The 70,959-nt window shown below is 48.7% G+C and overlaps 7 protein-coding genes across 7 annotated transcripts; 4 read left to right on the forward strand and 3 right to left on the reverse strand.

Moving 5' to 3' along the window:
- Window positions 1-4,724: 4,724 nt before the first annotated feature.
- On the reverse strand, window positions 4,725-5,681 carry LOC306956591 (olfactory receptor 14I1-like; the record flags this gene model as incomplete). The annotated part of the gene is made up of 2 exons (XM_079547866.1): window positions 4,725-5,027; window positions 5,388-5,681. 2 exons carry the CDS (start codon window positions 5,679-5,681, stop codon window positions 4,725-4,727), a joined length of 597 nt encoding a protein of 198 aa, XP_079403992.1.
- An 8,025-nt stretch (window positions 5,682-13,706) lies between these two features.
- On the forward strand, window positions 13,707-14,690 carry LOC306956592 (olfactory receptor 14J1-like; the record flags this gene model as incomplete). Its single annotated transcript, XM_079547867.1, has 2 exons — window positions 13,707-14,000; window positions 14,361-14,690. 2 exons carry the CDS (start codon window positions 13,707-13,709, stop codon window positions 14,688-14,690), a joined length of 624 nt encoding a protein of 207 aa, XP_079403993.1.
- Window positions 14,691-18,460: 3,770 nt separating this feature from the next.
- On the reverse strand, window positions 18,461-19,426 carry LOC306956554 (olfactory receptor 14A16-like; the record flags this gene model as incomplete). Its single annotated transcript, XM_079547833.1, has 1 exon — window positions 18,461-19,426. The coding sequence occupies one exon, from the start codon at window positions 19,424-19,426 to the stop codon at window positions 18,461-18,463; it is 966 nt and encodes a 321-aa protein (XP_079403959.1).
- Window positions 19,427-38,447: 19,021 nt separating this feature from the next.
- Window positions 38,448-39,410, forward strand: LOC306956556 (olfactory receptor 14J1-like; the record flags this gene model as incomplete). Its single annotated transcript, XM_079547835.1, has 1 exon — window positions 38,448-39,410. One exon carries the CDS (start codon window positions 38,448-38,450, stop codon window positions 39,408-39,410), a length of 963 nt encoding a protein of 320 aa, XP_079403961.1.
- A 4,975-nt stretch (window positions 39,411-44,385) lies between these two features.
- LOC306956593 (olfactory receptor 14C36-like) lies at window positions 44,386-45,351 on the forward strand (the record flags this gene model as incomplete). Its single annotated transcript, XM_079547868.1, has 1 exon — window positions 44,386-45,351. One exon carries the CDS (start codon window positions 44,386-44,388, stop codon window positions 45,349-45,351), a length of 966 nt encoding a protein of 321 aa, XP_079403994.1.
- Window positions 45,352-52,806: 7,455 nt separating this feature from the next.
- On the reverse strand, window positions 52,807-53,742 carry LOC306956595 (olfactory receptor 14A16-like; the record flags this gene model as incomplete). The annotated part of the gene is made up of 1 exon (XM_079547870.1): window positions 52,807-53,742. The coding sequence occupies one exon, from the start codon at window positions 53,740-53,742 to the stop codon at window positions 52,807-52,809; it is 936 nt and encodes a 311-aa protein (XP_079403996.1).
- Window positions 53,743-62,467: 8,725 nt separating this feature from the next.
- Window positions 62,468-69,726, forward strand: LOC306956596 (olfactory receptor 5AP2-like; the record flags this gene model as incomplete). The annotated part of the gene is made up of 2 exons (XM_079547871.1): window positions 62,468-63,378; window positions 68,766-69,726. The coding sequence occupies 2 exons, from the start codon at window positions 62,468-62,470 to the stop codon at window positions 69,724-69,726; spliced, it is 1,872 nt and encodes a 623-aa protein (XP_079403997.1).
- Between the last annotated feature and the right edge of the window lie 1,233 nt (window positions 69,727-70,959).

A 70,959-nucleotide genomic window follows, 5' to 3' on the forward strand; every position in this document is an offset into this window, starting at 1 on the left:
TTGCAGGGTGTCCCAGGGCTAGTTAGATCAATCTGTGCCCATGTCAGGGGGCAGCAGGGCTTCCTCTGGACCCACAATGGGAAGGGAAAAGGGGAAGGGTAGGGATATGGGAGCTGGGCCCAAAAACAGAACAGCTGCAACAATCTAAGGAGGAAAACTTAGCTTTACTAAACAGGAAATTGGGAAGCAAGATAACACAATATGTAATACAATCTAATTGAAATTGAGATGAATGAATCAAATAAAATAAGAAAGAGAGCGTCTGAAACTGAACATTCTACTTTGAACTGAAGGCGCGTGGGTGGGGAGCACCACAACACTGCCAGGGAGCGAGAGAGGGAGAGATCCCATGGCTTCCTCCCATGACTTATCTTCCTCTCTGAATGCAAAGTCCCCTGGGATATGCAGCTCTTCTTTTCTCAGAACCAGGTATCCAGAAAGTTGTCAGTCCACGGAACTGGAGTATTAGCTCTTTTATTACCTGTGCTTTACATGATGTTATGATGTGGCATACTGATAACAAGAATCGTAAAACCATGGCACTCCACCCTTTACTCTACCTCACCGTATTGTGCTTAATTCATATATACAGAAAAGAATAATTAAAATGTGTTAGACACACATGTCTATATAAATATATACATATATATATACATAGAATTACTGACTGCACTCGTCCAACTTCAAATTCCCTTGTGGTACACATTGAACATCCCCATCCTTCTCCATCACCCACCAGGTGGACCCAAGTCCCTGTGCAAAAACATTTCCACAGAGGAGAGGTTTGCCCTTTCCAGAAGCTGGAAGGACCCAAACTGCTTTACCCAACATGCTCTTTACATGTACTACATACATGTCCATATTGTAGGGCTATTCTGTTTGGATAAGAGGCCCTCAGCAAAAGGAAAAGAGACTTAACAAACAACAAAGAGGCCAGGGCCTCCACACAAGGCTGGCTTGCCTTGCTCTGTGGGTAGGTTGGGATGCAACAGCAGGCATCAAGATACTCCCCCTTATCCTCCTTCCAAACTTATCTCTATGCAAAGATGAGCAGATGTCCAGAAGCAATGACCAAGTGTTGAACGAGCAAGTGTGAGAAGTTAACTAATTAGAGATTATGCTTACCTACTGAAAACTGATGTTTAGCCAGTATCTGTATGTTTAGTTGAGTGTTGGGAAGATTGTGAACCCGAAGCACTCAGCCAATGAGGAACCAGGGGACAAAGAGATAAGCGTCAAGTAATAGGGCAAAATGATGGAATGCTGTTTTCTGTGTGCTCTCCTGCTTGCAGGAGATCTAAGGGGCAGGATGGAGATCTCTGCTTTATCAGAGATACTGTCCTGGTAAATTATTTCGATATTTCCTACAGTTGTTTTGTTCCCACTGCTGTAACCACCCCCATAAGGCTTTTGTCACAGAATCACAGAATCACAGAATCACCGAGCTTGGAAAAGACCTTCAAGATCATCCAGTCCAACCACCCACCCATCACCAATAGTTCTCACTAGACCAGGTTCCTCAACACAAAATCCAAGCATTCCTTGAATATCCATGACTTGCAGATGACACCAAGTTGGCAGGAAGTGTCGATCTGCCTGGGGGTTGCATGGCCCTACAGAGGGTCATGAGGCTGTAGCCAATGGTTTCAAGTTCAACAAGAATGAATGCCGGGTCCTGGGCTTCGGCCACAGCAACCCTAAAGAATGCTACAGGCATGGGGCAGAGTGGCTGGAAGACTATGCAGAGGAAATGGACCTGGGGGTATTGATTGATGCTCAGAGGAACACGAGCCAGCAGTGTGCCCAGGTGGCCAGGAAGGCCGATGGCATCCTGGCTTGTATCAGAAATAGCACTGCTAGCAGGAGTAGGGAAGTCATTGGCCCTCTGTACTCACATTGATGAGACTGCAACTTCAGTGCTGTGTTCACTTTTTGGACCCTCACTGCAGGGAAGACATTGAGGCCCTGGAGCACGTCCACAGAAGAGTAACAAAACTGGTAAGGGGTCTGGAGCACAAGTCTTCTGAGGAGCAGCTGAGGGAGATGGATTGTTTAGTATGGAGAAGAGGAGGCTCAGCGGAGACCTTATTGCTCTCTGTGACTAAAGGGAGGTTGCAGTGAGCTGGGGGTCAGCCTCTTCTCTCATGTGGCAGTAATTGGATAAGAGGGAATGGCCTCAAGTTGCACCGGGGGAGATTCAGGCTGGACTTGAGGAAATACAACATGACTGAAATTACCAGTACCTACCAGGTCCTTCTCAGCAGGGCTGTGCTCCATGCTTTCATCCCCCAGCTTGTACTGGTAGTGGGGACTGTCACAACTCTGCTGCCACACTTTGCACTTGGATTTCTTGAACCTCATGAGGTTCTCCTGGGCCCACTGCTCAGCCTGACCGGGTCCCTCTGGATGGCATCCCGTCCTTCGGGTTTGTGGACCACACCCCACAGCTTGGGGGCTTCAGGACTGACAAAATAAATCATCTCTTTATGTTTGTGAGACCATTTTCAGTTGATATAAACACATGACAGGAAAATCTTCAAGTGAAATGTATGGAATTTTAATCAGATATTCAAGTAAGAAATTTGATCATGTCTCTGTAACAGACTCTCATAATCCCTATCTCAGCCCCTTCACTTCACAGTCACACCTTATTCGTGTCATTGCTTATTGGCAGAACACACAGGTTTTGAACAAAGATTGTCAAGAGGGAAGTACAGGAAGAAGAAAATCTCATCCAAAATCTCTGCTGCACACCTTGAGACCTCAGTAAGAATCACAACTGCTGCCATCTGACCAGACTGGTGTGTTAGCTTCACAAAAACAAGGTCAAATATCCCACTGGTTTTACGTTTTTTGTTTGTTTGTTTGTTTGCTTTTGTTTGTTTGTTTTTATTTGTTTGTTTTAATGAATATTGTAAGAACAACATATTAAATGAAATGTTTTGTTACTTCTATATTAACAATATTACATATTTTATGAGAATCATAAGACATAGAATGGTTGGATTGGGAAGGAGCTCCAGAGATCAGCAGGTTCCAATCCCCTGCCGCAGGGAGGGCCGCCGACCTGCAGTGATGAGAGCTGCCTCAAAAGTAATGCCACCATTTTATTAAGTTGGGCCATAAGATCAGAGGCGGATGTTGGAGGTATGGCTGCAGAGGCTGAACCTTCCCACCAGCGTCCCATTACATGTTGCTGCCGTGTGACAGATGGCAGCAGAGGGGCAGTCTGACAGAATGGCATCTGACATGGCAGTGCATATGAAGCAAAGGTGTGCCGCTGAATTCCTCCAAGATGAAAAAAAGTTGCACTCCTTGACATTCACCAATGCCTGCTGAATGTTTGTGGCGAGCAAACAGTGGATGTGAGCAGAGGGAGGCAGTGGGCGATGTGTTTCAGCAGTGGTGACAGTGGGTCACCTTTGCTGGTGCAGATGGTGATGAGCATGGTATGCAGGCTCTTGTTCATCACTGGCAAAAATGCACAGCTAATGGTGGTGACTGTAGAAAAACAGTGCTTTGTAGCTGAGAATTTGCTCTATCCAATAGTGTTATGGTGCTCTTTGTGTCTGTTGTAGTTCCCATGGAAATAAATAGGAAGCCTTGCTTTTGAAGGAACCTAGGCATATGCAGCCTGAGAAAACTTCCATTCACTAAATGTGGCCCAGGTGAGCCCAAAGGTTGGACACCCATGGGCCAAGGATGAGAGTGGGCAAGAGAGTAAAGGTATGGCTAGGGTACTGGAGTTCTGAATTTGGGCTTCAGGAGAAGCTTTGAGGTTCAGCATTATTGCAGTGGATTCCTGTCAGGGTGAGGAATGCACTTTGAGGTACAAAGAAGGCTTAAGGTCTGTGGGTTTTGCAGCCTGAGTGAGTCACAGCAGCACCAACACTGCCTGAACCCCTCTTTCCTTTTCCAGATCTTCATTTTTTGCTGGCCAATCTCCTCTTCCCTCCTCTCCGTCTCCCATCTCTGTTCTCCAGGCTTCTCCTGATCTCCCCATCTCATTAGAGGCAGCTTTCTACCTACCAGCCTATGCTCCAGGATGGCTCCTACAGGTCCTGGGTAGCTTATGTCAGATCTTTGTACATGATTTCTCTACCACAGACCTTCCTGGAGACAGTGGAATCCTCTGTGTACAAAATGGAGAAGCCCTTAAGGAAGACTGGAAACTTCTGAGATGAGAACCCATATCCAAGTCCTTTTACTATGCAGGGTATCACAGGGACTGAGGAAGAGTGGATCTCAGAATCAACGTGCAAACCAGGTGCTGCTGCTGGCCTGTCAGAGGCACTGACAGATGTGAGCCTGCAAGCACAGAACCACAGCCAGGAGCCAAGGGATGGCCAGTCAGCTATTGCAGGCTGAAGTCACCGCACAGCTGGATTAACAGCCGTATGCTTCCTGCTGGATTGTGGGTTTGTGAGAACAACTGACCCAACAGCTCCAGAAATGTCTCCCAGGAAGGAAGACAGACAAAGTCATTGCATGTCCATTGTTTTATTAAGATTCAGGAGAGAGCCTGCTTCCCCATGTACAACATGTCTGGGCAACACTGCACAGGTACAAACTGAGTAGTAATTGCTGTGGATAATGATAATTTCAGTGAAAAAGATTAGAATACATAAAACACAGAATAAAACATTCAATAAATTACACTTTGACAATGAATACATAAACCAAAAGAAGGCAGTTTGATACTGTTAAAATCTGCATTACAATTCTTAGATAGAAAAAGTTGGGAAGCTCACTGATTTCAAAACACATTTGGCCATCAGTTTCCACAGAGCATCCTTGAGCTCCTTGTTCCTCATGCTGTAGATGAGGGGGTTCATTACTGGAGGCACCACTGAGTACAGAAATGACACCACCAGGTCCAGAGCCGGGGAGGAAATGGAGGGTGGCTTCAAATAGGCAACCATGCCTGTGCTGAGAAACAGGGAGACCACGGCCAGGTGAGGGAGGCACGTGGAGAAGGCCTTGTGCCATCCCTGTTCAGAGGGCATCCTCAGCACGGCCCTGAAGATCTGCACATAGGACACAACAATGAATGTAAAACACCCAAAGGCTAAACAGACACTAACAAGGAGAATCCCAAATTCCCTGAGAAAGTATTGTGAGCAGGAGAGCTTGAGGATGTGGGGGATTTCACAGAAGAACTGATCCACAGCATTGCCATGGCAGAGAGGCAGTGAAAATGTGTTGGCAGTGTGCAGCAGGGAATAGAGAACCCCAGTGGCCCAGGCAGCTGCTGCCATGGTGGCACAAGCTCTGCTGTCCATCAAGGTCCCGTAGTGCAGGGGCTTGCAGATGGCAACGTAGCGGTCATAGCACATGATGGTGAGAATGCAATACTCTGCTGAGAACAGAAAGAAAAAGAAAAAGACCTGTGCAACACATACAGCGTAGGAGATGTGCCTGGTGTCCCAGAGGGCATTGGCCATGGCTTTGGGGAGAGTGGTGGAGATGCAGCCCAGGTCGAGGAGGGCGAGGTTGAGGAGGAAGAAGTACATGGGGGTGTGCAGGCGGTGGTGGCAGGCTACGGCTGTGCTGATGAGGCCGTTGCCCAGGAGGGCAGCCAGGTAGATGCCCAGCAAGAGCCAGAAGTGCAGGAGCTGCAGCTGCCGCGTGTCTGCCAACGCCAGGAGGAGGAACTCGCTGATGGAGCTGCTGTTGGGCATCTGCTGCCTTTGGGCACAAGAACCTGTCCAAGAAGTACAAAACTCAAAGACAGAGATTGCTGTGTGCAAAATGTTCATTCAACCCCAATGATGGGAGCTACATTTCTTGAGGTCGAGTTTGCCTTGAGGGCTTCTGCACTTTTTCTCCCCAGGAAGCAGTCTTCTCCCCATTGGGACAGGGAAATGTGGTCATGTAGGGAAAGGTTTTCTTTTCAAATTGTGTCACATGAAGTAAATTCTTATAGGGAGGTGCTAGTCAGCATCTGTTCACTCAAAGCCAAAATTATTTGGTCACAGAAGCAAATTGTAGTGATAGTTTTTCTGCACTCCATCCTCTCACTCACTGTGTCCATGGAGTGTTTGTTGAATTGAGAAATTTGGAGCACTTCTGCTGTACTCAGTATGAATGCCTGTGAGACCTGCGAGGCAAAGGGATTCACCTCTGCTTAATAAAGGGAGAGAAAAGTAGAGAAAGGGGAGCTGGTTGGAGTTGTTTCAAATCACTCTGAGCTTGCCAGTGTAGAAGATGGAGAATGATTATACTCCCAAAACACTGTGAAAAGAAGGCAGATGCAGCTGAGAGCAGAGGAATCCACTGCCCATTACTGAATATTCGCAATTTCTCAACATAATTCAGCAGTGCCTCATCAGCACAGCATTTGTGGGTGAGAGCTTCCTATGAGAAAGATGTCTGCACTTCAGGATTATCAGTTGATGTGCTCAAACTTGACGAACTATTTACCCTTCTCTAGAAGCGGGAGAGAGAAAAGTTGGCCTAAAATCCTGCAATTGTTCTTATAGAAAGGTCTCTGGCAGTGCCCTGTGATGCAGAGTATCTGTGATCCTGCAGCCCCAGGCAGCAGCTGTGGCAGCTGAAGGCCACTGCCCTGCCAGGGGGCTCCTTCCCCCTACACATCTCCCCGCAGCGCCCTGGGCAGCTCCCCTGGCAGCTCCCCGGGCAGGGTGAGTGCTGAGCCTGGCAGGCAGCAGAGTCCCTGCCCCAGCACACAACTCCTGGGGCACAGCAGGGACCTGCATTGCAGGGACACGCAGCCCTGAGGGCTGTGCTCTGATGCTGCAGCATGGAAGACCTTAGATGGAGCAGTTTTTAATCCACAGTTAAGAAACAGAGTTAATGCATCCTGACCTGCGATGGGATGTTCCAAATTCAGTGATCCCTGCAGTTAAACCCAGTACACTGCCTGCAGTGAGAGACTTACCTAGTTAAGGGCTGTGAGACATGCTTCTCCAGTGAGCTCACAGCTGGCTAACGTGCCACACAGCCTGTAAGCTCTCTTTCTTCAGTTCAGTCACCTGCAGATCATGCTCCCAGCCCTGCTTTGTGGTGAACAGGAGCTGCTCCTGGGCACAGCTGTCTCCCTGCAGTGCTGCCCTTGTAGGAGCTCCCTGCGTCCCAGGAGCCTGGCCCAGCACAGCAGTAGAGGATGTGAGTTTTATCCTCAGCGCTCCGCTCCCTTGAGATGTCCCTGGGTCTCCATGGCCAACAGCTCCTGAAAGACAAAAGAGATATGATTGTAATTTGGAATCTGCTGAATTTGTGCCATCGAGAAGCCATCCAGAAGATCCCTGGAGAGCACAAGTGACAGCTTATGGACCAAGCTGTAGAGAAACCTATGAGGAGCGATGCCCTGCTGGATCACATGCTAACTGTCAAGGAAGGGCTTGTGGGGAATGTGAAGATCAAAGAGAACTTGGGCTGCATTGCCCATGGGATGGAGGAGCTGAGGAGTCTGAAGGGAGGACAAAAGAGAAGCTCACAGCTTTGGGCATCAGGAGAGCACATCTTGGCCTCTTCAAGTGTCTGTGAGGTCCAGTGTTGTGGCAGGGTAAAGCTCTGAGAGGAATAAGGTAAAACATTATGTTAACTATTTAAGGATCACTGCTTGCAAGCAGAATAAGTCCATTCCAAGGAAGAGGAAACCAGGTTAAAATGTCTGAAGTCCTGCATGACTGGGAAAGATCAACCTGGTCAAACCCAAACACAAAAAGGAAGCATACAATTACTGGTGCTTGTAAACTGTGGTGGAAAATCTCTGAGACAGACACCTCCTTCCTGAGCAGCAGCTGAGGGCCAGAAGGGAGGTATTCTTCACCATCCTGAACGCCACCACAGCCCTGTGCTTAGGGCACACACTGTGCCTTTTGCATCTGTCCCCATGGGGCATGTGGTGTTATTCTGCTGACCAAATGGATGAGCTCACAGCAGAAGAGCCAGATCTTCCTCTCAGCTCCATCTGTGAAGCTTTCACTGATGACACCTTATTAGTCTGCTCAGGACTCTCATGTGAATGGCATCAGAAGAAGTCTAGGGTCATGCCATTTCCCAGATGACAGGAAGCTGGCAAGCATTTCCCAGTTTTAAACAAGAGCAAGAAAGAGGACATAGGCAATTCTGCACCTGTCAGTCTCACTTCAGTACCTGATATAATCATGGAAAAAATGATACTGGGAGTTACCGAAGAAACACCTGAGGGACAATTCTGTCATTGGTCACAGCCAACACAAGTTCATGAGGGGAAAGTCTTATTAAACTTAATGTCCTTTTATGACAAGATCACACATCCAGTTGACCAAGGGAAGCCAACTGAGGTTATTCTTGAGAACTTCAGTGAAGCTTTTGGTGCTCTTTCTTAGATACTTCTTCTGGACAATCTTTCTGCACAGGGCTAGACAGAAACATAATGTGATGGGTGAGCAGTTGGCTGGTGGGTCTGGCTGAAATGGCTCCATCAAAGGGGGTTCCATCATGCTGGTGGATGGTCACTAGCAGGGTTCCCCAGGGCTCCAATTGAGGGCCAGTTCTCTATAATGTTTTCATCAGTGACTTGCCTACAGGACTAAGAAGATGTTTTGAATACATTTGTTGATGATATCAAGTTGGGTACAGCTGTTTCCTCTACTGAGGGTAGAGAAAACTTTCAGAGAGATGTGGACAAGTTAGAGAACTGGGTAAGCACCAACCACATGAAGTGTAACAAGAACAAGTGCCTGACTCAGCACCTGCATCCTCACCTGGAGCACTGGGTGCAATTCTGGGCACCCCAAAACATAAGGGACATAAAACAATGGCAGACTGTCTTAAGGAGGGCTCTAGAACTCAGAGATCTGAAGTTCAAAGTTTCATTAGGATTGACTGCTTGTTCAGAGTGGTCCCTTCTCACATCCCACATCCTGGGATGAGACACACTGCCCACATGGGACTTGGGCCTCACAGCATCCTTGCACCCCGTGCAGAGTCTGGCAGCTGCTGACCCCTGCTCTTTCATTTGACATCACACAAACTTCCATCCCACTGCCCCAGGAAGGAAGGGCCCTGAGCCAGCAGGAGGGACAGGATCTCCCTGCCAAGGCTCTGGGGATCAGGGCTTGGCCTTTCTGCTTCACAAGACAAAGGAGGCTTTTCTCAGCATCACAGCCACCATCCCAGTGCCTTGGTTTGCCTGCAATCATGGCTTCCAATTCTCTGCTCTAACAAGTCCCTGGGGAAGCTTGCTTGTGAATGGCCCTCAGTGGGGCCCATTAATACTCCAAGAAACTTCACTGTTCCTTCTGACTTGGTCTCCCTGAGCACTTTGTACAATCTCCTCTCTGTACTGGAGATTGATGGACTCAGCAGCAAATGCCCCCTGGGGCCCATTACAACCCACAGAAGCCTCCTGTGCCTTGTGTCTTCCTGTCATCTTTTTTAAGTGTTGAGAACTTGCACAGCAAACTGGAGAGGTATCTGGAGTGACCTTAATGAGGAAGAATCCAACCGACATTTATTTACCATTTATATATAGTTGTGTTTAAACAGGAATTTTAATCAGTACTTGGCAATTGATATTGATCCAGGGTGTTCCCTAATGAACTTTTCTCTGTCACTGTATGGACAAAATTGCTCCTCAGCTTATCCACCTCATTTCTGCTCACATTGGCCTCATGGGACTTGCATCACTTTTCCTCACATCACTCCTCTCCTCCGCAGTCATCTGCTCACTTTTAAAAATCCTTTTCACCAACTCCCCCCGAATTTCCTCAGAGAACCAGTTGCACATGGACAATGAAAGATTTCCTTTTTTTTTTTTTTTTTTTTTTTTTTGCTAAGAAACCGAAGGAAATGTGATGCAACTGAACGAACAGTAAAACACGGTGATCAACTGCATGCCTTGTCCAAGCTGCATCTAATGAGGCTTGTCCTTCACAGGGAGTATTTGTACAAGAAATGAGTTAGGCAGTGATAGGCAGGGATAGGTAGAATCACAGTTGAGGAGTTATCAAAGGCTCCGCCAGCCTTTCTATAGATGGAGCAAATTCCTGTAATCCCCCTGAAGGTCACAGATGAGCCAGATAGTTGGGAGGTATTGGAGTGAAGAAAGAGCAATGGATTGGGAAATCTGGAGAGCAGTGGGAAGAGCATGTGTCCAGTTGGCCTGCTGAAAACATGCCCTAAACCATGGTCATTGATTTAGGAGAGCTGGAGACACCTGGTGGATGAGGGACATCAAATACACAGCAGAGTAGAGCAGCGGTGGATGCTGGGCATTGGTCACAGGGCATTGGCACTGGCACCACTGTCTGTTCCTGTACCTGAAAGTATCTGTGTCGCGCAGACAAAGTGCTGGGAAACACTGCATTTAAGAAAAAATAAAAATGTAAATAAACACAAAGTCTCCTCCAAGACTGGTGCTTTCAAACTAAAAAGAGAGAGGACTCATGAGAATACTTCCAGTTGAGAAGTGTGTTAGCATATTTTCATTGATTTCTATCTTTGTCTTCAAACCGTTGTTTCAATTTTATTGGCATTAATGAACATCTTTCACATTCTTCATCACTGAAATAAGATCAATTTGTGTCTTGCACGGAGCCCGGTACCCTCAGAATTTCCTTGCTCAGAACTGTCGTCTCTCAGTCATTGCACTGACTGAGTCACACTCTGGTACTGAGCTCTTTTTCCCTCAGACATTTTTTAGATGGTCACACACAGCACAGGAGCTTCATGCCCTGAAGGGAACTGTTGTTGTGCGGACTACGTGACTGGCCTGAAAGGGTCAGTAACGTGTTACAGTGTTTCATCCTGAAAGGGATGGATACTTCTAGCAATAACAACAGTGACCCTGAAAGGGATGGATACTTCTAGCAAAAACAACAGTGACCCTGAAAGGGATGGATACTTCTAGCAAAAACAACAGTGACTGATTGGCAAGGGAAGAAAGAACTTACGTTTCGGTAAGCAGAACACAAGAAACTAGGATAAGGGAGTACAAGAACAGCTGCTTGCACACAAGCCTCTGCTTTGTGCTTTGTTTCACACTTGCTAATTATTTGCAATCTTGTAGTGTATCCAGTCTATAAAAAGAATGAGCCTTCAATAAACATTGCTTTTGCGCCACCAGAGCCTAAGCCCGGCTGTCCCAGGCATCTTGAGCTGGTCTCCGTCAATGCCCTTCATGCCCTCCATGTCAGGTACCAAGCCCCATTGTAGCATGGGTCCACACTGACCCTAGCATTCCTTGTGCTGTGTGTGTATTTCTACAAGCCTTTACCATCTTTGGTATGCTTGGGCAGATTCAGCTGGGTTTGAGCTTTGCCCTTCTTAAACACAACTCAGCAGGCACACTAGGACAACTTCTCTGCATTGCTCCCAGCTGACCACTTCTTGTTTACACTTCCTACGTGCTTTCTTTCTGTACTGTACACCGCAGACACTTGAAGAAGTCAAGGTGTGCTCTCCTGACCCCCAAAGGTGTGACTTTGTCCTCTGTACTCCACTTCTCAGCTCCACAATCCCATGGCCACTGCAGCCCAGGTTCTCTTTGACCTTCACATTCCCCACCAGCCCTTCCTTGCTGGTGGGTTTGAGATCCAGCAGATCATCTCTCCTCTTTGGTTCCTCCATGGCTTGGTCCAGAAGCTGCCGGCTGTGCTCTCCAGGGATCTTCTGGATGGTGCATGCCCTGCTCTGCTGTCCCTGCAGCAGATGTTATTGCAAAAAAAGAACTAAATGGGAACAAGGGCTGACAACATCAGGATCCCATCACTCCTCTGTGTGCCTCTGTGGGGAGCTGAATCCCATTTCAGCCATAGGGTTTCCAACTAGGGATGAAATGCCTGAACTGTCTCAGCTGGATCACTGCTAGGGGAAGTCCACCCCTCCCTGTCCTTGCCTATGTGTCCCATTTGCTACAGCAAACACTCTCTGGTAGGACTAACCATATGTCTGGAATTATTCAATGTCCACTGGAATTTTGGTGGTTAATTCAGCAGATTTCAAAGCACAATCTTGATGCTGTTGTCTTTCAGAAGCTGTTGGCCATGGAGACCCAGGGACATCTCAGAGGAGATCAGTGGGGAAGATAGAAATGACATTCTCTGTTGCTGGGCTGTTCTGGGCTCCTGGGACACAGGGAGCTTCTACAAGTGGGCAGTGCTGCAGGGAGACAGCTCTGACTAAGAGCAGCTCCCATGTACTGTGCATCAGTGCTAGGGGCATGTTCTGCAGGTGACATGGAGATAGAAGAGAAAGGAGAGAGGGATTACAGGATGTGAGGGGTGTGAGCAGGCTGCGACCTCACTGCAGGAGCATTGCTTTCAGCCACGGACACGGTAAGTCTCTCACTGTCGGTAATGCAAACACTTTTCCAACAGGGGTCACCAAATCTGGCACATCTGGTTGCAGATCAGGCTGAATACATTCTGTGCTTCTTCATCCTGGAATAAGAGCTGTTCCAGCTGAGGGCTTCCCTGCTGCAGCATCAGAGCACAGCCCTGATGGCACATCAAGAGAGAACCCTGAAGTGCATTTTACCTCTCTACTTTCCTTTAACATATTTATATTCTTTCAACAAACCCTGGAAGTTCTCGAATTTGAAATAGGAATGCAGAGCATTTGGGCTGGTGTCTGTATGCTCAGTCAGGGAAATGAGAGGAAAACAGCCTCCAGGATGAAAATCTGCAGACCACAGAGATATGATCAGGGGATTACCCCCTTCAGTAGACAAAAGACCTTCCTCTGAGCAAGATCCCACCTAGAAACACCTCTGCTCACATGACCATGGGATTTGCTGCATGATCCACCTCCTGTGCAGGCAGAGCTCCAGCAGAGCAGAGCAGCACCTCCCCAGGCATGTGTCCATCACCCTCTGCAGTGCACAGGGGCTGAGAGCGACTGCCTGGGGCTGTGGGCAATGCAGTCTGTGTGGCTGGAAAGGAGCTGGCTTTCCCTTAATGAGATGCCATCATGAGGACACATCTCCCTGAGGAGATGTGAGAAGAGGAAATCTCTTCAGAGCTGTGAGCTGACCTTCAGGTTGAAAATTTTTCTCGTGGTCAGGAGAACAAAGTACAGGGAAGAAGCAGAGACATGCAATATGCAAATGCTATAGGGTTGGTGAAATCAGTGTTAGGTGTCATTTTCAAGATGTGTGGTGATGAGTCAGTGCTGGAGTACATTGAGAAAGGGTGAATACACAGTGATGGGCTGTGCACTCCTGTTTTCTGAGCTGGGTCTGACTTCAGAATTTTATAGGAATGCAACCGTCTTACATCTGCAAAGTACTCAAGCTCAGAGCAATTGCAAAGAAACCTAGTCAGCAACCCTGTGCTAAGCAGCAGTGAATCCCTTTTCCTCTCACATCTTACAGCTGTTCAGACTTCAGCAAGCACTCCTTAGGCATGGTGAGCAGGATGAGAATTTTTTGGAAAAAGCGATCCCTAGAACTTCTATTTTTGACCCACATATTTTTGGCATCCATGCTCAGATGCCAACCAGCACTGCTGCATTAGAAGTGATTTTATCTGATACATTCTGAAAAGAAAGCCTGACCGCACACCATCACCATGTTCCCATGTTCCCACAGGAACAAGTCTGCATCATTGAGATAAAAAGTGCACAGTCCCTCATGGCAAACTCAACCTCATGAAATGTAGATCACTTCATGGAGCTGAATGAACACTCCCCACATGGAAAGACTTGTCCTTGATTTTTTTCCTCCTTGAACAGGTCCTGGTGCCTAGAAGAACAAAATGCCCAACAGCAGCTCCATCAGTGAGTTCCTCCTCCTGGCGTTGGCAGACACGCGGCAGCTGCAGCTCCTGCACTTCTGGCTCTTGCTGGGCATCTACCTGGCTGCCCTCCTGGGCAACGGCCTCATCAGCACAGCCGTAGCCTGCCACCACCGCCTGCACACCCCCATGTACTTCTTCCTCCTCAACCTCGCCCTCCTCGACCTGGGCTGCATCTCCACCACTCTCCCCAAAGCCATGGCCAATGCCCTCTGGGACACCAGGCACATCTCCTACTCAGCATGTGCTGCACAGGTTTTCTTTTTACTTTTCTTCTTTTGTGTAGAGTATTCCATTCTCACCATCATGTCCTATGACCGCTACGTTGCCATCTGCAAGCCCCTGCACTACGGGACCTTGATGGACAGCAGAGCTTGTGCCACCATGGCAGCAGCTGCCTGGGGCACTGGGCTTCTCTACTCCCTGCTGCACACTGTCAATACATTTTCACTGCCTCTCTGCCGAGGCAGTGCTGTGGATCAGTTCTTCTGTGAAATCCCCCAGATCCTCAAGCTCACTTGCTCAGAATTCTACCTTAGGGAATTTGGACTTATCATGGCTGGTGTTCTTGTCTTATTTGGGTGCTTTGTATTCATTGTTGTGTCCTATGTGCAGATCTTCAGGGCCGTGCTGAGGATGCCCTCTGAGCAGGGACAGCACAAAGCCTTCTCCACATGCCTCCCTCACTTGGCTGTGGTCTCCCTCTTTGTCACCACTTCAATGTTTGCCTATCTGAAGCCCCCCTCCATCTCTTCCCCATCCCTGGACCTGGTGGTGTCATTTCTGTACTCGGTGGTGCCTCCAACACTGAACCCCCTCATCTACAGCATGAGGAATCAGGAGCTCAAGGGTGCCCTCAGGAAAGTACTCTATTATGCATTGTTTGCCCATCAAAATGATGTTCATCATACCCTCAAGACTGCAAAAAAGTTAGGAAAAGTGTGATTTATTTTATGTGATGTTTACATTTTTTCTTCGTTATTTTTTTTCATAGCTATAATGAACTTAATTCCGATTAAATAATATTCATCATCAGTCTTTATGTTTACCTATTTTTACTTCCATGTCTTGAACCTATTGTACTTAAGGAACCAGGTTCAATGAACAGATAAAGAAATCAGCAGAGGATCATTTGTTTTGCCTCCCATCTAGTCTGGATCATCAGCAGAAGCTCATGATCTAAGACACAAATGGCACAAGGAGCAGCAGTGTCCCTGAGGGATGTCCGTCACTGACTGGAGGGGACTTTCTGCTGCCTTTGAGTTATGCTGAGGCTTCCCTGGAGCCACGGCCTTGGGCAGCAACAGGACGTGGTCTTTTCAGTGCTGCACTCGTTATGTTCCCAACTGTTCTCTTGTGTCCTTGCATTTGTGTCAGTTCTGGTGCAATTGATGACAGCACTGTTGTCTCTGTGGCGGCATCCCTGTGGCTGCAGGCAGGCAGGCAATGTGCAGCACTGTTCCTCAGCTGGCCTCCCTGCTGAGACCATTGTAACACAAGGGGCTGCTCAGGGCAAGGCCAGAGGACTGAACACCCCTTCCAAATCGGTGCCAGGAATATAGCCAAGGAGTTGCCCTCGGGAAAGTCCTCTTGCTTTCCAGGGATTCTGCATGGTTCAGAGTGCCAGGGTGATCAGTGAGGACCAAAGGACAGACGGGAGCTCCCTTCTTGGTTGTACATGGCCCACCAAAACATAACTGGTCTTGAACATGACTGTGTGGGACTGTCCCTGCTGCTGTGGGACTGATGGCAGACGCTGTCCTGGAGAGGAATCTGGAGCAGCCTGGAAATGCCAGGGGATCTCCGGGGACAGTGTAAGAGACAGTGTAAGTGTAAGGCAAAGAATAATTCCTTGCGCAATGACAGACCACTGATCCAAAGAAACAGGGGAACCTGAGGAGCCCACAGGCAAATGAGGGCTTTGCAGTGGTGCTGCTGAGCCAGCAGGGCAGATGGAGAGGGACTCAGCAGTAGAGATCCCATCCAGCTGGGACTGCCTCCCACCCTGAGCAGCACAGGGTCAGCCCGGTGTCCCAGGGCATCACAGCTCCCTTGCCCTGCAGAGCAGCTCCACCAGCTCAGGTCCTGCAGGGAGCACGGGGAGGGAAGCTGGAGGGAACAGGGAGCTGCTGTCAGGCCAGCACGAACACACTTTAGTTATTTGAGTTACAACTGAGTGCTTTTTGCTCTCCACCTCTGTAGTAGATAAATTTTACATACCCTTCCTCTGAGGACTGACCTGATGGTCATTTCACACTGTTCCTTTTTAACTTCCATAGTCTGGTGGGACATTTTCCCAATGTGATGGGTTTCATCTCCTGTACTTGAGTCTTTCAGGCTGAGTTTGACACTGATGACCCAAAGTGGTTCATGGATGTTTGTGTTCATTGAGAATAAATCAGTTTCTTGGCTTCTCAGTGGCCATTTCAGCACTGGGTCACTCCCAGGGATCCACTGACTTGCCTGGGGGGCATTGGGTTGAGCTGCAGCTACAGGGACGAAGACAACTATAGGCAGTGTACTGCCCTGAGATCCTCTTGCCAAATCCCATCTACAGCTTCCAGAGGGCTCTGCTCTCCTGCAGGTCCTCTCGGAAAGCTGCCTGTCCAAGACAGGACATCTGGGACCTCTGGAGATGGCATGGGATGCTTGTGATCACACAGTGGAGTTTTGCTCCTTATCATTTATCTTTCAATTAATATCTGTTTTCTATTAATATTTATCATTTCCTATCTACCTATGTAAAGTACTTATCCTCTTGGGAAGGTGAACCATACTGGTGAGATATGGCTGAGGAGTGTGTTCTGTTGTTGGGGAAATCGTGTCGTGCTTTACTGTTGTTTGTTTTAAAGTAGGAAGCAACTTCATGTGCCTGTGTGCAGACAGTTCTGTAAGGAAAGCAGGTAAAGGAATGGTGTAAAGGAACTGTACCATCCAGCTGCAGACTTCAGTGGAGAATTCTGGTATAGGGAAAAGTGATGCAAGTGCCAGGTGGCATGCAGCAGACACGTCAGGCCTGGGGAGGTGAGCAGTCAGGTTGCCCGTACTGTGTCAGACCTCAAGCAATTGCTTCTCCTGCCTATGCAGATTTCCTTAGGAGACTCTCTGGATCAACATCCATTTGAAATCTCCTTCCTTTACTACATTATGAAACCTCTCCAACTTCTAGGACATTATGGAACTGATATGGCTCATTGCAAATTTCTGTACTACAGAGAGACCCATGGTACATTTGATGCTGGGTCTATGAACCTCAGGTGCTGAGAGGAGAAAGTTAATTGGATTGAAAAGTTGAAGTATCTTGGAGTACTGTGGCCCACTAAGGGACATCACCAACACAGCCTCCCTTGGACTTGTTAGAGCCGGTAATTGGAGGCAATGATTACAGTTATGTAAGGTATTGTGCTGAGAAATCTCTTGGTTTGCTTGATGAAGGAGAAGGGCCAAGGCCTGACATCCAGACACTGGACAGGAGATTCACCGTATCTGAGGGAATGAGCTCAGGGCTCGTCCTGGGGTTGGTGTGGTGGGGCAGATTGTACTCCATGTGAAGGACAACAGTGTGACACCTGCCAGCCTCTGCACAGGGATGCAAGGCAGCAGTGAGGCCCCATTACCATAAGCATAATAAATCTCCTCACAAAGAATAAGCAAGGGGACAAAAACCTTACTGATGTTGCAGCCCTCCATCCTCACCAGCACCCGCTGCCTTCTCCTCTGCAGGCTTTCCTATGCTGTTCCAGCCCAGCCCCTGTTTCCCCGTGGTCTGTAGACACCCACCTCTCCCCTGCACCCTGCTCTGACCCTGGCACTGCAATCATTTCACTGATGTCTCTCAGGCCTCTCTGAATGGCCCTTGAAACACAGAGGCATGGAGTGATCCCTCAGCATGGTCCCACATCATAACACTTCCAGTGACATTTCTTCCTCCTCATGCCCAGTCTCTGGCTTTCAAGCTGCACTGTGAGGGAGCGTTTTTCTCCCTTGGCACATTTCTGCTACCAACTCCATCGTGTTGGAAATCATTTCCTCATGGAAACGCCACCCATCAGCTTTCTTGTGCCATTGAGAAGAAGGAACCTCGCCATCATCTTCCAAGGCACCTGCCAGCTTCATGGACAGACACAATCAAGTCATGTCCCTCCTGCTATCCAGTTGTGAACTCACACAGAAGAGCCATCACAATCCCGTACACAAACCTCCTTCTTGCTCTATGGGCCCTGCCAGGTGCTCAGGCAGAGAGGATCCCACAGGCAACACGTCAACCTGGCACTTTCTGTCGGCCTCTCAGGGACACTGCAGATGTGATCCTGTATGCACAGACCCCAGCCAGGAGCCAAGGGATGGCCCGTCAGCTATTGCAGGCTGAAGTCACCACGCAGTTGGATTAACAGCCGTATGCTTCCTGCTGGATTATGGGTTTGTGAGAACAACTGACCCAACAGCTCCAGAAACGTCTCTCAGGAAAGAAGACAGACAAAGTCATTGCATGCCCTTTGTTTTATTAAGGTTCAAAGAGAACCCGGTTCCTCATGTACAGTGTGTCTGGGTTACACTACATAGGTACAAGCTGGATAGGAATGGATAGGCGTAATGAAGATTCAGTGAAAAAGTTTAGAATACATAAAACACAAAATAAAACATTCAAAAAATAACACTTAACAAATTAATACATAAACCAAAAAAAAGACAGCGTGATTAAGTTAAAATTTGAATTACAAGTCATGTATAGAAATAGATGGGCAGTTCATTGTTTTCAAAACACATTTGGCCATTAGTTTCCACAGAGAATTCTTCAGCTCCTTATTCCTCATGCTGTAGATAAGGGGGTTCATTACCGGAGGTACCACTGAGTACAGAAATGACACCACCAAATCCAGGGATGGGGAAGAGATGGAGTGGGGCTTGAGGTAAGCAACCATGGCAGTGCTGAGAAACAGGGAAACCACAGCCAGGTGAGGGAGGCACGTGGAGAAGGCTTTGTGCCGTCCCTGCTCAGAGGGCATCCTCAGCACGGCCCTGAAGATCTGCACATAGGACACAACAATGAATACAAAGCACCCAAATAAGACAAGAACACCAGCCATGATAAGTCCAAATTCCCTAAGGTAGAATTCGGAGCAAGTGAGCTTGAGGATCTGGGGGATTTCACAGAAGAACTGATTCACAACATTGCCTTGGCACAGTGATTGAGAAAATGTGTTGGCAGTGTGCAGCAGAGAATAGAGAGCCCCAGTGCCCCAGGCAGCTGCTGCCATGCTGGCACAAGCTCTAATGCTTAAAAGGGTTTCATAGTGCAGGGGCTTGCAGATGGCAATGTAGCGATCATATGCCATTATAGTGAGAAGGAAATATTCTGCTGAGAACAGGAACAAAAAGAAAAAGAGCTGTGCAGCACATGCTGAGTAGGAGATGTGCCTGGTGTCCCAGAGGGCATTGGCCATGGCTTTGGGGAGAGTGGTGGAGATGCAGCCCAGGTCGAGGAGGGCGAGGTTGAGGAGGAAGAAGTACATGGGGGTGTGCAGGCGGTGGTGGCAGGCTACGGCTGTGCTGATGAGGCCGTTGCCCAGGAGGGCAGCCAGGTAGATGCCCAGCAAGAGCCAGAAGTGCAGGAGCTGCAGCTGCCGCGTGTCTGCCAACGCCAGGAGGAGGAACTCACTGATGGAGCTGCTGTTGGGCATCTGCAGTTCCTGGGCTTGGAGTCCTGTGCAGAGTGCAGAAGATAATCTCAAGTCAAGATCGTTCTCAGGGACACTTCTGCTACAACAGTTTTTCTTTCTCTTAGGAAAATGTTCAGCTAGCATCACAACTTGAATTGAATTTCCTGAGCTTCACCATCCCTTAAGAACTAGAAGCTTAAGGAGTTCCTACTTTCTTCTCATTTCCTAATCATATCCCAGCCTCATGGATCTTTTCCTTTTATGAGCAATTTCCTTGTTTCATATCTTTCCTTAGTCTGCACTCAGAGTGCGCATCCCTACCTCTGTGCACTTAAATTTGTTTCAAAGAAATCTGCCTGTTTGCAGGATAAGTGCATTCTTCACGTCTGCACAAAATGGCAATCATTTCAGCTGGTGCTGTCCTTTGGGAGAGGAGAGGCTGAAAGCACTTGAGGAGATACGACGGCACATTGAGAAAGGTACAATTCAGGATTCGCAGAAATGTATTCATATTTCACAGCTCCTTTCAGATTTCTGCTCCCAGAACTTCCCCCATCCCTTGCAAGAGGAAATGGAAAATCCCTGCCTTCTCTCCTCTTGCTAAGCATCCTTGGAAACACCCTGTGGTGCATTGAAGCTGTGATCCCCCTGCCCCAGGCAGCAGCTGTGGCAGCAGAAGGCCCCTGCCCTGCCCTGCCCTGCCCTGCCCTGCCCTGCCCTGCTGTGATGGAGGCTCCTTCCCCCCACACGTCTCCCCGCAGCGCCCTGGGCAGCTCCCTGGGCAGGCTGAGTGCTGAGCCTGGCAGGCGGCAGAGTCCCTGCCCCGGCACACAGCCCCTGGGCACAGCAGGGACCTGCTCTGCAGGACAGCCCTGGGCACCCGGCTGCAGCCCCGGCGGCACAGCCTGAAAGCCGTCCTGGGACACGCAGCCCTCAAGTCTGCTCTGATGCTGCAGCACAGAAGCCCTCAGCTGGAGCAAACCTATTTCCATGATAAAGAAACAGAGCTTATGCAGCCTGATCTGCAATGAGATGTCCAAGTTTTAGTGGTCCCTCCAGTACAAGCAGCTGCATTAGCAGCAGCCAGAGACTTACCTTGTCAAGGGCTGTGAGAAGTGCTTCTTCAGTGAGCTCACAGCCTGGTCACAGTGTACACATGCTGAAATCTCTCTCTCCTTTCCCTTCTGTCCTCATGTCACCTGCAGATCATTTACCCAGCCCTGCTATGTGCTGCACTGGAGCTTCTCCTGGGCACAGCTGCCTCTGCAGCGCTGCCCACTTGTAGGAGCTCCCTGTGTCCCAGGAGCCTGGCCCAGCTCAGCAGCAGGGGATGAGATTTCTTTCTCTCCCTGGAGATCTCCATGGCCATCCTGAGCTGACAGCTCCTGCAAGGCAGCAGGATAATCAGTGCAGAACGTACTTCAAAGTCAGCTCTATTCAGCAACACATCCAGAGGATTCCAAAAGCACAGTCATTCATACTGAATGATGTTTGATGTTTGATTACAGAAGCAAATGCCAAATCTGGAAACCTTGGCTAAAGACCCATAACAACAAAAACAACACACAGAGAACAGGGAGAGTTTGACTTCCCGTTCAAGGCAGCGATTCATTTGAGGCAGTGCAGAATCATTTAGGTTGGGGTGGACTTTAATGATCACCTCGTTCCAAGTCTCCAGCCATAGGTATTGTGTCCAGCCACCAGATCAGGCAGCCCAGAATCCCATCCATCCTGACCTTGAGTGCCTCCAGGGATGGGGCACACAGAACATTGTGCGACCTGTTCCACTACCTTTGACTAGAAATTTTCTTCCCAAAAGGTGAACTAAATCTCCCCTCCTTAAACACACAAACACTCAGTGATGCCCAAGGTGCCTGGGGTGATCCCAGCTGTGTGCTGGTGCTTGTAAGCTGTGGTGGACAATCTGTGAGACAGACACCTCCTTCCTGAGCATCAGCTGAGGGCCAGAAGGGAGGTATTCTTCACCATCCTAAATGCCACCACAGCCCTGTGCTTAGGGCACACACTGTGCCTTTTGCATCTGTCCCCATGGGGCATGTGGTGTTATTCTGCTGACCAAATGGATGAGCTCACAGCAGAAGAGCCAGATCTTCCTCTCTGCTCCATCTGTGGCAGACTCCATCTGGAGTTCAAGGCATTACAAAGCTAGGACACATCTGCATTCTTTCACTGATGACACCTTAGTGTGCTCTGTGCTCTCACTTGAATGGCATCAGAAGTCTAGGGTCATGACAGTTCCCTAGACAGTTGACAGGAAGATGGCAAATCTTAAAGAAGAGGACGAAAGTGGACATTGGCAATTACAGAGCTGTCATTCTCACTTCAAAGACTGGTGAACTTAAGGAGAAAATGGTGCGAGGAGTTAATGAAACACACCTGAAGGACAATTCTGTCATTGGTCACAGGCAATGGTAGATCATGAAGGTCCTGTTTAACTTACTGGCCCTTTATGACAACATCACTCATTGAGTTGACCAAGGGAAGCCAGTTATCCTTCAGGAGGTTATCCTTTAGGATTTCAGGAGAGCCTTTGATACTATTTCTCACAGTATCCTCCTGGGCCGAACGTCCTGCATACGGCTACACAGAAACATAATGTGATGGGTGAGCAGTTGGCCAATGGGTCAGACCAAAGAATTACAGTAAATGGGGTTCCATCAGTCTGATGGATGGTCATCAACAGGGTTCCCCAGGCCTCCATTTTAGAGCCAGTTCTCTGTAATGTTTTAATCACTGACTTGCATGCAGGACTAGAAGATGTTTTGAGCAAGTTTGCTGATGTTACCAGATTGGATGGAGCTGTTGCCTCCATTGAGGTTGGAGAAGACTTGTAGAGTGTTGTGGACAAGTTAGAGAACTGGGTAAGCACCAACCACATGAAGTGTAAAAAGAACAAGTGCCTGATTCTGCCTGATCTGGTAGGGGCAACCTTGGACATAGACACTCAATGAATATGGGACACTGGAGAGCAGTCCCACTGAAAGGGATTGGGGGTCCTGGTCAACATGAAATTGAATGTGAGTCAGCAGTGTGCCCAGGCAGCCAGCAAGGCCAACTGTCTCCTGGGGTGCATTGAGCATGGTATTGCCATGTGGGTGAGGGAAGGGATTGTCCTGATCTGCTCTGCACTGCTGCAGCCTCACCTGGAGCACTGGGTGCAATTCTGGGCACCCCAAAACATAAATGATGTAAAACTATTAGGGCCTGCCCAAAGGAGAGCACTAGAAATGGGAGATCTGAAGTTCAAAGTTTCATTGGGGTTGACTGCTTGTTCAGATTGGGATATTCTCACATCCCACATCCTGGGATGAGACACACTGCACACATGGGACTTGGGCCTCACGGCATCCTTGCACCCCATGCAGTCTGGCAGCTGCTGACCCCTGCTCTTTCATTTGACATCACACAAACCTCCATCCCACTGCCCCAGGAAGGAAAGGCCCTGAGCCAGCAGGAGGGACAGGATCTCCCTGCCAAGGCTCTGGGGATCAGGGCTTGGCCTTTCTGCTTCACAAGACAAAGGAGGCTTTTCTCAGCATCACAGCCACCATCCCAGTGCCTTGGTTTGCCTGCAATCATGGCTTCCAATTCTCTGCTCTAACAAGTCCCTGGGGAAGCTTGCTTGTGAATGGCCCTCAGTGGGGCCCATTAATACTCCAAGAATCTTCACTGTTCCTTCTGACTTGGTCTTCTTCAGCACTTCATGCAATCTTCTCTCTGCACCAGAGGTTGATGGATTCAGCAAAAAATGCCCCCTGGGGCCCATTACAACCCCAAGAACCCTCCTGTTCTTTGTCACTTCCTGTCATCTTCTTCAGGTGTTCAGAACTTGTACAGCAAACCGGAGAGGTACCTGAACAGAGCTTAGAGAGGAAGAGTCCAATGGGCTTTTAAGATTTCCATTTATTTATTTACTTATTTTTCAGTTTAAACAAGAATCTAAGACAGCACTTGGCATGTGATAATGACCCAGGATGTCCCCTAATGAGCTTTGCCCTGTCACTGTGTGGACAAATGTCCTCCTCGACTTCCCCACCCCATTTCTACTCACATTGGCCCCATGTGACTTGCAGCACTTTTCCTCCCACGTGGCATGATATCACTCCTGGATTTCAGGAAAGCCTCTGATGCTGTCCCCCACAACATTCTCATGGAGAAGCTGGCTGCCCACTGTTTGGATGGGCGTATGCTCTACTGGTGAAACACTGGCTGGATGGCTGAGCCCAAAGACTTCTGGTCAGTGGAGTTCAATCCAGTTGGCTGCCGGTCACAATCCGTGTCCCCCAGGGCTCGGTACTGGGGCCGCTTCTATTTAACATCTTGATTAATGATCTTGATGAGGGGATTGTGTGCGCTCTCAGTTAGTCTGCAGACAACACCAAGTTGGGAGGGAGCGTTGATCTGCCTGAGGGAGAAGGACACTGCAGAGGGACCTGGATTGATGGGCCAAAGCAAACTTTGATTCCAATTGGGCCAAGTGTCAGGTCCTGCATTTTGGTCACAACAACCCCAGGCAACCCTATGGGCTTGGGGAGGAGTGGCTGGAAAGCTGACACAGCTTGCAGGAACAGAATGCTGCTCTCAAGAAGGCAAGATGTGGGCTGCAAGTCAGACACTGGGGTATTGATGTGCGGAATCAAACTCTGTAACCCAAGTAAGATTACAAAGGAGGTCTGGTTTATTCAGTGCTGTGCGCATGCTGGGTACAAGGGGGATAGATCCACCTAAATTGCACACCATCTGGAAAAATGGTGCTACAGATATAGGCCAAACTCATGCATAATCAATAGTTTTCCCAGAATTAGGATCCATATTCATTACAACCCCGAGAGTTCACTAGCATTCAGGCTCTCCCCTCTTGCACGTGCGCAGTGGGTTGTGGGATGAAGATTTTTTGTCTTCCTCACAAAGGCTTCTGACCTTTCTCGTTGTAATCTTCTGACCTTTCAGGGGGGGCATCCCCCCAAACTGGTTTCTTCTAGCCCTGTGGACATCTCATCACCTCCCTGCCAAATGTCCTCGGGTGCTCTCAAACCTTATCAGTACAGCCTTCATCCCCCTCACTATCCCAGACCCAGCATCTGCCATCCCTCATTTTCTAACAAGCTCTACAGTCTTACTGCTATAAACTATCTCTAACTCTCCCCCTTCCCCCCTCCTTATTCTCACTGGTTCTGAAGCCTTCTTGCCTTTTCAATTTCACTTGGGGCCCTTCTCACCTTTCACCCGCAGATACAAAGGCGGCCACCAGGGGGCGCAGCGACCCAGGAGCATGGTGAGCGGGCTGGGCTCCGCAGGGTGGGGTCTTGTTTGCTGTGGGGTCTCGTTAAATATTTACCAGGGGTGACTTCTTGACATTTCTACGTCTTGAGTGAACAAAACCTCCAGGGGGGATGCACTGCAAAATCCCTTCCGTGACAGTTCCCTGAGCAAGGTGACCTGCAGCCATATCTGTCAGTAAAACCAGGGGAGCCTGGCAAGCTGACTGTAAGAAAAAATATCTATATTTTGTGGAGTTCACGTGCTTTGCAGATTGTGCTTGTCACTGGCAGACCCAAAGAATCTGCAATCTATTGCCTGAAAAAACCTGAACTACTCCCTAATCTAGCCACGAGTTCTCATAGTGCATGGCCAAACTCCGTATGTGTGGCCGTGGGAGCCCATCCTGGAATCTTAGAAACCTTAGAAACTTACTCACTTCAGTCAATATTCCTCAGAGATGGCAGCACGGACAATTCATTGGTTCTTTCCAAAAGAACTCCAGAGTAGGAAAAATGCCACGTTGCATTTAAATACAGTGAATAAGGCAGCACTGATAAGCTCTGACAAGTACTGCGCAGAGCAGAATCAGCCCAAAGGAAGCTCTTCCAGCTGGCTGCTCTCTGGGCAATTCCCAAAGCAAACACTGAAGTGCTCTTTTCAGAGATAACCCACAACAGCTCTCTTATTTGTGGGAAATGCCCCATGAAGCTGTGACCAGCTGCTATTCTGTCAGATGGAGCACTTCATATTGGCACATCACCTTTCCTTGAAGAATCCTTGAGCTGTTTGCCATTAATCAGTGCTCTATTATTTCTCTCCTTTCGTCTGGATAAAACAAGCTTCACTTTATCCAAGAGGCTGTATCATGACAGGAACAAAACCCATAGGACACCTTTGTTCTGCTGAAGCTCAGGCACACAGCTGGTGACTACAGAATGCCAATTTTGACCCCCAGCCTTGGATTCCCTGCCTGTGTGTCTGAATGACCAACTGTCCTCATGGACAGAGGCAGCACTACTGCTGTGTCACATATGCAATACGGATTTCTGGATGTAACATGGTGACTTTTGATGTTGTCTGTTTAAAGGGAGCAGAAAATACATGGCACATCTCCTGACGTGACCTTAGGGGTCTCGTCCCTCCTGAATGATTCCATGATTCTGTAATTCTACGGTGCTGTGATTCTGTGGTTCTATGATTCCATGGCTCATTGATTCTATGAGTCTGTGACTTCAGGTATTCCACGATTCTGAGATTCCATGATTCCAAAAGTCATGCTCTTTGTGTTTGGCAGCAGTAGATAAAGAGGAAACCTGTCTGCCATAGCCCAGGTCTGTTATTCACTCCTGACCTCCTCCATGATCACAAAGGCACTGAGTGGACATTGCCAGCCTCCCTGTGTCTATGTGTCCCCATCACCCACCTGTCGCCACTGCCCATCTATGCACTTCCAGTTCCCTACCAACAACCAGTTCCCATGTGGCTTCACATCCCCACTTCCCCATATCTCCATGATGTCTCCAGATTGCCATGATCTTTTCATGTTCCCATGATGTCCCCATATCCCCATGATGCTCCCATGTCTTCATGCCCCATATCCCCATGATGCTCCTGTATCTTTATGCCCCCATATCCCCATGTCCCCTTGCTTTCCAAATATCTCCATAATTTCCTCACTGCCCACATCCCAGTTGCCCTCTCACTTCCCAGTGTCCGCAGATGCTGTGTCCCCAGTTCCCCCAACTATCAGCCCCACACCTTGCTGCCTCACGGGACTCAAGAGAAGGGATGAGTCCTTGGACAAAGCCTTGATATGGGGACGGCTTCATGTCTGGGTGGTCCTGGGTGACAGAAAGGAGGGGGTGTGCTGGGTGCAGGGACTTGGGAGCTTTGGGCTCAATGCCATGGGTATCCCCGCACTCAGTGTTCCTCCGCTGATCCCTGGCTCCCTCCTGTGCCCTGGGGCTGGGGCAGGGGATGACTGCATGCCAGGTCGGTCTGTGCCAAGGGAGCCTGCCAAACCCAGGGGCATGTGGGGGTTGTGGGAGGGACACTGGGAGGATAAATGCAGCCCTTGCCTCCTGCAGACTCACCCAGCTCCCAGAGCACAGAGGAAGATGAAGGCAGCTGCGCTCAGCCTCGTGATGCTCCTCGCTGCCCTGTGCTGCACAGTGGAAGCTCAGGTGAAGCATCCATGGGGGATGTGGGCTGGGGCTGGAGGGGATTGGCCATGGGAGTCCCCGATGCCAAGGTCTCTCTCACTCTCTTTCCTACTCCTCTCCCCACAGCCACTTGTGCAAGTGCCGGACTCGGAAGTTGTTGTGGTGAGTGCCTGGGCAGCCACACAGATTGCACCCTAGGGTGGCCCTGCAAGGAGCTCTGCAGGGACAGGTGGGGTCTGTCCCTGCCTGGCAGAGGCCACCCCTCAACTTGGCACATCCAAATTCCTTCCCTTTGTACTCTAGTCCCCTTTGCTTTTTGGTCCCCAAATCCCTTCTCTTTGGGGCTCCAAATGCCCACTCTTTGGCTCCCCATATCCCATCCTTTTGGCACCAACAAATCTCCTTTCTTTGGCATACTGATTCTCATCATCTCTTTAGGTCCCCAATTCCCTCTGTTTCATTTTCCCTCATTCTCCTCTCTTTGAGATCCCCATTCCTCTCCTTTTGGCACACCCAAGCCTCCTGGCACCCCTATTCCCCCCACTTTGGGCCCCCCAAACTCCTGTCCTGTCCCTATGTTCAACCCCATCCTGGGCTCCTCCATGGGCAGAGGTGCACGCAGACCTTGGCAGCCATGGGGTTAGGGGCAGCCCTAGGGACAAACCGGGGACTTGGGTGGGGACACCCAGTCTCACAGTTCCCTCATGGCTGCCCCTTGGCTCTTCTTCCCCAGCAACCTCCACCTGTCGCCGTTGACATTCCTGGTCCTGTAAGTTGAGGGGTGACCCTGGAATGAGGATGGGGCTGGGGTGTGTTGCTGTCCTCTCTGTTTTCCTCAGACTTGGAGACACCCCTGGTGCCCTAAGGCCTCTGTTGGGCTCCCTGCTGCTGTGGGCGGTCAATGGGCAGGGGAAGGAGGCAATGGGGGCAGTTGGGGCTGAGCAGGCTACAGGACCTTGCCTTGGCCACGGTGTTTTAGTGCCCACAATGGGTCCTTGCACCTTCAGGGTATCTCAGTGTGTCCCATTTTCCCCAGTGCTCCCAGTGTGTCCATGCATGTCCCATTGTCCCAGTACCCTCAGTGTGTCCCTAACACCTCCTTTCACCCCAGGTCGTGCTCAGCAGAGGAGAGGAGAATCCCTCACGTGTGAGGCGCGTGGCCCTGCGTGTCTAGGTGAGCAGCACGGGGACACCTGCAACCCCACAGGGCACTTGGGGGACCCTTGGTGTCTGGTGTCCTGTAGCTCTGAGGACCAGGCATCAGGGGTGGAACTGGATGGTATGGAGGGGACTGTCCCTGGCCTGTTATGGATCTGGGCACTGTCAACTTTCTGGATACCTGGTTCTGAGACAAGAAGAACAGCTGCATATCCCAGGGGACTTTGCATTCAGAGAGGAAGATAAGTCATGGGAGGAAGTCATGGGATCTCTCCCTCTCTCACTCCCTGGCAGTGTTGTGGTGCTCCCCAGCCCCGGGCCTTCAGTTCAAAGTAGAACGTTCAGTTTCAGACACTCTCTGTCTTGTTTTATTTGATTTATTTGCCTCAATTTCAGTTAGATTGTATTATATATTGTGTTATCTTGCAGTCGGATACCATATTTAGTAAAATTAAGTTTGCCTCCTTAGATTTTTGCAGCTGAGAACAAGAAAGATGCCTGCAAGTGGGAGATGACAAAAATGTGTTAACATTTCACAACTTCAAATATTCTCACGTGTCCTCTCTCTTTTTAACTTGAAAGCACTCATATTTGAGGGGATATTGTGTCAGTTGTTTATTTATTTATTTACCCTGAAAAGGACAATGTTTTCCAGAACTGTGTTAGCAGGACAGAGATGCCTTCAGTTACAGGGACACAGACAGTGGTGCCAGTGCCAATGCCTTGTGACCAATGCCCAGTGCCCACTGCTGCTCCACCCTGTTGCGAATTTGATATCCCTCATCCTCCAGGTGTCTCCAGCTCTCCTAAATCAATGACCATGTGTATGGTCAATGAATATAAAGATGTGATAATTATGAAATAAACAAGTGAATTTGGCAATGCAGATTATAATAACAAAAAGAGAATAGATAGAAAGCTTACCCATATTCTGGGCTCCACTGCAAAAGTCCAGAGGAGGGATCTCCAGAAGAGATCCTTCCCTACCGGCAGTCAGGTCTTAAATGGGTCTAGGAGAGGTGCAGGCAGGCTCCACCCCTTCCGGCAGCACAGGTGAATTGCCTTCACTGTGCTTCTCTGGCTGACTCATGGCTCACCTCAGGTGATCAAGCAGAGGTTCAGGCCGTGATTCAGCAGTTCCCATATACTCCACCCCTTCGCAGCGTGAACCAATGATCAGGTTGACTAAAGGGTAAGCTTTCCCTAATGCAGAGATCCACTATATCATGATGCTTATACAATTTTCATCGCGACGCATGTTGGTACAATTCAAGATGAGTGGTGATCAGTGGATGTCCATATTCTTCTATGGGCCAGTGCTCGATGATGCGACTGGAGGCATGAGGTCCTGAGGTGCAGGTCCGTTCTGTGTTCCATCAGTCCCATGCAGACCATCACCAGGTGTTGTACGTGATCTGACAGTAACACTGATTGCATTTTGTTCCTTCCGGTGGTCCTGAAGGCTCACAGACTCACGGGGGGTCATACAAATGTTTCAAAGGTACCAGGAGGGGAAGATCTGCTCTCCAGGGTGAGATACAGGCCGTATTTCTATCCTGGGTCAACACTTCCACTTGTACTGGGCACGTCCTGGCCGCCTGTACCACACCTTTTGGCCGGATGTCTGTGGCTGCATAATGATATCAGGCACCAAAGGAGGTGTCCTGATCTGCCATAGGACATGATGGGGGTCCCTTTGGCAATGAAAATTGGAGTGTTGACCACAATATCAGTAGGCCATCCCCCTATTACTGGAGGGACTACTGAGCCTCCCACCTCCAATAATCTCCACCAAGGTGCAAGTAGGTTACACCTCTTCAGTCCTACCTGCACCTTCCAAGGCCATTTTATTCTACGGGTGCCAGGATCTAAATTCTCAGGGGCAGGGAGCAGAAGATTTTCGTTACCAATATGGGGTCTTACCTGATGATCAGTGCCCATAATTTGGATCCTAAGTGGGGTAGTCCATGTTGTCTGCAACATTCTGAGGGCACTGGGTCTGCCGTTTCGGGGTCTTTCATTCAGGTCCCACTTCAAGGTTCAAGGTTTTATGCAGTCTTTTTGTCCACCCCTGAAGGGCTGGGAGTCTGTCTTCAGGGAAGCCTTACGAATACCGTTATAACATTCAATGAGGCCTGCCCCCATTGGATTATAGGACAGGTGGAATTGCAATTTTTTTTTTTCTACTAGGAACAATGAAATTTTCTAGGTTCCATGTCATTGTTGGTATTCTCTCTATAACTCTTACCCTTGGTTTCTTAGAGTAGTTCTGAAATTTTTGATTGTCCTTTACTTGTCTCCAAAGCTGGATAAGGATGTGGTTGGGCTGGCGGTCAATCTTTGCAAACAGGACCCCAGCCCAAATTAAATCATTAAACATCTGTTTTCGGGAGATCTTCATGGATCCCGACTGAGGAGCTCGAGTAGCCAGCATTTTGGTTTTAGTCAGTGGCAGGACCTCGGCTTCTTCTAATGTCTGAATTAGACATTAGTTGTGCCTAGGTCGCAGGCGTTCTGTTTCTCTTAGGTTGGCCACTAAGTGGGCAGCCTGCTGGACTACAGATTCTGAGGCTACCAGGGGATTTAATAGAGACCAAACTACCATAACAGATGAGAGGGAGCATGCTGTAGAATTAAGTCTCTCATCCCTGCTGAGAATTTGACCATATCAGGGCCATCAAATGCGTCTTCGTAGATTGCTTCCCTTATGCCTAGTTCAAGGATATAATTCTGAAGGTCCTCCATCGAGGACCACATCCCTGTATGTAGAGGTATATCTGATTTATTTGGCCATACTATACAGCACACCGCCATTAACCATTCTATTATAGAATGGTTTTCATGAAGATATTGATTACCCGCATATAACCTCTGCCTGAGAGCAGGATGGACAGTCATGGTGGCCAATTTGGCAATTTCCGGGCCATTCACCAAAACACTTTCTGCCCCAGAATCCCACAGTCTTAATAACCAAGCTGGCACACTTTCTCTAGGCTTCTGCGGAAATTGCTGTACTAAATCCATCGATTCTGTTGCCATGTATGGCCGGGCTGTTATGTGCAAATGAGTCTGGGCAGGGGGCCACTGATCAGGTGGCACCCCTGACAGTCTGTCCTGTACTGTTCTTGTTTTCTGAGGTATAACAGGACGGACTTCTAGTGGAGCTGTCAAAATTGGAAATTCCTCTGGTTCAGGTGTGCACAAGGAGTTGATTGCATGTGAGCTCCTGCTCTGCGTCTTTGGTCCTTCAGCGGGGAGTCAGTTGCTGACACACAGACCCTGGGTGATGACCAAGGTGCCTGGAGTGCTGCTGGATGTGTGCTAGTGCTTGTGAAGTGTGTGGGAAATCCCTGAGAGAGAAACCTCCTTCCTGAGCATCAGCTGACGGCCAGAGAGGGGATAGAGGTAATTTCAGCCATCCTAAATTACAACCGACCCCTTCATTTAGGGCACCCAAATTTGTCTTCTTTACCCATCCCCATGGTGCATGCAGAATTATACAGCTGACTAAATGCATGAGCTCACAAAAGAAGAGCCAGATCTTTCTCTGTTCTCCATCTGCTGAGTATTTTGAAGCTCAAGGCACTGCAGAGCTGGCACACATCTTCATATTTCAACTGATGAATTCTCAGTGTTCTATGGGCACACACATGAATGGCATCAGAAGCAGCCGAGTGTCAGGCCAGTTCCCTAGGTGGTCCAGCACACACACATGCTGCTGGCAAATGCAGCACAGGGCCTTCAGGAAAGCCATGCCCTAGGAGTGTCCGTGCTGCTTGGACAACTCCGAGCCTCACAGTGGGTCTAATGCCTGTGTGCCACCTTCTGAACACAAATACCGTACATGTGTTATGCAGCCATGCTAGGAACAATGGTGCTTGTTTCTTTATGTGTTTTTACACTAATGAGAACATCAACACACGCTGAGCTAGAAGTCTTTGTTCAACTGCAGTCCTGAGCTCTCGTTTGGAATACAGGGACACGGTTAAATGGCTTCCACAACTGGACTGTAGCATAAGAGGGATACACAGTCTTTGTGATGGATGAGTGAGGAGACAAGGAAAGGTGACTGCGCTCTGGGAGAGTGCACTGAACTTCTCCTGGGGATGACAGAGCAGCCAGGTCAGAGCAAATGGTAATGGCAATCAAAGGAGACCAGCAGTGTCTGTTCCTGGCTTCCTGATCAGAAAGAGCAAGTGGAAGGTGCCCTCTGCAGACAGATGGGTGCCTCATTTTGTCAGGCCATTTGGAGGCCATTTTCACTGCAGTGTCTGCTGCAGGGACAGCACAGCAGAGCATGCACCATGCAGGAGATCCCTGGACAGCACAGATGGCAGCTCCATGACCAAGCCATAGAGGAATCCAAGAGGAGAGGTGCTCTGCTGGATCTCAAACTCACTGGCAAGGAAGGGCTGGTGGGGAATGTGAATGTGAAGATGACAGTGAACCTGTGCTGCAGTGGCCATGGGATGGTGGAGCTGAGGAGCCTGAAGGGAGGATAAAAGACAAGCTCACAACCCTGGACTTCAGAAGAGCACACCTTGGCTTCTTCAGTTCTCTGTGACATACAGTGCAGCACGGAAAGGCTCTGAGGGGAATGGGATCAAAAAATGTGGTTACAATATAGGGATCGTGGCTTCAAAGCAGAAAAAGCCCATTCCAAGGAAAAGGAAGGCAAATAAAAATGTCAGAAATCCTGCATGACTGGGAATGGATCGCATTGGTCTCACCCAAACACAGAAAGGAAGCGTGCAGGAAGTGGAAACAAGAAGAGGTCACCTGGCAGCAATGCAGAGACTTTGTCCAGTGTTCCTGCTGACATGAGTTTAGGAAAGCCAGAGTTCAACTGCAATTGAATGAGCCCAGGCATATCACAGGCAAGGAGGGCTTGAAGAAATACAATGTAGTCTACAAAAGGAAGGCTAGGGAGAATGTGGGTCCAGAGTAGAATGGGGCAGGGAACCTGGTGAGACAGGACATGGAAAATTCTTTGACATTCATTTCCTTCCTGACCTCACGGTTTATTAGTTGGTCTGGGCAACTTGGAATCCTGGGTGCCAGAGACAGGTGGGAAATGTTGGTGCAAGGCAGATGTACTGTTGGAGAAAGAAGAGGTGATCAGAGAATACCTAAGCAAACAGGATCCCGTGTTGGAAGAGGCTGACAAGTATTGTAGGATTTTTGAACTGTTTGGGTTGGAAGAACCTTAAAGACCATCCAGTTCCATCTCCCTTGCTGTGTGCAGGGCTGTCACACAGTAGATGAGGATGCCTGGGCCCTTGACATCTCGAACATCTCCAGGGGTGGTGCAGCCCCATCTGCTCTGGGCTGCCTGTTCCATACCAGCTCCATGCCTCACATGCTGATCTACGGAATGTTGGAAATTCCTTCCAAATGTCTAATGTAAATCTCTTGTTTGGTTTATTGTGTTTCATCCTGGTCCTATTATTCAGAAATGCTGTAAGAAGTCAGTCTCCATCTTTTTTATTGGAACAAGGCATTGGCTAGAAGATGTGGGAAGGCATAATGCAGAGTAGTGCCTCCACATTTCAGATCCCCAGAACAAGGAAGATGTCTGCAAGTGGGAGTTGATAAAAAAGTGTTAACACTTCTCAACTTCAAACATTCTCATGTGTCATCTCTATTTTTAAGTTGAGAATGCTCATATTACGGGGGATATTGTGTCTGTTATTTTACTTTATTTTTATTTTTATTTTTATTTTTATTTTTATTTTTATTTTTATTTTTATTTTTATTTTTATTTTTATTTTTACTTTATTTTTATTTTTATTTTTACTTTTACTTTATTTTTATTTTTATTTTTATTTTTATTTTTTGTTTTTATTTTTATTTTTATTTTTATATTGCTTTTTTAATGGCCCTCATCCTCCAGGTGTCTCCAGCTCTCCTAAATCAATGACCGTGGTTCAGGCCATGCTTTCAGCAGGCCATCTGGACACATGCTCTTCCCACTGCTCTCTAGATTTTCCCATCCCTTGCTCTTTGTTCACTCAGATTTCTCTCTCCCAACTATCTGCCTGATCTCTGGTCTTCAGGGAGATTACTGAAATCTGCTCCTTCTCTCCAAAGTTGGATGGACTCTTTTCTCAACTCCTTAGCTGTCATTATATCTATCCCTTCCTATCTCTGCCTAACTCATTTCTTTTACAACTATTCCCTGTGAAAGACAAACCTCATTAGATGCAGCATGGACAAAGCATAAACTTTATCACTGTGTTTTACTTTCATTCAATTGCATCCCATTTCCTTCTGTCTGTGGGAAAAAATAAAATAAATAAAAGACCAAAAAACTGTCAAAAAGAAATCTTTCATTACCCATGTACAACTGGTTCTCTGAGGAATGCCAGGGGGAATTATTTCAAAGGAGGTTTAACACTGAGCGGGTGACTGCAGAGGAGAAGAGTGATGTGAGGAAAAGTGATGCAAGTCCCATGGGGCCAATGTGAGCAGAAATGAGGTGGGGAAGTTGAGGAGCAATTTTGTCCATGCAGTGACAGAGGAAAGTTCATAAGGGAAAATCCTGGATCAATATCAATAGCCAAGAGCTGATTAAAATTTTTGTTTTAAACACAACTATATATAAATAGTAAATGAATGTCCGTTGGATTCTTCCTCATTAAGGTCACTCCAGACACCTCTCCAGTTTGCTGTGCAAGTTCTCAACACTTAAAAAAGATGACAGGAAGACACAAGGCACAGCACGGCTCTGCAGGTTGTAATGGGCCCCAGGGGGCATTTGCTGCTGAGTCCATCAACCTCCAGTGCACAGAGAAGAGAAGATTGCACAAAGTGCTCAAGGAGACAAAGTCAGAAGGAACAGTGAAGTTTCTTGGAGTATTAATGGGCCCCACTGAGGGCCATTCACAAGCAAGCTTCCCCTGGGACTTGTTAGAGCAGAGAATTGGAAGCCTTGATTACAGGCAGACCAAGGCACTGGGATGGTGGCTGTGATGCTGAGAAAAGCCTCCTTTGTCTTGTGAAGCAGAAAGGCCAAGCCCTGATCCCCAGAGCCTTGGCAGGGAGATCCTGTCCCTCCTGCTGGCTCAGGGCCCTACCTGTCAAATGAAAGAGCTTGGGGTCAGCAGCTGCCAGACTCTGCATGGGGTGCAAGGATGCCGCGAGGCCCAAGTCCCCTGTGGGCAGTGTGTCTCATGATAGGATGTGGGATGTGAGAAGGGACCACTCTGAACAAGCAGTCAATCCCAATGAAACTTTGAACTTCAGATCTCTCAGGGCCAAGGTGAAGGCGCCGCTTCCTCACTGGGAAGTTTGGCTCTGAGGATGCCATGTGTGATACTAACCCACATGCAGAGCCCCTTTCGCGTCCTGCACTTTTTCCACAATAAACCCATGCAGCGCTACAGGCTTGGGGATGAGTGGCTGGATGACTGTGAAGAGCAAAGGGACCAGGGGGTGTTGGTTGATGCTTGGCTGAATGTGAGCAGACAGCATGCCCAGGTGGCCGTTAGGGAAAACGGCATCCTGGCCTGCATTAGAAATAGTGTGGCTAGCAGGAGCAGGGAGGACATCATCCCCCAGTACTCAGCACTGGTGAGGTCACACCTCAAGTACTGTGTTCAGTTTGGGCCCCTCACTACAAGAAAGACCCTGAAACATGTCCAAAGAAGGGCAACAAAGCTGGTGAGGGGTCTGGAGCACAGGTCTTATGAGGAGTAGCTGAGAGAGCTGGGATTGTTCAGACTGGAGAAGACGAGGCTCAGGGGAGACCTCCTTGCACTCTCCCACATCCTAAAGGCAGGTTGTGATGAGGGGGGGGTTGGCTCTTCTGCCAGGCAACAAACAGGACCCGAGGAAGTGGCCACAAGTTGTACCAGAGGAGCTTTAGGTTAGACATAAGGAAGAACTTTTTCTCTCAGAGAGTGGTCAGGCACTGGAATGGCTGCCCAGGAGGTTGTGGAGGTTCCGTCCCTGGCAGCGTTCAACAGATGTCTACGTGAGGAGCTGTGAGATCTGGTTTAGTGCTTGTGGTAGTAATGATGATGGGAGGACGGTTGGACTCGATGATCTTACATCATTTCTGACCATGCGATTCTATGATTCTATGATTCTATGATTCTAATCTGTATTGATGCACCATCACTGTGCTGCTGCCTGCTGTGACAGAACAGTGGATCTGCCATCACTCTGCTCCTTCCCACTGTGACAGCACAGTGACCCTGACATTATGATGTTCCTTCCCACTGTCACAGAACAACAACTGCAACACCACTGTGCTCATATCAGCTGTGACAGCACAGTGGAGCTGAAATCACGGAGTTTGTCTCTCCTTTACAGTACAGTGACTCTGACATCACTGTAATACTGACCACTGCCACAACTCAGTGATTCTGACATCACTGCTCTCCACATTTCTGATACACCACTGTGGCATTGCTGAACTCCTATCCACTGTGACAGCACAGTGACTTCAACATCATTGTGCTTGTACCTGCTATCATAGAATCCTGGCATATCCCGCAATGGAAGGGACCCATAAGGATCATTAAGTCCAACTTTTGGCTCCACACATCTGCCCTAAAAGCAGACCATATGACTGAGTGTGTTGCCTTGTCACGGAGTTATCTAGAGCAATGTGTGCCCGTGACAGAGGGCAGCAGGCCTGCAGTCCTACTGGTCAAAAATTAAAGTATGAATGATCATAATAATAACAACAACAATAATAATAACAAATCAGCGGCAACAGTCTAAGGAGGAAACATAATTTTACTAAATATGATATTGGAATGCAAGATAAAAGATAACACAATATTATAAAATAAAATTGAAATTTAGGGTAATAAATAAATAAATAAATAATAATTAAATAATAAACTTAATAATAAATAAATAATAAATAAATAAATAAATAAATACAAAATGAGAGAGCGAGTGTCTGAAACCTTGCTTTGAACTGGAGTCGCACGGCTGGGGAGCGAACCCACACATTGCAGAGCAGCAAGCAAGGGAGAGATCCTGGGACTTCCTCCCATGACTGATCTTCCCCTCTCTGAACTCAGAGTCCTCTGGGTATGCAGTTCTTGTCTCCTGAGAGCCAGGTATCCAGAAAGTTGTCCGTCCACAGAACTGGAGTATTTACTCCTTAATTCCCTGTGCTTTACATGATGTTATGATGTGGAGTACCAATAACAAGAATCGTAAAACCATGACACCAGATGGGGCATTTGCAGCTTTGCTAGGCACACACCATCTGCTAGGACAAGAAATGCTTCAGGGATCAGTCTGTCTACTGGTGATTAATTCATCTGACTTCAAAGTACGTTTTGCAGAGATGACCCTGTTGTCTATCAGGAGCTGCCAATGCAGAGACCTAAGGAGATCCCCAGGGAGAGCAGTGAGGAAGAGAAAATGACATTCTCTGCTGGAGAGCTGGGCCGGGCTCCTGGGACACAGGGAGCTCATAAAAGTGGGCAGTGCTGCAGAGAGACAGCTGTGCCCAGGAGCAGCTCTTCTACACAGCACAGCCTGCAGGTGATAGGAGGAGAGCAGAGAAAGGAGAGAGAGCTTATAGGATGTGTATGGTGTGAGCAGGCTGTGAGCTCACTGGAGGAGCATCGCTGACAGCCTCTGACAAGGTAAGTCTCAGTGCAGGCTATGACTCTGCCGTCTGCCAGGCTCAACACTCAGCCTGCCTGGGGAGCTGCCCAGGGCGCTGCGGGGAGACGTGTGGGGGGAAGGAGCCCCCCGGAGGGCAGGGTAGGGCAGGGCAGGGCAGGGCAGGGCAGGGCAGGGCAGGGCAGGGGCCTTCAGGTGCCAGGGGCATGGGGATCACAGCTTCAGCGCTCCCAGAGTATTACCAAGGGCACTTTGCAAGAGGAGAGACAAGGCAGGGATTTTCCCATACCTGTCCTTAGGGAAGGAGAATGAGTTGGAGGCAGAAATCTGAAAGGAGATGCGAAATATGAACACAACTATAAGAGTCCTGAACTGTACGTTTCTCAGTCTGCAGTTACAAGCACAAACTCCTCATGTGCTTTCAGCCTCTTTTCTCCCAAAGGATTGCACCAGCTGAAATTTCCGTACTTCTCTGCAGACATGAATAATGCACTTGTCCTGCAACCAGGCAGCTTTCTCTAGTAGAAATTCAAGTCTACAGAGGTAGGAATGGGTACTCTGAGTGCAGACAGGGTAGAGATATGAGGAATGGAAATATGTCATAGGAAGAAAATATCCAGGAGGCTGGGATATGATTAGAGAATGAGAGGAAAGTAAGAGCTCCTTCATCTTCGACTTCTCAAGGCATGGTGAAGCTCATGTATTCAAGCTATGGAGTTAAATGAACGTTGTCCTAAGAGAAAGAAAAACTGTTATAGTATAGGGGGAGGAGTGTCTTTGAAAAAGCTCTTGACTCGTCATTATCTTCTGCACTCTGAACAGGACTCCATGCCCAGGAACTGCAGATGCCCAACAGCAGCTCCATCAGCGAGTTCCTCCTCCTGGCATTGGCAGACACGCGGCAGCTGCAGCTCCTGCACTTCTGGCTCATGCTGGGCATCTACCTGGCTGCCCTCCTGGGCAACGGCCTCATCAGCACAGCCGTAGCCTGCGACCACCGCCTGCACACCCCCATGTACTTCTTCCTCCTCAACCTCGCCCTCCTCGACCTGGGCTGCATCTCCACCACTCTCCCCAAAGCCATGGCCAATGCCCTGTGGGACACCAGGCACATCTCCTATGAAGGATGTGTTGCCCAGACCTTTCTGTTTGCATCTCTGTTTTCAGCAGAATATTCTGTCCTCACCATCATGTCCTATGACCGCTACGTTGCCATCTGCAAGCCCCTGCACTATGGGACCTTGATGGACAGCAGAGCTTGTGCCACCATGGCAGCAGCTGCCTGGGGCACTGGGCTTCTCCATGCTCTGCTGCACACTATCAGTACATTTTCTCAGCCACTGTGCCGAGGCAATGTTGTGGATCAGTTCTTTTGTGAAATCCCCCACATCCTCAGGCTCTCCTGCTCTGAATCAGACTACCTCAGGGAAATTGGTTTCATTGTGTTTAGTGTTCTTGCTGTATTTGTGTGTTTTGTTTTTATTATTGTGTCCTATGTGCAGATCTTCAGGGCTGTGCTGAGGATGTCCTCTGAGCAGGGACGACACAAAGCCTTCTCCACATGCCTCCCTCACCTTGTCGTGGTCTCCCTCTTTGTCAGCACTGACTTTTTGACCTACCTGAAGCCCCCATCCATCTCCTCCCCATCCCTGGACCTGGTGGTTTCATTTCTGTACTCGGTGGTGCCTCCAACATTAAACCCCCTCGTCTACAGCATGAGGAACCAGGAGCTCAAGGATGCGGAGAGGAAAATGATGTCGTGGACAAATTTCAGCAGGGATCGTCTTCTCATCTGCCTGAACAAATGACTCACAGTTTTTTCTGAAACATGTCTATGTTATCTTAGAAATATTGAATGGCCTGTACTGAAAAGGACCATAAAGATCATCTAGTTTCAACCCCACTGTTACAGGCAGGGTCACCAACCACCAGAGCAGGCTGCCCAGAGCCACTCATCCAGCCTGGCCTTGAATGCCTCCAGGGATGGGGCATCCACAACCTCTGTGGGCAACCTGTCCCAGGGCTTCACCACCCTCTGGGTGAAAAACCTCCTTTTAATATCTAGCCTAAACCTCCCCAGCCTCAGTTTAAAACCGCTCCCCCTTGTTCTATCACCAGCCACTGTCCTAAACAGCCATTCCCCCTCCTCTTCATACATTCCCTTGAAGTACTGGAAGGCCACAATGAAGTTTCCTCAGAATCTTCCCTTCCACAAACCAAGCAAGTCCAGTTCCCTCAACTTTTCTTCCTAGCAGAGCTGCTCCAGCTTTCTGATCATCTTAGTGCCCTCCTCTGGACCCACCCCAAGAGGGGAAGCTGGGGAGCCCACAGGCAAATGAGGGCTCTGCAGTGGTGCTGCTGAGCTAGCAGGGCAGATGGAGAGGGACTCAGCAGTAGAGAGAGTTTGACAATGATGACCCAAAATGGTTCATGGATGTTTGTGTTCATTGAGAATAAATCAGAGTTTCTTGGCTTCCCAGTGGCCATTTCAGCACTGGGTCACCCCCAGGAATCCAGCGGCTTGTCTGGGGGGCATTGAATGTGCTGGGTTGGGCTGCAGCTACAGGGACGAAAACAACATTGGCAGTGTACTGCCCTGAGACCCTCTTCCCAAGTTCCATCTGCAGCTTCCAGAGGGCTCTGGTCTCCTGCAGGTCCTCTTGGAAAGCTGCCTGTCCCAGACAGGATCTCTGGGGCCCTTGGAGATGGCATGGGATGCTTGTGATCACACAGTGGAGCTTTGCTCCTTTTCATTTTTTCCATTAATAATTATCATTTCCTGTCTACTTATGTAAAGTACTTATCCTAGTGGGAAGGTGAACCACACTGGTGGGATATGGCTGAGGAGTGTGTTCTCTTTTTAGGCAAATTGTATTGTGCTTTACTGTTGTTTGTTTTAAAGTAGGAAGCAACATCCTATGCCTGTGTGCAGACAGTTCTCCTAGGGAAGCAGGTAAAGGAATGGTGTAAAGGAACTGTACCATCCAGCTGCAGACTCCAGTGGAGAATTCTGGTGTAGGGAAAGTGATGCAAGTGCCAGGTGGCATACAGCAGACACGTCAGGCCTGGGGAGGTGAGCAGTCAGGTTGTCTGTACTGCGTGAGACCTCAAGCAATTGCTTTTCCTGCCTATGCAGATCTCCTTAGGAGACACCCTCAATCAACATCAGTTGGACAATGGTGCTCCAAAAGCAACAAGATGCACCTTGTAAAATCAGAAAACATTTTTCTTGGGTGCCCTTTGAAATCTTCTTTCTTTCCTATAGGAAACATGGAGTGAAGTGTGAGTAAACTCAGAGTCAAGTATGAGGCAATCCCGGAGTAAAGTGTGGGTAGGCCTGAACAGAGAGTGCACACACCCAGGGTAGGGTGCCAGTAGAGCCCAGAGAAAAGTGTGAGTAAACCAGGAGTAAAGTGTGAGTAATGTTGAAGAAAAGTTTGAGGAATCCTTGAGTAAAATGTGAGTGAAACACAGTCAAAACAGAAGTATGAGTAAACCCAGAGTACAGTGTTCATAAACCCAGAGTAAAGTGTGAGTAAAAGCAGAGTAAGGTGTGAATTTGCCCAGAGTAGACTAAGACTAAGCCCAGAGTGAAGAGTGTGCATGTCTGGTGCAAAATGTGAGTAAAACTTGGAGAAAACCATGAATAAACTAGAGTCCAGTGTGAGTAAACTTGGAGTCAAGTCTAATGTTTTCTACCTAAAAATAGTGAGGAGTCATGAGATGATTAGAAGTTGAGAAGTGTGTTAGTGTGTTTTTATTGATTTCTATCTTTGTCTTCAAACCATTCTTTCAATTTCATTGACATTAGTGAACAACTTTCAGACTTACAGCTTCACAAATGAGAGAAGATCCTTTAGTGTCTTGCACAGATCTTGGTGTCCACAGAACTTCCCTGCCCAGACCTGTGCATGACATCTCTCAGCCTTTGCTCTGACTGAGTCACACTGTGGTCCTGAGTTCTTCTCATTTTTCTCCGATCTTGTTTTAGATGATCACGTACGTGCAGCACAGGACTCTTCACGCTCTGTGAACATCTGCTCTCTTCCCATATGCCTTGAGGACATAGGATCACAAGAGAACCCAGGCTGGAAGGGAACCTGGGGGATGTCTTCAGTGCAACCCGTCAGAAAGAGGGACAAATCAAGTTGTTCAGCGTTTACTCCTGATGGATTTTGCAAACCTCCATGGGTAGGCACTGCAGAGCATCACTGGGTGACCTGCCCTAATTCTTGTATCAACTTGTGGTGAAAATGGTGCTTTTCTGATGCACAGGCTGAACCTCTCCTCTCTCACTTCCCACACATTCTCTTTTATCTCCCACATGCACCGTAGGGAAGGACCCGGCTCTGTGCTCTTCATCACCTCCTTATAGGTTCTGGCAGGCTGCACTGAGATCCCCTTCATGCTTCCCTTCTCCAGGCTGGACAAGCCCAGCTCCCTCAGCCTCTCTCCGCAGGTGAAGTGTTGCAGCCTGAATCATTTGACCTGAGCCTTCCCAAATCCACTCCAGCTTGCTGTTGTATTACTTGTGTTGGGGATCTCAAATGAGGAGGCACTATTCTGGATAATGCCTTCCCTCCATCTCCTAGCCGTGCTCTTGTACATATAAAAAAAGTTGAAGACTAACTTTTTTCCTGATTTCCAAAGAATAGGACATGGAATAATGACAATAAACTAAAAGAGAGATTTGTCGAATTTCAAAAATTCGACATTTTGAAGACATTCCTTGCAATCCAACAATCGTGGAGTGAGGCATGGGACAGCTGTGGAACAAGTATCTCAAAGAAACAGTGGGATCCTCACCCGTCCATTGTAAAGACTCTGAATGCCCTTTGTGCTACAATCCAGTTGTGGAAGCCATTTAACCACATCCCTGTGGTCCAAACAAGAGCTCAGGCGTGCAACTGTACAACGACTTGTGACTCAGCAGGTGTTGGTGTTCTCATTAGCATAAAGACACATAAGTAAACATCCTAATTGGGAAGCATCATTAGATTTAGAGTGTCTGTACAGCACATTTATGGTATTTGTGTTCAGAAGGTGGCAGGCAGGTATTAGACACATTGTGGAGCACAGGGTTATGCAGTCAGCACGGACACTCCTGGGGCATGGCTTTCCTGAGGGCCCTGTGCTGCATTTGCAGCTGCATCTGTGTGTGTGCTGGACAGCCCAGGGAACTGGCCTGACACTAAGCTGCTTCTGATGCCATTCACATGTGAGACCATACAAAACTGATGTTTCTTCAGATGAAGAATATAGATGTGTGTTAGCTCTGTACTGCCTTGAGCTCCGGAATGTGCAGCAGATGAAGAACAGAGAAAGATCTGATCTTCTTTGAGAGCTCATCCGGTTAGTCAGCTGTATAACTCTGCATGCTCCATGGAGACGGGTGAGAGAGGCACTTTAAGATGCTGTAAATGCAGGGGTTAGTTCTCATTTAGGATTGCCAAGAACACTGCTAATCCTTCTCTGGGCCTCAGGAAGGAGGTGTCTATCTCAGGGATTTCTCACACCCTTTACAAGCACTAGCACACATCCAGCAGCACCCCAAGCACCTTGGTCATCACCCAGGATCTGTGTGTGAGCAACTGACTCCCTGCTGAAGGACCAAGGACTCAGAGCAGGAGCTCACATGCAGGCAACTCCTTGTTCAGACCTGAACTCAACCAGAAGAATCCCAAACAGCCACAGCGTTTCCATCCAGGGCTGAAATGCCTGCACTGCCTCAGCTGGATCACTGCCTTGCACGGGGCAAGTCTACCCCTCACTGTCCTTGCCTGAGTGCCCTTTTTATTACAGCAAACACTCTCTGGTAGGACTTACCATATGTATGCAATTAGTCACTGTCCACTGGACATTCGGTGGTTAATTCAGCAGATATCAAAGTACAATCATGATGTTGTCTTTCAGGAGCTGTTGGCCATGGAGACCCAGGGACATCTCAGGGGAGATCAGTGGGAAGGACAGAAATGACATCCTCTGCTTCTGAGGTACTCTGGGCTCTTGGGACACAAAGAGCTCCTACAAGTGGGCAGTGCTGCACAGAAACAGTTGTGCCCAGGAGCAGCTCTTCTGCACAGCAAAGCAGGGCTGGGGGCATGATCTGAGGGTGACGAGAAGAAGGAAGAGAGCATACAGGCTGCGTGGCAAAATAGCAGGCTGAGAGCTCACTGGAGGAGCAGAGCTCACAGCCCTTGACCTGGTAAGTCTCTCATTCCAGGCAGTGTATTGGCTTTTACAGGAGGGATCACTAAATTTGGGACATCCCTAGCAGAACTGACTGAAGGCACTCCATGTTTCTTTATCATGGAAAAAGACCTGCTCCAGCTGAGGGCTTCCGGGCTGCAGCATCAGAGCACAGCCCTGAGGGCTGCGTGTCCCAGGATGGCTGCAGGCTGTACAGCTGGGGCTGCAGCTGGCTGCCCAGGGCTTTCCTGCAGAGCAGGATGCGAGTTTGATGGAAAAAGTGCTCCCTAGAACTTCTGTTTTTGATCCACATACTTTTGTCATTAAATTTCATATGTCAGCCAGCACTTCTGCATTAGAACAGATTTTATCTGATACATTCTGAAAATAAAGCCTGACCCCACACCATCATCACGTTCCCATGTACCCACAGGGAAATGTCTGCTTCACTGAGATAAAAGGTGCAGAGTGGCAAACTCAACCTCATGAAATGTGAATCACGTCATGGAGCTAAATGAACACTCCCCACACAGAAAGACTTGTCCTTGACATTTTTACTCTTTCAACAGGTCCTGGTGCCCAGAAGAACTGCAGATGCCCAACAGCAGCTCCATCAGCGAGTTCCTCCTCCTGGCGTTGGCAGACACGCGGCAGCTGCAGCTCCTGCACTTCTGGCTCTTGCTGGGCATCTACCTGGCTGCCCTCCTGGGCAACGGCCTCATCAGCACAGCCGTAGCCTGCCACCACCGCCTGCACACCCCCATGTACTTCTTCCTCCTCAACCTCGCCCTCCTCGACCTGGGCTGCATCTCCACCACTCTCCCCAAAGCCATGGCCAATGCCCTCTGGGACACCAGGCACATCTCCTACTCAGGATGTGTTGCACAGACCTTTCTGTTTGTCTTTTTCATCTCAGCAGAGTATTGCATTCTCACCATCATGTCCTACGACCGCTACGTTGCCATCTGCAAACCCCTGCACTATGGGACCTTGATAGACAGGAGATCTTGTGCCACCATGGCAGCAGCTGCCTGGGGCACTGGGCTTCTCTATTCCCTGTTGCATACTGCCAGTACATTTTCTCAGCCACTGTGCCGAGGCAATGTTGTGGATCAGTTCTTCTGTGAAATCCCCCAGATCCTCAAACTCTCCTGCTCAAAATTCTATCTCAGGCAATTTGGGTTTCTCCTTGTTAGTATCAGCTTAGCCTTTGGGTGCTTTGTTTTCATTGTTGTGTCATACGCGCAGATCTTCAGGGCCGTGCTGAGGATGCCCTCTGAGCAGGGATGCCACAAAGCCTTCTCCACGTGCCTCCCTCACCTGGCTGTGCTCTCCCTGTTAGTCAGCACTGCCACATTTGCCTATTTGAAGCCCACCTCCATCTCTTCCCCATCCCTGGACCTGCTGGTGTCATTTCTGTACTCAGTGGTGCCTCCAGCAATTAATCCCCTCATCTACAGCATGAGGAACCAGGAAGTCAAAGATGCTCTGTGGAAACTGATGAACAAATGTGTTTTGAAATCAGTGAACTGCCAACCTTTCTCTATCAAAGAGATGTAATGCAGATTTTAACAGAATCCAACTGTATTTTTTTCGTTTATGTATTTAAGTGTAATTTATTGAATGTTATGTTCTGTGTTTCATATATTCTAATGTTTCTCACTGAAACATCATTATGCCTATCAATTCCTATTGGGCTTGTGGCTATATTGCATAGTCCTGAAATGCTGGACATGAAGAACCAGGCTCTCTGTGAAGCCTAACAAAACGAAGGGGCATGCAATGACTTTGTCTGTCTTCCTTCCTGTGAAACATTTCTGGAGCTGCTGGGGTCAGTTGTTCTCAGAAACCCACAATCCAGCAGGAAGCATACGGCTGTTAATCCAACTGTGCGGTGACTTCAGCCTGCAATAGCTGACGGGCCATCCCTAGGCTCCTGACTGGAGTCTGTGCTTGCAGGCTCACATCTGTCAGTGCCTCTGACAGGCCAGCAGCAGCACCTGGTTTGCACGTTGGTTGTGAGATCCCCTCTTCCTCACTCCCTGTGAGACCTTGCATAGGAAAAGGACTTGGATATGGGTTCTCATCTCAGAAGTTTCCAGTCTTCCTTAAGGGCTTCTCCATTTTGCACACAGAGGTTTCCACTGTCTTCAGGATGACCTGTGATAGAGAAATCATGTACAAAGATCTGACATAAGCTACCCAGGACCTGTAGGAGCCATCCTGGAGCATAGGCTGGTAGGTAGAAAGCTGCCTCTAATGAGATGGGGAGATCAGGAGAAGCCTGGAGAACAGAGATGGGAGATGGAGGGGAGGGAAGAGGAGCTTGGCCAGAAAAAATGAAGATCTGGAAAAGGAAAGAGGGGTTCAGGCAGTGTTGGTGCTGCTGTGACTCACTCAGGCTGCAAAACCCACAGACCTTAAGCCTTCTTTGTACCTCAAAGTGCATTCCTCACCCTGACAGGAATCCACTGCAATAATGCTGAACCTCAAAGCTTCTCTCGAAGCCCAAATTCAGAACTCCAGTACCCTAGCCATACTTTTACTCTCTTGCCCACTCTCATCCTTGGCCCATGGGTGTCCATCCTTTTGGCTCACCTGGGCTACATTTAGTGAATGGAAGTTTTCTCAGGCTGCATACGCCTAGGTTCCTTCAAAAGCAAGGCTTCCTATTTATTTCCATGGGAACTACAACAGACACAAAGAGCACCATAACACTATTGGATAGAGCAAATTCTCAGCTACAAAGCACTGTTTTTCTACAGTCACCACCATTAGCTATGCATTTTTGACAGTGATGAACAAGAGCCTGCATACCATGCTCATCACCATCTGCACCAGCAAAGGTGACCCACTGTCACCACTGCTGAAACACATCGCCCACTGCCTCCCTCTGCTCACATCCACTGTTTGCTCGCCACAAACATTCAGCAGGCATTGGTGAATGTCAAGGAGTGCAACTTTTTTTCATCTTGGAGGAATTCAGCGGCACACCTTTGCTTCATATGCACTGCCATGTCAGATGCCATTCTGTCAGACTGCCCCTCTGCTGCCATCTGTCACACGGCAGCAACATGTAATGGGACACTGGTGGGAAGGTTCAGCCTCTGCAGCCATACCTCCAACATCCGCCTCTGATCTTATGGCCCAACTTAATAAAATGGTGGCATTACTTTTGAGGCAGCTCTCATCACTGCAGGTCGGCGGCCCTCCCTGCGGCAGGGGATTGGAACCTGCTGATCTCCGGAGCTCCTTCCCAATCCAACCATTCTATGTCTTATAATTCTCATGGAATATGTAATATCGTTAATATATAAGTAACATATATAAGTAATATAAGTAACAAAACATTTCATTTAATATGTTGTTCTTACAATATTCATTAAAACAAACAAACAAACAAAAGCAAACAAACAAACAAAAAAACACAAAACCAGTGGGATATTTGACCTTGTTTTTGTGAAGCTAACACACCAGTCTGGTCAGATGGCAGCAGTTGTGATTCTTACTGAGGTCTCAAGGTGTGCAGCAGAGATTTTGGATGAGATTTTCTTCTTCCTGTACTTCCCTCTTGACAATCTTTGTTCAAAACCTGTGTGTTCTGCCAATAAGCAATGACACGAATAAGGTGTGATTGTGAAGTGAAGGGGCTGAGATAGGGATTATGAGAGTCTGTTACAGAGACATGATCAAATTTCTTACTTGAATATCTGATTAAAATTCCATACGTTCCACTTGAAGATTTTCCTGTCATGTGTTTATATCAACAGAAAATGGTCTCACAAACATAAAGAGATGATTTATTTTGTCAGTCCTGAAGCCCACAAGCTGTGGGTTGTGGTCCACAAACCCGGAGGACGGGATGCCATTCAGAGGGACCCGGTCAGGCTGAGCAGTGGGCCCAGGAGAACCTCATGAGGTTCAAGAAATCCAAGTGCAAAGTGTGGCAGCAGAGTTGTGACAGTCCCCACTACCAGTACAAGCTGGGGGATGAAAGCATGGAGCACAGCCCTGCTGAGAAGGACCTGGTGAGTCCTGGTGGATGGCAGCTGGACATGAGCCAGCACTGTGCCCTCACAGCCCTGAAAGCCAACCGTATCCTGGGCTGCATCACAGAGATCACAGAAATCACAGAAACACCAAGGTTGGAAAAGACCTACAAGGTCATCCAGTCCAAACGTCCACCCATCACCAATAGGTCTCACCCAACCACATCCCTCAACACAACGTCAACACATTCCTTGCCCACCTTCAGGGTCAGCGACTCCACCACCTCCCTGTGCAGCCCATTCCAGTGCCTGACCACCCTTTCAGTAATGTTGTATTTCCTAAAGTCCAGCCGGTGCAACTTGAGGCCATTCCCTCTTATCCAATTACTGTCACATGAGAGAAGAGGCCGACCCCCAGCTCACTGCAACCTCCCTCCAGTCACAGAGAGCAATAAGATCTCCCCTGAACCTCCTCTTCTCCAGACTAAACAATCCATCTCCCTCAGCTGCTCCTCAGAAGACTTGTGCTCCAGACCCCTTACCAGTTTTGTTACTCTTCTGTGGACGTGCTCCAGGGCCTCAATGTCTTCCCTGCAGTGAGGGTCCAAAAAGTGAACACAGCACTGAAGTTGCAGCCTCATCAATGTGAGTACAGAGGGCCAATGACTTCCCTACTCCTGCTAGCAGTGCTATTTCTGATACAAGCCAGGATGCCATTGGCCTTCTTGGCCACCTGGGCACACTGCTGGCTCGTGTTCCTCTGAGCATCAGTCAATACCCCCAGGTCCATTTCCTCTGCATAGTCTTCCAGCCACTCTGCCCCATGCCTGTAGCATTCTTTAGGGTTGCTGTGGCCAAAGCCCAGGACCCGGCATTCATTCTTGTTGAACTTCAAACCATTGGCTACAGCCTGTCAGATCCCTCTGTAGGGCCTTGCAACCCCCAGGCAGATCGACACTTCCTGCCAACTTGGTGCCATCTGCAAGCCATGGATGTTCAAGGACCGTTTGGAATTTCTGTTGAGGAACCTGGTCTAGTGAGAACTATTGGTGATGGGTGGGTGGTTGGACTGGATGATCTTGAAGGTCTTTTCCAACCTTGGTAATTCTGTGATTCTGTGATGATGACAAATGCCTGCAGTATCTTCATGCCTGCTGTTGCATCCCATACCCACAGAGCAAGGCAAGCCAGCTTTGTGTAGAGGCCCTGGCTTCTTTGATGTTTTTTAAGTCTGTTTTTCTTTTGCTGTAGGCCTCTCATCCAAACAAAATAGCCCTACAGTAAGCTTTCTAGTCCATAATACCATCTACCTATACTTTTTGGAACATTTAAAAACCACTGCAGTTTGGCAAGCAAGAGTTAATCACACAATTCAGCAACTGTATTTCTAAAGTGTGTTACTAACATAGATGGTATTTCTACTTTTTCACATCACCTATTTCTAAGGACAAGTTACCAAATAGAAATACACTGTGCTCTGCTTCTTCAGGTCAATTCCCCCTTTTTAACATCAAATTCAGAAACAACATTCCGTTCCTATGTAACTGGCAACAAAAGGGTAAACCTATTTGGGCTGCTGAGCTGTGCAAAGACATTGCTGCCTGAATAAAGAATGTGGTTGTAAAGGTGCATCATGTAGATGCTCATGTGCCCAAGAGTCGGGCTACTGAAGAACAGCAAAATAACCATCAGGTAGACCAAGCTGCCAGAATTGAGGTGGCTCAAACAGACCTGGACTGGCAGAACAAGGGTGAATTATTTCTAGCTCGGTGGGCTCATGAGACCTCGGGCCATCAAGGAAGAGATGCAACATATAAATGGGCTGGAGACCAAGGGGTGGATTTAAGTATGGATGCTATTGCACAAGTTATTCATGCCAAACCTCGACCTCCAAGGCAGTACTTAATCACACAGGATTGTTCTTACCTTGCTCTGTGCACAGAGTTGCCAGGAGTTATCAGGTCAATCACACAACACCACAGTGCCTGCTGTCCATCCCTATCGCTTAGCTGTTCACAGATCTTGCCTCTTAAAAACAGCCTTGGGTCCACAGCTGGCTCCACAATGAACCCCAAAATCCAAATGGATAACTGAGAGCACCCAGAACTCCTAGCATGACCCCCAGAATCAAGGGATTAACCCAGTACCCCAACAGATGACACCATAAGCCCAAGGAAAACCCTCCAACCTAATGAAAGCCAACCCACAGGGCTGCAGAAAAATGAGCGGGGTACACTGTCCTGTGCTGTAGAAGTGGAGGCTCACCACAGACGTTGTTGTTTCCCAGGTTTCAGCAGCAAATTGTGAGAAACACGCTCCAGATCAACAATTTCTAATCAGGCAAAGAACTTTGTGAAGAGCAGTTTATGCATTATTGCAGTAATGGGTGCACCCCTCCTGCTGACAAGGGAGAAATTGACAAGTACTCAGTGAAATCCATCCCTTTATATACCCTGGGTCCGATGCAGGCAAAGCCTCTCCTGGCATTCATTGGTTGAGCATCCCAGGCTCACAATCTTCACAACGCTCTTCTTCCTTACATTTCCACGCAATGCCTGTTACCAACCCATTGTTTTTAGGCATGTTCTGTATTTTTTATGGCAATAGGAGGGTAATATTCTCAAAAATTAACACACTCATTCTACCCTGTTCCAGACTCTCCCCTACCTGATATAATTACCTTACTGAGTGTCTGTGCCAATTCTGCCCATGTTGGAACACTCCAGTCTCAACCTTACTCTGTTCAGCAGCTTTCCGTGTGACTGGAAATTTCCACGGCAAGAACAAAATCACAGGGTTTTACTCACACTTTACTTCATGTTTACTAACACTTTACACCACGTTTACACGCACTTTACTTCAGGTTTACACTTTTACTTTTCTCCAGGCTTTATTCACACGGCACAACTGGTGTACTCACACTCTATCCCGAGTGTACTCACACATTACTTCAGGGTTTATTCACACTTTACACTGGTTTCACTCACACTTTACATCTGGTTACCTCACACTTTACTCTGGATTTACTGATACTTTACTCCTGCTTTACTCTGACTTTTATCCAGGTTTTATTCACACTCTACTCTGGGTGTATTCACAGTCTTCTCCAGGTTTACTCAGACTTTACTCTGGGATTACTCACACATTAATTCATATTTTCTTATGCTTTGCTTTACTCTGGATGTACTCACAACATACTCTGAGTTTAATCACACTTATATGGAGGTACATATAGTCATCATACATTATCATACATTTCCTGTTATCTCTCTTAGTTATCTCTCTTAGTAATAGATAGTTATCTCTCTTAGTAAAGAGCTTTATTTCAACCCACGTGTTGTACTCTGTTTTTTTTCCCAAGTTCTCTTATCCATCCGTGGGAAGGGGCAGTGCATAAAGCCCTGTGTGGTGCTGAGCCACCTGCTGGTTTAGACCACCACCGTCATTTTGGTGCCTGATGTGGGGCTGCAATGGCTGAGACAGCAGCAGATCTGTCCCGAGCAAGTTAGCACAGGGCTCTGTGGCAGTCGGATAACTGCAGGCCATGACGCTGATTTTTTCTCTAATGATGGATCTCGTTGAGCCTTCTCATGACACTGCATTGCACAGCTCCTTGCTTGCTGCTTGTTTTTCCTGATGCACTGTTTGTCATCTCTGGGGGCTGGATTAGGGTTTTTATTCTGCTGTGCTGTTTGGCCTTGGCTTGCATTGTGATAAAGTGGTCAGCTGACAAACTAACGTTCTGTGCACATTCAGCTCTGCAGTCATCCTTGGGTTTTGGAAGTAATACTGTGGATATGATTCGTAATTACACTCCTGGCTTTGTGTGCTCAGGGAGCCCAGCTATGGAGGAGATTGGGGAGAACACTTTCCAGCAGCTCCTCAGCCTCCCTTTCACTTCTCCTTCTTTCCCTAGAGCTCGAGAGCTAGTTACCATAGTATATATTATATATATAATGGAATCATAGAATCATAGAACCATAGAATCATAGACTGGTCTGGGTTGAAAAGGACCACAGTGGTCATCCAGTTTCAACCCCCTGCTATGTGCAGGGTCACCAAACGCTAGACCAGGATGCCCAAAGCCACATCCAGCCTGGCCTTGAATGCATTTGGAGATCAGGCATCCATAGCCTCCTTGGGCCAAAGATGAATATATACTGTATATATCATATATACATAAATGCATATGTTAAAAATACTATCTTTTTCTTTTTTCTCTGTCTTACAAAATAATATCTCTACCCACAGATTCAGCTTTGTGGTTTTATTTCAGTTTTCTCCCCTCTTCAACTGGGAAGGGGGCAGTGAGCAAACGACTGTGTGGTGCTGAGCCACCTTCCATGGTAAACCACAATGCTGCCCTGAGACCACAACAGATCACCTTGGGACTCTGAAACTGCCCCCGTGACCCAGTGAAAGCACCAGAAGATCTCAATGTCTTGTCATAGAGCAGCTCCTGACATATATTCTTTACAGCAGCTTTGGAAGAGGCCTCCAGTTCTTTGGTCCTGCTCTGATGAGCCCCTCTTGTTATGGTGGTGCCAGCAAGGAGACCAGCTGTGACACAGCAGTTCATATTGTTGACTGCAGCAGCCCCGGAGTGCTGCTGTAGAGACAACAGCACTGTTGTGAGACACACAAGACCTTCAGGTCTGCACAAATGCGAGGACATGAGAGCAGTGTGGCAGTGTAAAGAGACCAGGAATGAAAAGAGCGCGTTGTGCTGCTGACTGTGGCTGTACCTCCCCCAGATCCAGACAAGGTAGGAAGGGAGAAGAGCTAAGGAACAGTATTTTTTTGCAAGGTTTTATAGTGTCTTTTATTTATTTGGGGAATCTGGTTGCATATTTACATGAGGTCTTGGTGTGAGAAAATGGGAAGTAGATGGGAAAGAAGAAGTGGAATAAACTGCAATGTTTTTTCCAAGATTACTCTATTACACTTAACACAAACAGACAAAAAGTCATACATACGTAAAATATAAAGAACCATCACAAGGAACGATGTGAGGAAGATGTGCACATTATTGAAGCAGGGATATTGCATGCTGCAACACTTTGCTGAGGGCATGCTTGATCTCCTTGTTCCTCATGCTGTAGATAACAGGGTTCAGTGTTGGAGGAACCACAGAATAGAGAAGTCCCATCATCAGATCCAGGGATGGGGAGGAAATGGAGAAGGGCTTCAAGTAGGCAAAAAAGCCAGTGCTGAGAAACAGGGAGACCACAGCCAGGTGAGGGAGGCACGTGGAGAAGGCTTTGTGCCATCCCTGCTCAGAGGGCATCCTCAGCACGGCCCTGAAGATCTGCACATAGGACACAACAATGAATGTAAAACACCCAAAGGCTAAACAGATACTAACAAGGAGAATCCCAAATTCCCTGAGAAAGTATTGTGAGCAGGAGAGCTTGAGAATTTGGGGGATTTCACAGAAGAACTGATCTACAGCATTGCCATGGCAGAGAGGCAGTGAAAATGTATTGGCAGTGTGCAGGAGGGAATAGAGAACCCCAGTGGCCCAGGCAGCTGCTGCCATGGTGGCACAAGCTCTGCTGTCCATCAAGGTCCCGTAGTGCAGGGGCTTGCAGATGGCAACGTAGCGGTCATAGGACATGATGGTGAGAATGCAATACTCTGCTGATAGCAGAAAGACAAAGAAAAAGACCTGTGCAACACATACAGCGTAGGAGATGTGCCTGGTGTCCCAGAGGGCATTGGCCATGGCTTTGGGGAGAGTGGTGGAGATGCAGCCCAGGTCGAGGAGGGCGAGGTTGAGGAGGAAGAAGTACATGGGGGTGTGCAGGCGGTGGTGGCAGGCTACGGCTGTGCTGATGAGGCCGTTGCCCAGGAGGGCAGCCAGGTAGATGCCCAGCAAGAGCCAGAAGTGCAGGAGCTGCAGCTGCCGCGTGTCTGCCAACGCCAGGAGGAGGAACTCGCTGATGGAGCTGCTGTTGGGCATCTGCAGTTCCTTTGGGCATGGAGTCCTGTGCAGAGTGCCAGAAATAATGACAGAAGTCAAAATAACATGGAGAGAACCTCCTCCTGCTATACTTCAGAATATTTTTGTTTGCTGTGGAAAATATTCATTTAACTCCATAACTCCAGTTTATTTTCATGAGCTTCACAATTCCATAAGGAGTTGCAGTTTATGTAGCTCTTTGCTCTCTTTTCCAAATCATACCGCAGGCTCCTAGATATTTTCCTATTAGGAGCTGTTTCCACAAGTCTTATCTTTACCCTGAGTGCACTCAGGGTGCACTTAAATTTCTGTTAGAGAAAGATGCTTGTTTGCAGGAAAAGTGCATTATTCATGTCTGCAAAAAATGATGATAATTTCAGCTGGTGCTCTCCTTTGGGAAAGGAGAGACTGAAAGCACTTAAAGAGATTGCACACACAACAGCAGACAGAGAAACGTACAATTCAGGATTCTCAGAGACGTATTCATATTTCAAAGATCCTTTAAGATTTATGCCTCCAACTTTTTCACCTTCCCTATGAAAAATAAAAGAAAAATTCCTGCCTTGTCACTCCTCTCGCAAAGCTCATCTGGAAACACTCTGGGTTGCAGTGTATCTGTGATCCCCCTGCCCCAGGCAGCAGCTGTGGCAGCTGAAGGCCCCTGCCCTGCCCTGCCCTGCCCTGCCCTGCCCTGCTGGGGGGCTCCTTCCCCCCACACGTCTCCCCGCAGTGCCCTGGGCAGCTCCCCGGGCAGGCTGAGTGCTGAGCCTGGCAGGCAGCAGAGTCCCTGCCCCGGCACACAGCCCCTGGGGCACAGCAGGGACCTGCTCTGCAGGACAGCCTTGGGCACCCAGCTGCAGCCCTGGCAGCACAGCCTGCAGCCGTCCTGGGACACGCAGCCCTCAGGGCTGTGCTCTGATGCTGCAGCACAGAAGCCCTCAGCTGGAGGAGGTTTTTATCGAAAATAAAGAAATATGGAATGCCTTCAGACTGACCTGCAATGGGCTGTCCCAGATTTAGTGACTCCTGCATTAAAGCCACCACACTGACTGCAATGAGGGACTTACCGGGTCAAGGGCTGTGAGAAATGCTCCTCCAGTGAGCTCACAGCCTAATGTGCCACACTGCCTGTCAGCTCTCTTCCTTATTTCCTCTACATGTCTCTTGCAGACCATGCCCAGAGTCTTGCTGTGTGCTGCACAGGAGCTGCTCCTTTGCACTGCTGCTTCCCTGCAGCACTGCCCACTTGTAGGAGCTCCCAGAATCCCAGGAGCCTGGCCCAGCTCAGCAGCAGATGATGTCATTTCTATTCCACCCACTGATCTCCCCTGAGATGTCCCTGGGTCTCCATGGCCAACAGCTCCTGAAAGACTACAGTGTCATGATTGTACTTCAAAATCTGCTCAATTAACCACCAAATGTCCAGTGGACAGTGACTGATTGCAGACATATGGTTAGTTCTACCAGAGAGTGTTTGCTGAAACAAAAAGGGCACACAGACAAGGACAGTGCACTTTCCCTGGGCAAAGCAGTGATCCAGCTGAGGCAGTGAGGCATCTCATCCCTAGATGGAAACCCTGCAGCTGAAATGGGATTCAGCACCCCACGGACACAAAGGAATTTCAGGGATTCCTCAGGAATTCAGTTCAGGTGTGCACAAGGAGTTGCCTGCATGTGAGCTCCTGCTCTGAGTCCTTGGTCCTTCAGCGGGGAGTCAGTTGCTCACACACAGACCCTGGGTGATGACCAAGGTGCCTGGGGTGCTGCTGGATGTGTGCTAGTGCTTGTAAAGTGTGTGGGAAATACCTGAGAGAGACACTTCCTTCCTAAACATCAGCTGACGGCCAGAGAGGGGATAGAGCTATTCTCAGCTATCCTAAATAACAGCCGACCCCTTCGTTCATGGCACCCAAGTTTGCCTTCTTTACCTGTCTCCATGGTGCATGCAGAGTTACGCAGGTGACTGAATGGCTGTGCTCACAAAAGAAGAGATGGATCTTTCTCTGTTCTCCATCTGCTGAATATTCTGGATCTCAAGGCACTACAGAGCTAGCACACATCTTCATATTTCAACTGATGAATTCTCAGTGTTCTATGGGCACACACGTGAATGGCATCAGAAGCAGCCGAGTGCCATGCCAGTTCCCTGGGCTGTCCAGAACAATCACATGCAGCTGCAAATGCCACACAAGGCCTTCAGGAAAGCCATGCCCTAGGAGTGTCCGTGCTGCTGGGACAACTCCGAGCCTCACAGTGGGTCTAATGCCTGTGTGCCACCTTCTGAACTCAAATACCGTAGATGTGTTATGCAGCCATGCTAGGAACAATGGTGCTTGTTTCTTTATGTGTTTTTACACTAATGAGAACATCAACACATGCAGAGCTAGAAATCTTTGCTCCGTTGCAGGCCTGAGCTCTTGTTTGGACCACAGGGACACGGTTGAATGGCTTCCACAACTGGACTGTAGCACAACGGGTTACAGAGTCTTTGTGATGGATGAGTGAGGAGACAAGGAAAGCTGACTGCGCTCTGGGAGAGTGCACTGAGCTTCTCCTGGGGATGGCAGAGCAGCCAGGTCAGAGCAGACGGAAACGGTAATCAAAGGAGACCAGCAGTGTCTGTTCCTGGCTTCCTGATCAGAAAGAGCAAGTGGAAGGTGCCCTCTGCAGACTGATGGGAGCCTTATCTTGTCTGGCCATTTGGAGGCCTTTTTCACTGCAGTGTTTGCTGCAAGGACAGCACAGTAGGGCATGCACCATCCACAAGATCTCTGGAGAACACAGACGGCAGCCTCTTGACCAAGCCATGGAGGAATCCAACAGGAGAGGTGCTCTGCTGGATCTCAAACTCACTGGCAAGGAAGGGCTGATGGGGAATGTGAATGTGAAGATGAAAGTGAACCTGGGCTGCAGTGGCCTTGGAATGGTGGAGCTGAGGAGTCTGAAGGGAGGATAAAAGAGAAGCTCACAACCCTGGACTTCAGAAGAGCACACCTTGGCTTCTTCAGTTCTCTGTGACATACAGTGCAGCACGGAAAGGCTCTGAGGGGAATGGGATCAAAAAATGTGGTTACAATATAGGGATCGTGGCTTCAAAGCAGAAAAAGCCCATTCCAAGGAAAAGGAAGGCAAATAAAAATGTCAGAAATCCTGCATGACTGGGAATGGATTGCATTGGTCTCACCCAAACACAGAAAGGAAGCGTGCAGGAAGTGGAAACAAGAAGAGGTCACCTGGCAGCAATGCAGAGACTTTGTCCAGTGTTCCTGCTGAGATGAGTTTAGGAACATCGGAGTTCAACTGCGATTGAATGAGCCCAGGCATATCACAGACAAGGAGAGCTTGTAGAAATACAATGTAGTCTACAAAAGGAAGGCTAGGGAGAATGTGGGTCCAGCGTAGAATGGGGCAGGGAACCTGGTGAGACAGGACATGGAAAAGTCTCTGACATTCATTTCCTTCCTGACCTCACGGTTTATTAGTTGGTCTGGGCAACTTGGAATCCTGGGTGCCAGAGACAGGTGGGAAATGTTGGTGCAAGGCAGATGTACTGTTGGAGAAAGAAGAGGAGATCAGGGAATACCTAAGCAAACAGGATCCCGTGTTGGAAGAGGCTGACAAGAATTGTAGGATTTTTGTATGTTTTGGATTGAAGGATCCTAAAGCCCATCCAGTTCCAACTCCCTTGCTGTGTGCAGGGCTGTCACACAGTAGATGAGGATGCCTGGGCCCTTGACATCTCGAACATCTCCAGGGGTGGTGCAGCCCCATCTGCTCTGGGCTGCCTGTTCCATACCAGCTCCATGCCTCACGTGCTGATCTACGGAATGTTGGAAATTCCTTCCAAACGTCTAATGAAAATCTTTCGTTCGGTTTATTGTGTTTCATCCTGGTCCTATTATTCAGAAATGCTGTAAGAAGTCAGTCTCCATCTTTTTTATTGGAACAAGGCATTGGCTAGAAGATGTGGGAAGGCATAATGCAGAGTAGTGCCTCCACATTTCAGATCCCCAGAACAAGGAAGATGTCTGCAAGTGAGAGTTGATAAAAATGTGTTAACACTTCTCAACTTCAAATATTCTCATGTGTCATCTCTATTTTTAAGTTGAAAACATATTACGGGGGATATTGTGTCTGTTATTTTACTTTATTTTTATTTTTATTTTTATTTTTATTTTTATTTTTATTTTTATTTTTATTTTTATTTTTATTTTTATTTTTTGTTTTTATTTCTATTTTTATATTGCTTTTTTAATGGCCCTCATCCTCCAGGTGTCTCCAGCTCTCCTAAATCAATGACCGTGATTCAGGCCATGCTTTCAGCAGGCCATCTGGACACATGCTTTTCCCACTGCTCTCCAGATTTCCCCATCCCTTGCTCTTTGTTCACTCAGATTTCTCTCTCCCAACTATCTGCCTGATCTCTGGTCTTCAGGGAGATTACTGAAATCTGCTCCTTCTCTCCAAAGTTGGATGGACTCTTTTCTCAACTCCTTAGCTGTCATTATATCTATCCCTTCCTATCTCTGCCTAACTCATTTCTTTTACAGATATTCCCTGTGAAAGACAAAACTCATTAGATGCAGCATGGACAAAGCATACAGTTGAACATTGTGTTTCACTGCTCATTCAATTGCATCCCATTTCCTTCCGTCTCTGGGAAAAAATAAAATAAATAAAGACCAAAAAACAGTCAAAAAGAAATCTTTCATTACCCATGTACAACTGGTTCTCTGAGGAATGCCAGGGGGAATTATTTCAAAGGAGGTTTAACACTGAGCGGGTGACTGCAGAAGAGAAGAGTGATGTGAGGAAAAGTGATGCAAGTCCCATGGGGCCAACGGGAGTAGAAATGAGGTGGGGAAGTTGAGGAGCAATTTTGTCCACGCAGTGACAGAGAAAAGTTCATAAGGGAAAATCCTGGATCAGTAGCAATAGCCAAGAGCTGATTAAAATTCTTGTTTTAAACACAACTATATATAAATAGTAAATGAATGTCTGTTGGATTCTTCCTCATTAAGGTCACTCCAGACACCTCTCCAGTTTGCTGTGCAAGTTCTCAACACTTAAAAAAGATGAACGGAAGGCACAAAGCACAGGAGGCTTCTGTGGGTTGTAATGGGCCCCAGGGGGCATTTGCTGCTGAGTTTTCCAGTGCACAGAGAAGAGAAGATTGCATGAAGTGCCCAAGGAGACAAAGTCAGAAGGAACAGTGAAGTTTCTAGGAGTATTAATGGGCCCCACTGAGGGCCATTCACAAGCAAGCTTCCCCAGGGACTTGTTAGAGCAGAGAATTGGAATCCATGATTGCAGGCAGACCAAGGCAGTGGGATGGTGGCTGTGATGCTGAGAAAAGCCTCCTTTGTCTTGTGAAGCAGAAAGGCCAAGCCCTGATCCCCAGAGCCTTGGCAGGGAGATCCTGTCCCTCCTGCTGGCTCAGGGCCCTTCCTGTCCAATGAAAGAGCAGGGGTCAGCAGCTGCCAGACTCTGCATGGGGTGCAAGGATGCCGCGAGGCCCAAGTCCCCTGTGGGCAGTGTGTCTCATGATAGGATGTGGGATGTGAGAAGGGACCACTCTGAACAAGCAGTCAATCCCAATGAAACTTTGAACTTCAGATCTCTCAGGGCCAAGGTGAAGGCACCACTTCCTCACTGGGAAGTTTGGCTCTGAGGATGCCATGTGTGATACTAACCCACATGCAGAGCCCCTTTCGCGTCCTGCACTTTTTCCACAATAAACCCATGCAGCGCTACAGGCTTGGGGATGAGTGGCTGGATGACTGTGAAGAGCAAAGGGACCAGGGGGTGTTGGTTGATGCTTGGCTGAATGTGAGCAGACAGCATGCCCAGGTGGCCGTTAGGGAAAACGGCATCCTGGCCTGCATTAGAAATAGTGTGGCCAGCAGGAGCAGGGAGGACATCATCCCCCTGTACTCAGCACTGGTGAGGTCACACCTCAAGTACTGTGTTCAGTTTGGGCCCCTCACTACAAGAAAGACCCTGAAACTTGTCCAGAGAAAGGCGACAAAGCTGGTGAGGGGTCTGCAGCACAGGTCTTATGAGGAGTAGCTGAGAGAGCTGGGATTGTTCAGACTGGAGAAGACGAGGGTCAGGGGAGACCTCCTTGCACTCTCCCACATCCTAAAGGCAGGTTGTGATGAGGGGGGGGTTGGCTCTTCTGCCAGGCAACAAACAGGACCCGAGGAAGTGGCCACAAGTTGTACCAGAGGAGCTTTAGGTTAGACATAAGGAAGAACTTTTTCTCTCAGAGAGTGGTCAGGCACTGGAATGGCTGCCCAGGAGGTTGTGGAGGTTCCGTCCCTGGCAGCGTTCAACAGATGTCTACGTGAGGAGCTGTGAGATCTGGTTTAGTGCTTGTGGTAGTAATGATGATGGGAGGACGGTTGGACTCGATGATCTTACATCATTTCTGACCATGCGATTCTATGATTCTATGATTCTATGATTCTAATCTGTATTGATGCACCATCACTGTGCTGCTGCCTGCTGTGACAGAACAGTGGATCTGCCATCACTCTGCTCCTTCCCACTGTGACAGCACAGTGACCCTGACATTATGATGTTCCTTCCCACTGTCACAGAACAACAACTGCAACACCACTGTGCTCATATCAGCTGTGACAGCACAGTGGAGCTGAAATCACGGAGTTTGTCTCTCCTTTACAGTACAGTGACTCTGACATCACTGTAATACTGACCACTGCCACAGCTCAGTAATTCTGACATCACTGCTCTCCACATTTCTGGTACACCACTGTGGCGTCGCTGAACTCCTATCCACTGTGACAAGACAGTGACTTCAACATCACTGTGCTTGTACCTGCTATCATAGAATCCTGGCATACCCCGCAATGGAAGGGACCCATAAGGATCATTAAGTCCAACTTTTGGCTCCACACATCTGCCCTAAAAGCAGACCATATGACTGAGTGTGTTGCCTTGTCACGGAGTTATCTAGAGCAATCTGTGCCCGTGACAGAGGGCAGCAGGCCTGCAGTCCTACTGGTCAAAAATTAAAGTATGAATGATCATAATAATAACAACAACAATAATAATAACAAATCAGCGGCAACAATCTAAGGAGGAAACATGATTTTACTAAATATGATATTGGAATGCAAGATAAAAGATAACACAATATTATAAAATAAAATTGAAATTTAGGGTAATAAATCATATAAAATGAGAGAGTGAGTGTCTGAAACCAAAAGCCTTGCTTTGAACTGGAGTCGCACGGCTGGGGAGCGAACCCACACATTGCAGAGCAGCAAGCAAGGGAGAGATCCTGGGACTTCCTCCCATGACTGATCTTCCCCTCTCTGAACTCAGAGTCCTCTGGGTATGCAGTTCTTGTCTCCTGAGAGCCAGGTATCCAGAAAGTTGTCCGTCCACAGAACTGGAGTATTTACTCCTTAATTCCCTGTGCTTTACATGATGTTAGGATGTGGAGTACCAATAACAAGAATCGTAAAACCATGACACCAGATGGGGCATTTGCAGCTTTGCTAGGCACACACCATCTGCTAGGACAAGAAATGCTTCAGGGATCAGTCTGTCTACTGGTGATTAATTCATCTGACTTCAAAGTACGTTTTGCAGAGATGACCCTGTTGTCTATCAGGAGCTGCCAATGCAGAGACCTAAGGAGATCCCCAGGGAGAGCAGTGAGGAAGAGAAAATGACATTCTCTGCTGGAGAGCTGGGCCGGGCTCCTGGGACACAGGGAGCTCATAAAAGTGGGCAGTGCTGCAGAGAGACAGCTGTGCCCAGGAGCAGCTCTTCTACACAGCACAGCCTGCAGGTGATAGGAGGAGAGCAGAGAAAGGAGAGAGAGCTTATAGGATGTGTATGGTGTGAGCAGGCTGTGAGCTCACTGGAGGAGCATCGCTGACAGCCTCTGACAAGGTAAGTCTCAGTGCAGGCTATGACTCTGCCGTCTGCCAGGCTCAACACTCAGCCTGCCTGGGGAGCTGCCCAGGGCGCTGCGGGGAGACGTGTGGGGGGAAGGAGCCCCCCGGAGGGCAGGGCAGGGCAGGGCAGGGGCCTTCAGGTGCCAGGGGCATGGGGATCACAGCTTCAGCGCTCCCAGAGTATTACCAAGGGCACTTTGCAAGAGGAGAGACAAGGCAGGGATTTTCCCATACCTGTCCTTAGGGAAGGAGAATGAGTTGGAGGCAGAAATCTGAAAGGAGATGCGAAATATGAACACAACTATAAGAGTCCTGAACTGTACGTTTCTCAGTCTGCAGTTACATGCACAAACTCCTCATGTGCTTTCAGCCTCTTTTCTCCCAAAGGATTGCACCAGCTGAAATTTCCGTACTTCTCTGCAGACATGAATATTGCACTTGTCCAGCCAACCGGCAGCTTTCTCTAGTAGAAATTTAAGTGCACAGAGGTAGGAATGGGCACTCTGAGTGCAGACAGAGGAAAGATACGAGGAATGGAAATATGTCATAGGAAGAAAGTATCCAGGAGGCGGGGATATGATTAGGGAATGAGAGGAAAGCAAGAGCTCCTTCATCTTCGACTTCTCAAGGCATGGTGAAGCTCCTGTAAATTCAAGTTATGGAGTTAAATGAACGTTGTCCTAAGAGAAAGAAAAACTGTTATAGTATAGGGGGAGGAGTGTCTCTGAAAAAGCTCTTGACTTGTCGTTATCTCCTGCACTCTGAACAGGACTCCATGCCCAAAGGAACTGCAGATGCCCAACAGCAGCTCCATCAGCGAGTTCCTCCTCCTGGCGTTGGCAGACACGCGGCAGCTGCAGCTCCTGCACTTCTGGCTCTTGCTGGGCATCTACCTGGCTGCCCTCCTGGGCAGCGGCCTCATCAGCACAGCCGTAGCCTGCCACCACCGCCTGCACACCCCCATGTACTTCTTCCTCCTCAACCTCGCCCTCCTCGACCTGGGCTGCATCTCCACCACTCTCCCCAAAGCCATGGCCAATGCCCTCTGGGACACCAGGCACATCTCCTACGCTGGATGTGCTGCACAGGTCTTTTTCTTTTTGTTTTTGTTCTCAGCTGAGATTTCTCTTCTCACCATCATGTCCTATGACCGCTATGTTGCCATCTGTAAGCCCCTGCACTACAGGACCTTGATGGGCAGCAGAGCTTGTGCCACCATGGCAGCAGCTGCCTGGGGCACTGGGCTTCTTTATTCCCTGCTGCACACTGCCAATACATTTTCAATACCACTGTGCCAAGGCAATGCTGTGGATCAGTTCTTCTGTGAAATCCCCCACATCCTCAAGCTCTCCTGCTCTGAATCAGACTACCTCAGGGAAATTGGTTTCATTGTGCTTAGTGTACTTGCCGTATTTGTGTGTTTTGTTGTTATTGTTGTGTCCTATGTGCAGATCTTCAGGGCCGTGCTGAGGATGCCCTCTGAGCAGGGACGACACAAAGCCTTCTCCACGTGCCTCCCTCACCTGGTCGTGGTCTCCCTCTTTGTCAGCACTGACTTTTTGACCTACCTGAAGCCCCCCTCTATCTCATCTCGATCCCTGGATCTGGTGGTTGCATTTCTGTACTCAGTGGTGCCTCCAGTACTGAACCCCCTCATCTACAGCATGAGGAACCAGGAGCTCAACGATGCAGTGAGGAAAATGATGTCATGGACAAATTTCAGCAGGGATCGTCTTCTCATCTGCCTGAACAAATGACTCACAGTTTTTTCTGAAACATGTCTATGTTATCTTAGAAATATTGAATGGCCTTTACTGAAAAAAAAAAACATAAAGATCATCTAGTTTCAACCCCACTGTTACAGGCAGCGTCACCAACCACCAGAGCAGGCTGCCCAGAGCCTCTCATCCAGCCTGGCTTTGAATGCCTCCAGGGATGGGGCATCCACAACCTCTGTGGGCAACCTGTCCCAGGCCTTCACCACCCTCTGGGTGAAAAACCTCCTTTTAATATCTAACCTAAACCTCCCATTCTCAGTTTAAAACCATTCCCCCTGTTGTACCACTACCCTATGTCCTAAACAGCCGTTCCCCCTCCTCTTTATAAATTCCCTTGAAGTATTGGAAGGTCTCAATGAAGTTTCCTCTAAATCTTCCCCAAGCTAAACAAGTCCAGTTCCCTCAACTTTTCTTCCTAGCAGATATGCTCCAGCCTTCTGATCATCTTAGTGCCCTCCTCTGGACCCGCCCCCAGAGCTCCATGTCCTTCCTGTACTGTGGGCCCCAGGCCTGGGCACAATGCTGCAGATGGGGCCTCACAAGAGCCGAGTAGAAGGGGGCAATCACCTCCCTCTCCCTGCTGGCTCCCTTTTTTAATGCAGCCCAGAACACAGCTGGCCTTCTGGGTTGCAAATGCACGCTGCTGACTCATGTCCAGCTTCTCGTCCACCAGGACCCCCAAGTCCTTCTCTGCAGGGCTGCTGTCAAGAGGTTCTTCTCCAGGTCTGTATAAACACTTTGCATTGTCCCAGACAAAATACAGCACCTTGCACTCAGCCTTTTTTAACCTCATTAGGTTCACATGGGCCCACTTCTGCAGCCTGTCCAGGTCCCTCTGGATGGCTTCCCTTCCCTCCAATGGATCGGCTGCACCGCTCAGCTTGGTGTCATTTTTAAACTTGCTGAGGGTGCACTCAATACCATCATCTGCACGGTCAATGAAGACGTTGAAGAGCATCCATGGCAAGACTGACCCTTGAGGGATGCCACTTGTGATCGGTCTCCACCCTGACACAGAACCATTGATCACAACCCTTTGGCTGCACCTGACCAGCCAATTCCTAATCCATCGAAAAGTCCAGCCTTCAAATCCACACCTCTCCAATTTAGAGAGAAGGATGTGGCGAGGGACCATCTCAAAGGCTTTACAGAAGTCCACATAGATGACATCCGTCGCTCTTTCCCTGTTCACCAATGCCATCACTCCATCACAGAAGGCCACCAGATTGGTCAGGCAAGATCTGCCCTTGGTAAAGTCATGCTGGCTGTCTCCAATCACCCCTTTGTCTCGTATGTGCCTTAGCATAGCTTCTAGGAGGATCTGCTGTGTGGTCTTCCCAGGCACAGAGGTGAGGCTGACTAGCCTGTAGTTATTATTAAACTGGCAAACTGTAACTGGTCTTGAACATGACTGCGTGGAACTGTCCCTGCTGCTGTGGCTGATGGCTGATGTGGCTGATGGCAGATGTCTCCTGCAGAGGAATCTGGAGCAGCCAGGTGATGCCAGGGGATCTCCAGGGACAGTGTTAGAGTCTTAGAGGGCAGTGATTGCTTCCTTACACAATGACAGACCATTGATCCAAAGAAACAGGGGAAGCTGGGGAGCACACAGGCAAATGAGGGCTCTGCAGTGGTGCTGCTGAGCCAGCAGAGCAGATGGAGAGGGACTCAGCAGTAGAGATCCCATCCATCCGGGACTGCTTCCCACCCTGAGCAGCACAGGGTCAGCCCCATGTCCCAGGGCACCACAGCTCCCTTGCTCTGCAGAGCAGCTCCACCAACTCAGGGCCCTGCAGGGTGCATGGGGAGGAAAGCAGAAGGGAAAAGGGAGCTGCTGACAAGTCAGCATGGACACACTGCCCTGGGCAAGGCTCCCTGGGAGTAGGGCTGGTCCTGGAGAGGGGCTATGGAGATTGCTGTGTGGTCAGGGAGGGAGGGATGAGAAGGAACACACCCTGTTTGTCCTCCTACTGCAGGCAGCTGCACCAGAGAGGACCCGCAGCCAGCACCTGGATGGAGCTCTGCCACACGCCTTGCCCTCCCCTCTCCACTGCTGTCACTGCTGATGCACTCAATGACCTCCCAGTGCTGCTGGCCAGCACATCTTCCAGGGGCCATTCAGGTGCTGCAGTGACAGTGACCTCACATCACCACTCCAGCCACCTGTGCTCAGCCTGCCTCTCCCTTGCTCCTCTGCCCTGTCCTGTCCCTGCTGGGATGAGTGGTGTAGGGATGCGCTTCCTGTCCCCACGTTCACTCCTTCCAGCTGCCGGCCTGGAGGGCTCCTGGGGGTACTGATAGTGGACTTGATGGTGTGGAGCAGAATCCAGAGAGAAAAGGTGATGTGAAGCAGCACTTTTGCAGTGGTGGCCTCCATGCTCATTTTGCAAGTGAGAACTTGTGCTCATTGTGCTTGTGGCCTGGAGCTTCTACCCCAGCGTTATCTGCATTGGTCATGGCACAGGAATGGCATTTCATAGACCAGCAACCCACTTTCTTCCTCACATTATGTCATAAACCAGTGTCTTATAAACCACTCTGACAGTGTTTGCATTGGCTCATGGATTACATGAATTAGCCCTCTTTTAGTTATTTGAGTCACAATCCAATGTCATTAGGTCTCCACCTCTGTAGCCGATAAATTTTACACAACCTTCATTTGAGGACTGACCTGCTCTGACCTCGATGTTTTCACACCGTTTCTTTTAAACTTCCATAGATTGGTGGGGATGTTTTCCCATTGTGATGGGTTTCACCACAGTGACTGTGATCTCTACTTGAGTCTTTCAGGCAGAGCTTGACACTGATGACCCAAAATGGTTCTTGGGTGCTTGTGTTCATTGAGCAACGTAGCGGTCATAGGACATGATGGTGAGAATGGAATACTCTGCTCCAACCATCTGTCTGCAGAGGGCACCTTCCACTTGCTCTTTCTGATCAGGAAGCCAGGAACAGACACTGCTGGTCTCCTTTGATTGCCATTACCATTTGCTCTGACCTGGCTGCTCTGCCATTCCCAGGAGAAGGTCAGTGCACTCTCCCAGAGCTTTACTTGTCTCCTCACTCATCCATCACAAAGATTCACTCATGTGCTACAATCCAGTTGTGGAAGACATTGAATTGTGTCCCTGTGGTCCAAACAAAAGCTCAGGCCTGAAACTGAACAAAGATTTCTAGCTCTGCATGTGTTGATGTTCTCATTAGTGCAAAAGCACATGAAGAAACAAGCCCCATTGTTCTTAGCATGGCTGCATAACACATGTACGGTATTTGTGTTCAGAAGGTGGCACACAGGCATTAGACCCACTGTGAGGCTCGGAGTTGTCCCAGCAGCACGGACACTCCTAGGGCATGGCTTTCCTGAAGGCCCTGTGCTGCATTTGCCAGCAGCATGTGTGTGTGCTGGACCACCTAGGGAACTAGCCTGACACTAGGCTGCTTCTGATGCCATTCACGTGTATGCCCATAGAAAACTGAGATTTCATCAGTTGATAAATAAAGATGTGTGCCAGCTTTGTAGTGCCTTGAGCTCCAGAATTTGCAGCAGTTGGAGAACAGAGAAAGATCTGGCTCTTCTTTTGTGAGCTCATGCATTTAGTCAGCTGCATAACTCTGCATGCACCATGGGGATAGGTAAAGAAGGCAAACTTGGGTGCCCAAAACGTAGAAGTCTGTTGTCATTTAGGATGGCTGAGAATACCTCTATCCCCTCTCTGGCCCACAGCTGATGCTTAGGAAGGAGGTGGCTCTCTCAGGGATGTCCCACATACTGCACAAGCACTAGCACACATCCAGCAGCACCCCAGGCACCTTGGTCATCACCCAGGGTCTGTGTGTGAGCAACTGACTCCCCACTGAAGGACCAAGGACTCAGAGCAGGAGCTCACATGCAGGCAACTCCTTGGGCTCCTGAACTGAACCAGAGGAATCCCTGAAACTCCTTTGTGTCCGTGGGATGCAGAATCCCATTTCAGCTGCAGGGTTGCCATCTAGGGACTCATCATTCCTGCACTGCCTCAGCTGGATCACTGCTTTGCCCAGGGAAAGTGCACTGTCCTTGTCTGTGTGCCCTTTTTGTTTCAGCAAACACTCTCTGGTAGGACTAACCATATGTCTGCAATCAGTCACTGTCCACTGGACGTTTGATGGTTAATTCAGCAGATTTGCAAGTACAATGATGATGTTGCTGTCTTTCAGGAGCTGTTGGTCTTGGAGACCCAGGGACGTCTCAGGGGAGATCAGTGGGGAAATAAAAATGACATCCTCTGCTGCTGAGCTGGGCCAGGCTCCAGGGACACCGGGAGCTCCTACAAGTGGGCAGTGCTGCAGAGAGACAGCTGTGCTGAGGAACAGCTCTTCTGCACAGCACAGCAGGGCTGGGGGCATGATCTGCAGGTGACATGTGGATAGAAGAGAGAAGAGAGAGAGACTGTAGGATGTGTTGTTAGCAGGCTGCGAGCTCACTGGAGAAGCATTACTCACAGCCATAGACACGGTAAGTCTCTGGCTGCAGGCAGTGCTGCTGCTCTTACTGGAGGGATCACTGAATCGGGGACATCCCATTGCAGATCAGGCTGCAGAGAGTCTGTGTTTCTTTATCATGAAGAAGTCGCGTTCCACATGAGGGCTTCCCACCTCAGGACAGGGGCTTTCTGCTGCCACAGCTGCTGCCTGGGGCAGGGGGCTCACAGGTTCACTGCATGCCAGAATGTTTCTAAGGGCACTGTGCAAGAGGAGAGACAAGGCAGGGATTTTACTTTTCCTATTCTCATGGGAAGGAAAGGATTCGGGACAGAAATCTAAAAGGGGCTGACAACTTTGAGCACAGCTCTGAGACTCCTAAATCACACCTGTCTCACTCACTTGTTCTGTGAACAGTCACAGAGTATGTGCTTTCAGCCTCCCCTCTCTTGAAAGATAGAATTACAATTACAAAATTACCAAATTACAATACTATTGTCTTCTGCAGACATGAATAATGCACTCATCCTGCAACCAGGCAGCTTTCTCAGAACAGAACATTTAATGGGACATAATTTGGGACTGGGTGCTTTAAGAGCAGTTGGGGTAAAGATAGGAGACATGGAAACAGATGAAAATATCCAGGGAGTTGGAATAAAATTAAAAAATATGATAAATATATAAGCTCCGTAATTATCCTCTGCACTTGGAATGCTAAATTTCACGAAAATAAACTCAAGTTACGGTGTGAAATCTACATTAACCGATGTGAAGGAAAATGTCTTATAGTATGGTCAGAGGAGTGTTTCAGAGCATGATCTTGACTCGTCATTTTCTGCTGCACTCTGAACAGGACTCCAGGCCCAAAGGAACTGCAGATGCCCAACAGCAGCTCCATCAGCGAGTTCCTCCTCCTGGCGTTGGCAGACACACGGCAGCTGCAGCTCCTGCACTTCTGGCTCTTGCTGGGCATCTACCTGGCTGCCCTCCTGGGCAACGGCCTCATCAGCACAGCCGTAGCCTGCCACCACCGCCTGCACACCCCCATGTACTTCTTCCTCCTCAACCTCGCCCTCCTCGACCTGGGCTGCATCTCCACCACTCTCCCCAAAGCCATGGCCAATGCCCTCTGGGACACCAGGCACATCTCCTACGCTGGATGTGTTGCCCAGACCTTTCTGTTTCTCTTTCTGCTATCAGCAGAGTATTCCCTTCTCACCATCATGTCCTATGACCGCTACGTTGCCATCTGCAAGCCCCTGCACTACAGGACCTTGATGGACAGCAGAGCTTGTGCCACCATGGCAGCAGCTGCCTGGGGCACTGGGGTTCTCTATGGTCTGTTGCACACTGCCAGTACATTTTCACTGTCTTTCTGCTATGGCAATGCTGTGGATCAGTTCTTTTGTGAAATCCCCCAGATCCTCAAGCTCTCCTGCTCTGGTTCTTACCTCAGAGAAGTTGGACTTATCATATTTAGTGCCTTAATCTTCTTTGGTTGTTTTGTATTCATTGTGCTGTCCTATGTGCAGATCTTCAGGGCCGTGCTGAGGATGCCCTCTCAACAGGGAAGGCACAAAGCCTTCTCCACATGCCTCCCTCACCTGGCCGTGGTCTCCCTTTTTGTCACCACTTGCATGTTTGCCTACCTAAAGCCCCTTTCCGCCTCCTCCCCAATCCTGGACCTGGTGGTGGCAGTGTTATATACAGTGGTACCCCCAGTAATGAACCCCCTCATTTACAGCATGAGGAATCAGGAGCTCATGCATGCTCTCAAGAAACTGTTTGCAAATGTACTGCTTCAGCATCAGTAAAATGTTCATCACATGACCATCAGAAATTCAGGAAAAGCTCGGATTGCCTTTGTTTCAACTCCTTCACACTCCCTCCCAGTTTGTTATTTCTATGGTAATTTTAATCCCAATAAAGAAATGCTGTTCATCACATTTCTTCATTTTCTACCTTTGTCTTCTGGCTTGCAATTCTGATGTACAAAAGCAAGCCAGCTGTTTGAATCAATAAAGAAATCATCAGAATATTGTTTGTTTCAGCTCCCACCTGCTCTGGATCACAGAGAGCAGCCCTGCACACACGAGGGGTGCAGGAACCAGGAGCCCAATGCCACATGGAGCAGCAGCCCTGGTGTCTGTGAGGCTGCCCCTCACCGCCCTCTCTGCTGCCTTTGAGTTGTGCTGCTGCTTCCCTGGAGCCATGGTCATGGGCAGCAGCAGGACGTGATCTTTTCAATTCTGCTTTCTTTACATCTTCCAACTGTCCTCTTGTGTCCTTGCATTTCTGTCAGCTGTCAGTTCTTGTGCAATTGGTGAAGGTTGGCCTCCCTACCGGGACCATCGTAACAGATGGGGCTGCTCAGCGCAGGGCCACAAGTCTGAATGCCTCTTCCAAAGCTGTGCCAGGAATACAGCAAAGGAGTTGCCCTCGGGAATGTCCTCTAGCTTTGTTTGTGTTCAGAATGGTTCACGGTCCCATGTAGAGGAGCAAAGGATGGATGAGAATTCCCTTCTTGGTTGTACATGGCCCAGCAAACAGTAACAGATCTTGAACATGACTGTGTGGGACAGACCCAGCTGCAGTTGGGCTGATGGCAGCTGTCATCAAGGAGAGGAATCAGGAGCAACCTGGAAATGCCAGGGGATCTCCAGGGACAGTGTTAGAGCCTTAGAGGGCAGTGATTGCTTCCGTATGCAATGACAGACCACTGATCCAAAGAAACAGGGGAAGCTGGGGAGCACACAGGCAAATGAGGGCTCTGCAGTGGTGCTGCTGAGCCAGCAGGGCAGATGGAGAGGGACTCAGCAGTAGAGATCCCATCCAGCTGGGACTGCTTCCCACCCTGAGCAGCACAGGGTCAGCCCCGTGTCCCAGGGCACCACAGCTCCCTTGCTCTGCAAAGCAGCTCCACCAGCTCAGGGCCCCACAGGGAGCACAGGGAGGGAAGCAGGAGGGAACAGGGAGCTGCTGCCAGGCCAGCATGGACACACTGCCCTGGGCAAGGCTCCCTGGGAGTAGGGCTGGTCCTGGAGAGA

This window comes from Tetrao urogallus, assembly GCF_951394365.1.
Source record: "Tetrao urogallus genome assembly, chromosome: 32".
NCBI classification, from domain to species: Eukaryota; Metazoa; Chordata; class Aves; order Galliformes; family Phasianidae; genus Tetrao; species Tetrao urogallus.